The following is a 71,683-nucleotide window of genomic DNA, read 5'->3' on the forward strand; positions in this document are numbered from 1 at the left end:
ATGTGTAGGGGGGTAACGTAAGAACACTGAATGGATGAGAGAGACAAAGGACCATTCCAAAGGGGCAGGGGGTGAGGGCACCCACGTGGACTGATTTTCTAGCCTGATTGATTATTGAACTCAAACATAGTGAGGGCAGTGTGAACACAGGATGAAGTCGAAGAAGCAGAGCGAGTGAGTGAGTGATTGAGTGAGTGTGGTCATCCCGGACTCCCCCCCCCCCATTATGGGTAGACGTGGAGGACACGATCGCATTTCCCCCTCTTTGGCTCTCCCACGGGTTTCATCCCCATCTTCATTCATCAGAAATCTGTCATCCATCGCTCATCATTCATCCCTCATCCTGGTGGGGCTGGCCTGGCAGGGTGCAATCCCCATGACACACACAGCCCCCATTCCATGTCGTGGATGGAGTGCAAGACGTAAAAGAAGAGGGAGGCAGAGGGAGGGAAGGAAGGAAAGAGGAAAGAGGAGGACAGAAGATGCAGAGGCAGAAGAAGAACCCCCCCCCTCGCTCCTTTCCTGCCCGTTTGTTACTTTTTCCCCATTCAGGGCTGAGACACCTCCTGGCAAGGTGGGGCCACGTGGGATGTATGGATGAATGGATGGTAGGCTTGAGCTTGCCGTAGCCCATCCCCCTCCACCATTAGAACTGGGCCCACCTCCTCTGTCCTCTCCTCTTCCTCTCCACCTCGGTCATAGGGCTCCACCTCTGCCCCACCACCGCTACCACCGTACCTTTCAGCCTAGCCCAGGATAATAGTGGAGGGGGAACCTGGCACTAGTCACTACTACTTACTACCACTTACTGACTTACTACTCACTACTAATTAGGGTTTCCAGACAAGCTTGCTGCTTTCTGGGGTATTCGTTTGCATCTACACAATCTAAAGTTCTGCTTTGAAGGCTCCGTGATTTCTAATACTTTAGTAGAAAAAAAGGATGAAGTCCAACACAGGAGTTTTTTCAATAATCTTCTGAGCAAAAGATTCTCAGCATAGTAAAATCAACAAAAATAAACACTGAAAAAAATTATGCATCTAGTTAAAATCATACTCACATCTTGTTGAAGCTATTACTTTAGATATCTACTTCAGTATTAACATTGAAAAGTGTGCATCATTTGGAGAAGATTGCAATGTGATATTTCAAAAAATGAATCAGTTTGTCAAAATCAATTTCTGAATTTGCAAGCCTTCTCAAAGTTATCAATGGCTTCAAAGAGGGTGGATTTCATAAAATATCATTATTTGTTCAAGTTAAAGTAACAGCAGGGGTTTTGTAATTGATTCAAATTTATATATTAAGTAAAAAAGCATTAGCCAAGAACATCACAATAAGAAACATGTGGATATGGAGTAAAAACATATATGTGGTGAAAGGAATACGAATGAGAAACATCGATAGAAAGTTAAACTAGTATAACAACCCTTCAATAGTATTCTAAGTAGAAGACTACAGGGTTAATTATACAAATTACGGGTTGAAAAGATACAAGGAGGCAATATGTAGTAAAAAGTATCAGACACAAACTAATGTACAATCTTCTGTTGAAAAAAAAAAAAAAAAACAAAGCTAAGCTAAGCTAAAATCTTGTGTCCAATTTGTATACGAACTGAATTATTTTTCATAATTCATACACATGCCAATCAATCACACTTTTTCATGCAAAAATAAGATTTATTAACTTAATTTTAACCTTTTAGTTCAGGTTTAATTAATTACTTTAATCCAAAAATTGCATTTCATATAATTTGATAACATTTAAAACTTACCACTAAAATTTTCGTTTAAATTTTTTTTTGTTGTTTTTTGAAATTCCTTCATATTTTTATGCTTTATTATCTGATGATTCAACTATCACTGCTATTAACTTATTTAATACATTTATTATTTTCCTTTATTTTTAATTTTTTTCCAGAATTCAATACATTTACAGGCTTGCATGACTTTGAGACGCCAATTTTTTCTGAGGTTCCTTCAATTCTTTTACAAACACCTTGATTTTTTGAAATTATGAATTAGCTACCTCATTTTCAAAGGCACATGTATCTATCTACTAAAAGTAACTTTTTATCGTATTTCTACAAATTTTAATTATAAGTATGATTTTTCCCTTTTTAAAAAACAATTAACAACTTTGACTATAATATTATTTTTTCGTCTTTTAATAGATCCTCATAAAAAAATGAAGATTTTTTTTATAAATTTACTACATTGCAGTTTTTAAATTTTAAATTTATTTTTCGGTCTTCACCATCTCTTTTCAAAATTTTTTGCAGATTAATAGGCATCACAGTTATTATTATTATTATTATTATTATTAAAATTTTAAAATTTCTCTACCTGATTCCATCAAACTTCAACATACATATGCAAATCACGAGTTTTTTTTTTTTTTTTTTTTTTTTTTTTTACGTAGAATCATATTATTATGCTTAAACTATCTCTTGCATCAAACCTTGGACAATCATCCTTCTAAGAAAATAGTCATACTTCTATTTTAGCACAATGTGCCTCTATCTTCTTCCTACAAATTCAACTGTCTTCATTGTTTTTCTACATTATAGACTTTCGAGGTGAAAACATTCATTTCAAGTAGCCTTTTTTGGAGATGAATTACATACCTTAGTGTCTCTAGATTCCTTCTTTTTGTATTCATGGGATCCATCAACGAGATTTTGCAGTGGAATATTGTTGCAATATTATTATAAATATTCAACGCACCCAAATCACAGTTAGATCTACTCGATGAAACTCGTGGGTTTCAACAATCCCTTAGCTTACTTGCACATTATTAATGTAGACTATTATAATACCATGTAATCTTCTTTGTATATTCTTATTTAATATTCTTTGATTTTAGCATAAGCAATTATCAATATTCTGTTAGAATATTTAAAACAAAATTCTTATTCATTCTAGACTCATTCTACTCATAGAAGGATCTTTTAGCATTATATGAATAAGATATAGCAACATAAATTTATATGTATTTATTATTATTATTTTTTCCACCAATGCTTTACAAGTCATGGATGTTGCTTAGAGGCCTTGTTTTTTTATATACAAATGTAAGTGTTGGGCTAGTGAATCCTACAGATTTTTGAGATAGTTGAACAATTATGGTTGTATGGGAATGTGTAATGTCCTACATGTCATTGATTAATGTAAAAAGATTAAATAAAATAGTTATTAACATAGAACTGTTAGAATGCTATGATGTAATTAGTAAAAATAATAAGAATGCAGATTGTAATTGAGTGAACATTTCATTCATTTCTATTGTGAGTAAATTGGTGATAATTGTCAATTACTAAATCTTAGTAATATTATTAGTAGGAGTTGCAACAATTAAACACAGGGTGGTTAATTTACTCTAACAAAACTTAAGAAGAGTTGTCATAAAAACTAAAAACGTTTTGAAATTAAAAGTCTTTGTCAGTTTTTGTAATGACGATATGAAAGGTTGTGGTGTGCATTTGGCATCCATCTAATGAAAATAAATCTGTTGAAATTATGATAACAACCAAATTTAGATTGTAAATTGAAAAATACCATATATATATATATATATATATATATATAAAGAATGAATTTCTTATGAAGAACACAATGCAAATCAAAGTATGATTTTAAAAAGACGAATACTTCATCGTAAGACAACTATAATATACGTTGCATAATTTAAGTTATAAATTGACTACATATCTTAACCATCATTCCCACTGTAAATGCTATTCTGTTTTATCTTCAGTGTATCATGTTTGTGAGATCTACTGAACAATTTTTTACTTCAACCAAAAGGTGGAGTTTGATCATACTCATTCATTTGCATATTTCACAGAATAAAAAATACAAGCAAATCATATCATGCTTCATGTTGCATGTTAAGAATTTGAACTGGCAATGGGTAGTTAGAAATAGTAATAATAATAAAATATTCTTAGAAATGGGATGAAGATATTTGTAGAAAAGGAGGTTTGTCACACAAGCAAATTATTGAGTTTCCACCCAAAGAGCACCTCCTAAAACAGTGAACAATATCAAATCTCTTTTTCAATAGGATTGATCAGGTTGTTCAATGTTCAATACCTGTGTGTGTGGGGGGGAGAGAGAAGGTGAAGGTGCAGTTGGGTTTTTGTATCTATTTATGCTGTTGTTATTCTTTGTGCGGCTAATTTTGAGTTCCCCTTGTGTCGAGCCACAAAGAGAGGAAATGCATCCTGGGCATCATATGATCCCAATGTGATTCTCAAATGCCTGATTAGTAAATTATACTATTTATATATACAGGTAGGCACAAGCATTATTTTTTTATTTTTTTATTTTTTAAAAAAGTAACGGTGGTGTATTAATAAGAAGGGTACATTATCTGCTTGTGCCCTCAGCGGGTTGGCATGGCTAGTAGTGAGGGGGTCAGGTTTTAGGGTTTAGGGTTCTTTCCAGGTGCCATGCATGGCGGCGAAGTGTCAAATTTACTTGTGTTAAAGAGCCAACGACATAATGTGCCACAATATGTTTGCTCGTAAAACATCGCCTGCTAGACCCATGCTTCGGGGGGGGGAGGTGTGAGTAGGAGTCATTTGTTCGGAGACCAGGTGGGAAGCCTGTGAGAATCTCCTTCCATGATAAGTTTGACGTGTGGCCTAGGGCCCTCCAGACTGGGGCAAAGCGGTTCCAGACTAACCGGGCGTTCCAGCAGGAGCGCAGGCAATACTCCAGGGACCCTGTGGTGCCTTTGATAGCAGCAGCCGCAAGTACTAGGTAGGCCCATGTGTGCGCACCAACTGCCGGTGGGAAGACCTCGGGAGTTGAGCTGCCACAGAAAGATCTGGATCTCTGATGGCTTGTTCGAGTCCCAGATTAATTTAATGGATGATGCAGACTCCTTGTCTTGGAGTCCTAACCGATCCTGTTTAGAGTGTAATCGCGATTTTTGGGTCATTGCGGCGAGGGCCAACTTCAATCCCCGCTTGGTGGTGTAATGGAAGAAGGGTGCTTCTTCCACTTCCATTCATCCAGGTCGACGGGGAGGGTGCCAATGAGGCATAGGACAAAGCGCGTCCTTCAAAAGGTTTTGCTGGGTTAAGGAATGTGGTGCTAAGATCTCAGGTTGTGTCTCGGGATCCAGCTACTTTAGTCCACCTAGTTTGTGCGGGAGGATAAGAGAGTTCCAAGCCACCTTGGCACGGCAAGCTCTTTCCCCGTTTTTCCCGCTCCAAATGTAATTCCGTATCAAGGATTTCACTTTGTGTACGGATCTAAGGTGAGGACTCCAGCAAGAGGCAATGAACCAAAGGGAGGCTAGAAGTACCTGATTTGCAATTAAGACTCGGCTAGCCGGTGATAATTTGGTGGTGCTCCAGTAGGCTAGTTTTCGTTTGAGGGTTTTTAAGGCAGCCTCGAAGTAAGCTTCCATTGTGACTTGGAAACCAACCATAAACTCCAAGTACCTCGTCATCTCCCCTGGGAGGAGCCAACAAAGGCGTTCATTGACACCCCATTCAAAGGTGCGTTGGGTGTGGGAGACCCAAATTGCATAAAATTTGTTCCATTTAATCTGGGACCCAGTTGCAAGGGAGAACTTGGATGAAACCACTTTGGGTTGATAAGTTCTCTTTTGTGCCTTCCAAGTAAAGGTTAGTGTAATCGGCAAATTCTTGGTTTATCACACTATGTAGTGAATCTAATAGGAGAAGGCCTTTGATGCCCTCGTCACTCTCTTAAAGGTAACTTAGGGAATCAACAATAAATAAATAGAGAAAGTGTGCATACAGGCAACCTTGCCTGACGGAGCGGGAGAGCTTGAATGGGTCACTAATGAGCCCATTGAGCCCAGCCGAGCACCATGAATCTACATAGAGTGATCGGGTCCATTTTATCCATTGACTGTCTAATCCCATGGCTCTCATTATTCCTTCAAAGAAATCCTATTGTTCACGATCGTTAGCTTTTTCAAAGTCAAGTAATAACATGACCATGGGTTTTTGGGATTCAACTGCCCACTCCATGGCCTTAAGAGTAAAGAAAATGTTGTCAGTTATGCTCAGTCCTATGAAGAAGCCGATTAGATTAGGCCTAATGAGTTCATGGAGCATGGATTGAACTCATCTTGCCAATGTCTTTGCAAGCAATTTGTAGACCGTACCTAGTAAGGTAATGTATCTCCAATTCTTGAGGTTTGTCTTACAACCCCCCTTGGGAATGGGGCAGAGGAAACCAGTGTTTAACTATTGGTGGAAGGTTTCAGAAGAGAGAGCTTCCTTGAAGACTTCCATCAGATCTCAGCCCACATGGTCCCATAATTTAAATAACAAAGCGGTGTAAAAATTGGTTGCGTAAGTGGCCATGTCATGGTTGGTATAGTATTCGTTTCCCTGGTCAGCCCAAAGGCAGTGAATTGGCGGGGTTGCGGTCACCTCTTTTATTCCCCCCCAAAAAATCTTTCTTTATTATACCGTTTATTTGAGTCCATCGAGAGGAGGCCCGTACTGCTGCCCATTTCACATCACATATTTTGCGCTCAGTTAGTTCTTGAGTTGCGATTTTGTGTGTAGCCTGGATGAGGGGGTCGTTGCGGTGGATGTGCAATAAACGTTCTGCGGCGGCCAGCGAGGCTCTCTTATGGCTGACTTACAACTGTTCTGTCTGGGCCGCCGGGCTCCTCCTTTTTGGCAAAACTCACGCAGCCGCTCAAGTGTGGCTGCGGTATAAATTGTCCACCCTTTGATTCCCGATGTTGGCTTTGGGATAAGTTCCTACTGAGTCTTAAGTTGGTCCAGTATTATTATATCATCTAAAGAGGTTGTATTAAAACAAAACTGTCGGTTGTCAGCTTCATTACGAGATTGTTTGTGGATCACTAACTGACTGGACAAATGATCTGACAGTGTGCCGAAACCTATAAGGGTGCGCAATTGTCCACCTCCGTCATTTGTCCAGTTGCTCATATAAAACCTGTCAATCCAGGCCAGGCAATGGGATCCGTCATCCTGCTTGTTCGACCAGCTGAAAGGTAAGGAGCCCCGGTATTCATAATCATTGAATAGCCATGCGGCTTGTTCGTCTTGTAATTTTTTGGGAGAATTTCCACTTCTGTCTGCCCCCAATTCCACTGTGTTAAAATCCCCTCATATAATCCAAGAGTGTGCAGCGGGGAGGTTCTGACTAGTAGTGTCCCAGAACAGGGCTCAATCCCGGCCTCTGTTTGGGGCGTAGATATTAAGAAAGCCAATGTTGGAATTATTGATCGTGCAAATTATCCATTGAGCTCTTCCAGCAACCAACATTCTTGAGTTTACTATGGTACATTTCATGGTGGAATTTAGGAGGATGGCATTGCCTCTCCTGTAGCGGTTGCTGGTTCGGTTGAGTACTGCAGCGTTCCTGAGGACACCATGGAGACCTCCTCTTCGCATGCCAAAGGTCTCCATGGTGTCGCATATTTGGGGTGATAGTTTGTATTCCTGAATAAAGACGACTCCCGCCCAGGGTTGTATTGTTTTCAAGTGGGTACGCAGCCTCCTACATTTGATTAGGCCCGTTCTTAGACTCGAGAGTCCTTGAACATTCCATGAGATTATACTTGTTTGGGAATCACTCGTGCGGGATGACCATGTGTGAAGCCGTATCCGGATCAATCGCCTTCCAAGGGGGAGAGAGTGAGTCACTGTTTGTAAGCAGTTTTGGTGTCACGAATTTCAACCCACCATTCCAGACCATGTTGTGGCTGGAATAGGATTGTGAAATGAAGAGTACGACAGTGTGTTGCTGTTCCAACACCATCATTTTACTAATCATAAGGTTGAAGATTTCGAGGAGCGAGTAGTTATTCTGGTCCTTGTATGGCAACCAGGTCGATATCTCAGTGAGTAATTAGATTTTTAGACTTCGAGGATGAGTCCAACAGCTAGCCGGTACCGCAACGGTTGGCCAGAGTATTCGAGATCCATCCCTGTTCACGAGGATACACTTGGAGGTGTGTTTTGGAGCTGATGATATCCCCCATGGTGGGAATATCTCCAATCCCAAAATTGAGTCTACACTAAGTAATCACAATTAAACATAACATTAAGCAAACACGAATCTAAACGAGCATCAAGAAAATTAGGGCTTTCTAAAACTTCTCGAATAATTGCACGAACTCGTCGATTCTGGTGTCTCCCAAATCACAATGTTCGCCTGCATGCGCCTCCCAATCCATGCGCGTCCGCTGTGACTTCAATTTCCAAGAAACACAATCATTAAGATGGTGTTCGTTGACTAGTGAGGGTTCCAAGTAGCCTCCTCTTTTTGCGGAACGTCCACCCCCCCCCCCCCCAACCAAAGTAGTAGGGAGGAGGAGGAGGAGGAAAGATGAATGAATGTGTAGATGCCAAAGAGGATCAAGGGATCCCAGAGGACCAAATGAGTTGGCATGAATTTGGAGCACATGGACACAATTGGGAGAATTAGTATCCAATACCATGTGCCATTCTTTCAGGCTGCAACCCACAAAGCAAATGCAAGTGTATGAGGAAGATCCAACCAAAGTCCAAAAGGGCCAAGGCAACCGGAGGGGGGATGAGCTTTGGGGGAGGAGGAGGACAATGAAGTGGAGGAGTGGACAATGGAGAGGAATGGATATCTGGGGGGATATCCTTTGCTTCACCCTGCAATCTCTCTCTCTCTTTCTCATCCTCTTGACCCATCCACCACTACTCTCAGGTCTAAAAGTGAGCTTTCTATGGAAGACTAACATCCTGTTCTGTGGGGATCATGGGGCAGCAGACAGTTGCACCAGCACAACACTCCCCTCATCTATCTTTGCTTTGATTTTCTTTAGGGACTTTGGCTTTGGCCACACTGGCACCTCTGTCCCAGGGTTTCCTGCTTCTTACAGGTGGACCCAACTGCTCCTGAATCTCATGCTGCCCTGTATGAATCTCAACCTGGCAGTTGAATGCCTTCCCAGCTCAATCCAAATATCTGATATTGGTGCTTGTGAATAGTTCCTGATTCACTTTTGTTGCAGTTTCAAAGAGTTTTCATCGCAAGCAAAACAATAATAAGTGCATTGCAAGACTTTCTTGTTGATATATGTATAATTTTACCCATGCATCTTCTTCCTTTTCAACTTTGAATGGGGTATGCACCTCCTTGCAACTCACCAGAGTCGAGTACTGTTTGGATCTGTGTGTCGTACACTTGAAACTTTTAAAGTATTTGTTTTGCTGAATCACCTAAAATAAAAAAGACAACAAAAAAAAGAAAAAAAGGAAACGGAAAACAGATGAGTACCGTGAATCAACCAGAAGGAGAAACAACAGTATGAACACCAGATTCCATGTCGTGAGTCACATTGATCAATCCCATTACATATATGTATGAGAGAAATAAAATAAAATGGCGCTGATGGGATACACGAGCTCACATCGGTATGAAGGTTTCTGATTCGATTAGGATGCGTCAGATCCTCTCGTCTTATCATTTTTTTCAAATTGTATATATTTATTTCTTCAAAGTGGAAATTCCAACATCAAAGAAGGGGAAAACAAAAAAAAAGGGGAAATTGTGACCGACACGAGCAAGTAAGTTGAGAGGGGAGGATGCGAGGAAAGGAGAGTGGGAGAAAGAGAAAGTGAAAGAGAAAAAGGGAAGAAGGGTGAGGATTGAGGAGCGGGGGAGGACGAGAATGCGGCTAAGAGCGTGGAAAAACCATCAACTGATCCCAGACCATGCGGGGGTGTCGAGAAAGATTCCGTGTCAGAGACATTGCCAGTAGAGTAGAGGATTGTGCAGCGGATATCCGATGTCCTAACTGAATATCCATCTCGTCGTAGATTGAATATGCCGAACCGGAGCAAGGAATCCAGGGGTTGCTCCAACGTCCCGGTTGCTAGGGGAACGCCTCCTTTGCTGCTTCCCCACCTCAGATGCCTTTTGGACTACTTGCCTTTACAGCACCACTGGCTGGCTCTAAACCGCGCTTGGGGGGCGGCACCGCGATAATCAAGAGTTGTTCCTCCTTGCCCCCCCCCCCCCCCCTCCAAGGGAAATTCATGGCGGTTCTAAGTAAGCTCCAGTCTTGCACCTTGGGAGCTTCATTCATTCACCCTCACTCACTCACGCACTCAGCTCGTTTGCCTGCGACACATTAGAGTGGATGGAATGACAGCATAGCTTCACTCCATTCTATTATTAGAATCGCATCCTTGCACACTTCCGTCTTGCCTAGACTCGAAAAAGGTAATCATCAATTTTATTCTGGGACCCCCCCCCCCCTGTTATTGTCAATATAATTCATTTCGATTGGTTGCCACACTCAGTTTCAGGAGGCTGAGGGAATATAGATGGCGGTCGCAAGTGGGGAGGAGGGGGGGGGGGGGTTACTACCATTGTTAAAATAGTTCCGACAAAGGTATACATAATGTGTAAAATACAGCAATTGAAAGTTTACGGCTGCACATGACCAGCGAGCAATGATATTAGGCTTGGGTTCGGAGCCCACCCAAAAAAGAAAAAGAAGATTCGCAGACCAAAACGCGGAGTAATCAAATGAGAGAAGATTTTCCTTCTGCGTGTGGGGAGCTCCGGCACCAAAATCTCCGAGCGCAAGGAATGGACATCCGAATGAAATCTCCTTTTATCTTGATTTGAATATACTTTCGCAAAGATTTTTGAGTACAAAAACGTAAGCACCGTACGTGTTCTAGTGCGATCTGGCATCCACGTGTCTCTCCAAGCATTTACCCGTACGTTTTCGAGGTGAGATGTGACATAGTTTCACTTACGAAAGCATGTCGCATGTCGCTGTTAAGTTTCGGTACTTTGGTCGATCGTATCAAAGTCTGATGTGAACGCGCCGTTGTGTACTTGTGCGTACTGCTTCTGGTGTGGCGGCATACCTGTAATGTATTGGCCAAGCCCCTGGTTTCCTTCTGTGTTGTGATATGGAGGTACAGTTTTTCTGAGCCAATGGTGGCAACCATGAGGCTTCAGTTTTTGGAGCAGTCGAATGAACACGATGCTGATGGTTAGTTGGCAGTGTTCGACCTCAAAGACCAGGATCAAAACAACACCCATGCGATGTGCCCAAATAGAAACAGTGCGAAAATCCGATCATAATGCGAAGAACCAGTGGAACATGGAAAGAAGTCGGATCCAATTGGTGCTTCACCATATTGGTGAGGGTTATCCCAACAGAAATACTCGCATAAAATGGTAACTTTTTTCTTTTGCCGAGCACGCTCTGTCGAATTCAAAAACGGGCGACCATGAATTTCACTTTTCCCACCTGAAGATGCCAGCGAGCCATCTCAATTGTCATATTCTCCCCACAGAGAATGTTGGCTCTTGGCATGGTCTTGGGGTCTTGCATCTAGGCTCATCCTTGGGATTCTCTGGACTCTAGATCTTTCGGTCCTCCTTACGGTACTTTCCGCAAGTCCCTGCGAGGAATCAGGTTGGAAGGAGCCTAGCCCGTGGTAGTCAATTCCGCATTAACCGTGGTACTGAGGGTGCGGCAAAGGACAGAACTCTGAATACTTGGCAGGTGGTACGTCCGGAGCGTAAGCCGATTCGAACGATCATTTCAACCGACGGGGTTCAGACCTATGTTTAGTCGAGTTGGGCCGATCGAGCGGAAGTATGATTCTGATGCTTTAGCATATTCTCCGTGTGGAAAGTGTTTTCGCCTAGTGGTGAGTCCTTCATATATAGGGTTCTGTGTCAAAGTTGATGTCACAGCTCAAGCTTTCCAGCGAGCAGCGGGGACCTGAGACTCGAACCTCAGACAGATACTGTAAGGGACTGTGATAGTCTGAGCACCGGAGGTTACTGTCGCGCCGATTCATCATGGCTGTACTTGACGAGTACTTGTGGCTGGTGGTCGTCGGGGCCTTTGTGGCATTTGGTTTCGGGTTTGGAACAGGTATGGCACACGCCGTTGATTCGGGAAGTTACACCAGTTTCATCGCCTCATAGTGTTGCATGTTAGACTCCTCGTTCCGGAGAAGTGAAGGATTCAAGCATTATCTTTGCATGTTGCTAGCATAGTGCAATTTTGAGATCCGGGGGTACAGTAGTTTCGATTCTGCTATGCAGTAGTCTCGGATTTTCGGATTCTTCGGGGATATGGCTAAGTGCGATAGATGTTGACGGGTGCGCGGGGGTTTTGGAGAACTACGGCCATGTCGATGACAGCGGTGGCCTAGGACCACAGGTTGCCAATTCACTGAACAAATGTAGATTGTGAGATGGAAAGCAAAGTGTCACAGGAATGGCACATCTGGGACTGCAGCGATGATTCCGCTCTCGCCTTCTTGGTATTAGTATAGTGCTCGCTGCTGACAAGGTTGGTATCTGTATTTGGCAGGTTCCAACGATGTGGCGAATGCCTTTGGAACTTCCGTGGGAAGCAAGACGTTGACACTGAAGCAGGCTCTACTGGTAAATTTTCTGAGCCTTCTTCAGTTAGTTGTTCAGCCCACGCATTCTCATCTAAATTAACTGTGCAGATTGAGCGCTTGACGCTCGGCCTAGCGACTGTGTTGAAACTTCCTTCTAATTGTAAAATTTTATGTTGGTCCAGATTGCCGGAGTGTTCGAATTTTCCGGTGCCTTACTTCTGGGTCGTGTCTCCACAAACACCATTGCTGGAGGTATCGCCGATATCACAGCATTCACAGCCAATCCTGAGGTTTACGCCTATGGAATGGTTTGTGCGTTGACCGTCGGAACGATATGGCAGATTCTTTCATCCTACATGGGGTTGAACACCTCCGCCACCCACACTATCAGTGAGCACATTTCCTACTCTCGCATTCCAGTTCTGCAGGAGACATTTACTGCAAATGCTGCCGCTCCTGTGAACACTATCTTAGATGATTCTGATTGTTGTTGTTGTTGGTAACCTCAGTTGGGTCAATCATCGGATTCGCGTTGGTTTGGGATGGAGCGAATGCTGTCGTATGGGCCCAGAAGGATGAGAAGTCTTTCCCCCCATACAAAGGTGTCGTTTCCATTATATTGGCCTGGTTTGTTGCCCCAGTGCTCACCGGTCTCACATCAGCCTTGATCTTTTGGACTGTTCGATTCTTGGTTCTTCGCCGCAAGAACGCCTACAACCTATCCTTCTGGGTCTTGCCCCTAATGGTTCTCGTGACTGTGTTCATCAACATGTACTTCGTTTTCACCAAGGGAGCCAAGAAGGCACTCTCCACAGGCAGCGACTGGTCGGATACGAAGGCTGTCTGGATCTCCATGGTCATTGCCGTCGGCATCTCGCTCCTCACTGCCGTCGTTGTGCTCCCACTCCTTAAACGTCACTGCGAGAGGCTCTTTGACGAGAATGGCCGACCCATTGCCCACGTCGATGGAACTAGAGTCGACAACACGGCCGATGACAAGGGTATTCCCGGGGCTAACCAAGAAAGAGGACAGGCAGAGATGGCGGCAATCGACACACTGGAGTTGGGACCCAATGCTCCTGTGAAGGCTGCATGGCACCAGAGGGCATGGGCGGGCGCCACTCACGGCCTCAACGTTGACATCCACAAGGTCGTGAAGACAGACGCAGTCATCAATGCTATCCATGAGAGAGCCGAAGTCTTCGAGCCTCGCGTGGAGTATGCCTTTTCATACCTGCAAGTTTTCTCTGCCATCTGTGTGATCTTTGCCCACGGAGCTGGAGAGGTCGGTTACATGGCGGGACCACTTGCATCTATCTGGGATGTGTATCGAACTGGCACTTTGGCCAAATCCGTCTCCCCACCTGTTTGGATCGTTCTCATCGGTGCTTGCGGTCTCGTGGTCGGTTTGGGTACCTACGGTTACAATGTCACCAGAGCCATGGGCGTGCAGTTGGCTAAGTTGACGCCTACTCGTGGGTTTGCTGCCGAGTTGGCGACTGCTTTGGTTATTATGATTGCTGCCCAGTATGGACTGCCTCAATCCTCCAGCCAGTGTGTGACTGGAGCGATCGTCGGTGTTGGTCTGTTGGAGGGAACTGAGGGTGTTAACTGGAAGCAGTTCGGCAAGCAGTTCTTGTCATGGGTTTCTACTCTTGCCATTGTAGGATTCGGAACTGCTGCTTTGTTCGCCCAAGGAATTTACTCTCCAGGTGCGATTGAGGCCCGTTCCCTTACGGCCTACAAGGTGGAGCTCAGCACTCTGAACGGAGGACTATACAAGGAGTTCAACACCACGCTTTATAGTTTCCAGGCTGCCTCAGTGGCTGGTGCCGTCCCTACTTTGACGGCCGCTCAATGGACCGCTCTCAACACTACCGTGTCGAGCGGTGCCTCGACGGCGAAGAAGTACATAAATGATAAAAAGCCAGGTGAGAAATCCATTTTTTTGTACGCGATGTCGATTTCATCTTCAAACAATTGGACTTAGTTCCCGTGAGTGAGTTTGAGTCCAGTGATGTGGTCACAATCTGTTGTTGACGGAATTCTGACTGTCCAATCTGGCAGTGCCCCAGAAGAACGTCACCGCGGCTTTGAAGAAGACATTGTCCCTGTACCAGAACTACACTATCTTCACCTTGGGTCAGGCCAAGGTATACCCAGGAGTACCATTGTGTAATAGTCCTGACGCGGCCGCGATCGGCAATGGCAACTTCACTGAGGCATGCCAAAGCCCAAAGCTTTCATCGTAGTGAATTCTGTTCGGTTGTCGGGAGTTTACATCAGTTGAAAAAAGCATGATTTGTGATATCTTTTGCATCGTGGGCGCTAGCAGTTGTAGAAGTGTGTTCCACCTGGTGGAGCCTTTAGTACGGACAGTAAAGAATATTAAAGGTTGAAACTGGGAACACGTTCACTTCCAACGATTGCAATTTCAACAGAAATTTGGTGTTGAAGTTTTCGCTCCTGGTTGATTGATTCCGAAAACTCGACTGTCGCCAAGGTGGCGATTTAGTTCTAGAAACGAAGCGATGGTCAGAAATGGAAGAGAACCACGATGGCATAGAATGTACTTGTAACGGGCGTATCTTAGCAAATAGCAATGCATGTTTTTCGTGATCCCCATTGAACTGCGAGCAGTTGGGAAATAAAAAGAAATTTGATTCTCAGGTCTAAATATGTGTCCTGACTCTTTCGTGCACATGCATTCCGTGATTCATCAGTAATATGGTAGTCATCCACGAGCGGATTGATTCACACATGAAGTGCTAAAATGAGTGGCCTCCGTAAATTTGTACCTGTTGTTGGGACGGATGTTGCCAGGCCTGACTCGATCAGTTCAGATTGAGCTGGTAGAATCATATCCGTGCCCACTACCAAGCCCCAGTGCTTAGTTTTTACTGTAGGAATCGCTGGGGTTAAAACTGGGAATTGCTTCAAGCTGAATTAACAGAACATCTCCTACTGAATTTGGTCATCTGTACCTCACTTACCACTGGCTCGCTCAAATTTTCTGTAGCAGACGAGAAGAAAGCCACAGAGACATCGTGCATGGTCGACCATAAATACTCATTACGTCTTTTGGGGTTACCCAGAGTAAGCATCCATTGAAAAGGAGTAAAACTCTACATACCCATGTCCAGGTATGGGGGCATGTGATTCACCTTCAGGTGTCTGATGGGCCAGCTGAGTTGCTTGTATGATCCAAGCATTGATGAATCCCTGAAATCCACAAAGATGATCGGATGAGGAAAAAGGATGCATTCGGCTGATAGTGAACGATAACAACACACGAGACTGGACTTTAGTTCCCTGATGTCCAAAAGCACACTCAGTTAGTGCAAAAAGCATGGGCAAAGCTGCTTTTCTTCTTCCCACCGCCTCCCATGTTCAACCTCCCCGTACTCCACATTGTTTCCGTACTCAGAAAACGTGTGCTCTTTTCTTTTGCTTCTTCTTCGATTTTGTAGCTTTTTTAGTATCATTTCGGCATGATGGGGATCAAAGCTGGAAAAGCAACATGCGGAACTGAATGTGGAGCGGGGTGGTTGAGGTGGTGGAAATGCATGGAATGCAGTCTCAGGAACAATCAATAAGGAATAGGATGCCCAGGTCTTCATAGTGCTCTTTAATTCCTTTCCCTTTTTATTTTTATTTTTGTTTTCTTGGTTTTGTTTGGTTGCCTTTCTGTATTAAACTTGTTCGTAAGAATTACTGTTAATTTTATAAAAAATTTGTTAACTAATTTCCAATTTTAAATTTCCCTAAAACCTGGAATATTTTTTATAAGATTTCTTGAAATAATTGGTTACGTTTAAAATTTTAAGATTTTATTATTAACTTAAATTATTGACATGTTATTTTAATGAGTTTCAGTATAATTTTTTTTTAATGATTATTATTTTTTATGAAAAAAAATACGTTTTATCTTCACTTGGAAACATTTGTAGGTTAGACTTTGATGTAATTTAAGTTTGTATACTAGAACAATTAAAGGCAAAGACCATTTCTATTTAAGCCACATATTGTAAGCATAGCTTGCAAAGAAATTTTGTGAGGATTTTTTCAAGGCTGCTTTCAAAAGAAATCTTTATTAATTATGGATGTCATAAATCCATAAATGATATTACGGATTAAGCCACTTTAAAATATATATATATATATATATATATATATATAACGAAATCACTCAAGGTATTTATGTTATTCCAAATGGGAACATGTTTTATCTGAAAAAAATGTAATCAAAACTACACCCATGCATTTCATTCAATAATGTACAAGTATATATATATATATATATATATATATAATTTACTAAAAGGATGCGTTTTTATTATTTTAATCTATACACAGTATGTTTACTGTTCTCAAATGTTTACATTTAAATTGAACATTTTTTTCTTAATTTAAGCATTTATCAATTATAACATGAATTATTTGCTATTTTTTTTTTTAAAATATGATCTGCACGATTAGTATCCTAAATGAAAAATTTAAAGATGTGTATATCAAAGTAAAAAAAACTCATTTGAAATACAAATTCAAATTGTGTACAAATCATGCAATTATTAAAATTAGATTCTTATTACAAAGAATCATCTCTAATGTCAATATCATTTTAAAGAGATTTAGCTGTTTATCAAAAAATAACTCAAATTTTTTTAGAATTCTCATTGATGTATTAAATAACTTTAACAACTTAATTGGAATTATACCAAAAAAATAAAAATAAAACTCGCATCTGAATGTTTCCGTATTAGAATGACACTTCATATTAATTAGTTATTTAAAGATACTTCATTATTTGTAATTGATATAGATTACACTAAGATAAGTACGTATTTATATTATCAGAGACCAGGGACCTATCCAGCAGCACTGAGCGTAAGAACACCCACCAAGTGCAAGTGCTAGGGACATTAGTTAACAATTTACCAGCTTTGATAGCCAAGCCTTTATCAAGTTTGGATGTGCAGAGATCATTATCATTTGGCTTCCCTTCAACAACTCTTTTTTTAAAACATACACTTAAAAGCTACAATTTAGTCCCTTTCCTGGACTTTGTTCCAAGGGCAGCCAGTGGAGTTTAGGAGGTCCATTGCCTTATCCTTTTAAAATTCTGAACTGTTTTGCATCACTCTGGATTGGGAGGCTAATTTTGACCGGGTTGTAGATTTGGTCAAAGATCGAGATGGTTTTCATGCTCTTCGTGGTCTTGAGGTAGCCTTGTCCAAAGCGTGAAACGCGGCAGCTCTGATGGAAAGATCGTATCATAGCATATTAAACTTCCGCTTTTGCAAGTTCGTATTTCTGTGACACTTTCTCAAACTGGTTTTGCCTCTCCCTCACTGTCACTGAACGTTTCGGTTTTAGATTTTAGCTCCTGCTTCCTACCATCTTGAGATGATATTTTCTTTTCTTTTTTAAACTCGTGATGATGCGAATAAACCTCGTCCAGGGTGCTTGTAGTTGGACGTTTTAAAACGTTGACAACAGAGGATTATTAAAAAAGGCAAGGGCTTCCAGCATACGGTTAAGGCTCCACTAACATCGCGATTTTAAGACTAGTAAGACTTTGAATATGCTGCACCTTAGAACCTCTCCTGCCCAACTCTTTGTATCAACTATGTGCAGAGCAGTCATGGCCAGATGCCTGAGATGACATCCTGTCAGCAGATTCATACTCCACCGTGGGTAGTGACGGTAGCTGCTAGGGTATCTTTTAGTTTCTTCAATTCATTCTCATCTTTCTCTTCCCTCAATAGCCCTTCCTGTACATCCACCGCAAGTCCAATTGAAAGCTAGGAGGTTTCGACAAATCTGCTACATTCATATACTACACGTTTCCTTTTATTTATCGCGAATATCAACCTATTTGATTACATGTGATTTGAGAACAACAAAAGATATTACGTGGCAATCGAGTGCTTACAAATCTTAAAGCAGAGATCCAGCCTCTACTCCCTCCATGTAAAATCACTGGTGATTCTTCAGAGAACAGTATGCACGACAACGTCCCACTTCCAATATCATCTACCAAATGCGCCACCACTGGTTTTATCACTGAAAGATGTAAATCCCACAACTGCCAACCAACATTTGACATTGTAAGAAATGCATTTAACTTCCTGATAGCCCAATAAAGGTGAACAGGCACTCAACATGCACAGTACTTTTAAATCTCCATCCGTAAGAAATTCTCTCGCCTTCAACACGCAAAAGCTTCTAAGGCATTGTCAACTTTCAATGAGCTGTGTAATGTCGGGGTAGTTCCTCGAAGTTATGAAATGATTATGCTCTAACGTTGCCATGTGTAGAAGTCCAGAAGAGATGCTGGACTCACGAATCCAAGCCCCATCTTGATTCAGAAGATGAATCCAACTTTATTATACGCTGGCGTGAATACAGAGATTTTTCGTCGTATGAACTGATAATTATTACATATATAATAATTATTTTCAAATACTTCACGTCTAAAAATAAACAGGAATTGGTAATACTTCCAGATTGCGAACAACTCATGTTACCGACTCAGTTCAACCCTCCTCATGTTACCAATCCTTGACACGGACACACGACAAAATAAGACAGCGATTTTAATATCTACTCTCAATAAGCTAGATTAAATGTTTTGTTTTAGTATGCATGCTAAAAGAATAACACCTCAACCCCAATTAGAAACAGTACTGAAGAGTCTCTTAATTTTGAGCTGGCAGTACATGAGTGAACCAAGACCATCTCAATTACCGTCAAAGTACATACCTTACAAAAAAACCATGAAACGACGATCCAATTTAAAATTAAAAGTGAAGGTAATACAAGCCTGAGTGTACCTCCATGTGGCCGTCAGTTGAAGCCACTGCGAAAACACAAGCATGTGTGAATGACCACCTAACATCGGCTATACCCACGTTTGTGGTCTGGAACACGAGAAGAGCTCCTTCCTGAGATGCGCGTTACTTTTAGGGCTCCTTAAGTAGGTTGTGGTGGGAATAAGGATGTTTAATTCAAGACCCAATATGTTGTACGAAGATTCGCATCACAATAAAGAGGCTTTGTTGAAAACAACGCTAGCACTGCAGACATCATTGACTGTGTACAACACTGAAGTATGGTCTGCAAGATGCTACTCGCACAAACTCCAGAAAAGGGGTTTTCTGACTATATAAGATTGCTACAAGCAAGACACCTAAGACTCAGAAACACTGACTTGGTCTTCACTCCAAAGTCGTGTTGTCCAATCGGCGCTGCAGCTCAGAAACAAGGACGGCATAAACGGAGACCACCGTACCTGCTTTCCAAATTTTAGTACACGAAATAAGTAAAGCCCAAAATTTCATCATAACTACAACACAATAATCTTAAGAAATTTTAAATTGAATAATTCCTGCCAACAGCAACAACACTCCTATTTCAAAGAAAATAGAACCACAGCGAAACTACTGACCTGATAAACAGGACCATTGTGCCCGGTGTAGATCATCATATATTGCTCACTGTAAGATCGATCACATTTATAAATGGGCCCTTCTTCTGTTCCAACAATATAAATGCTGCCCAACCAAATCGATATGTAATTAATTCGCCATGAAGCAGATTGTGATAAATTTCGCGTGATGACTGGTATATACTTTCAACATTCATGTTCGACTTTTTTAGAGTTTACATTTGCATCCTTATGATAGGGTATCGTGAATCATCTTACCCGGCGTCCTTTTTCGAGAATTCAAAACACAGTCCTGCAGAACGTCGTGATATAAAAGGCTGCGGTTGTGCGCCTTTGTTTTGGCTGGGGACTTTCTTCAGTTTCATCAGATTCACAAATTCCAAGTCCTTTCATTCGCACATTGGAACATTCCTAAAGTTTCAAAAATTGGAAGGATACGGGTAATCCAAGTTCGATGCTAGTAATTACAAGGGTTATATGACTTGCTCAACGCGTATGCCAACAGCATCCTGATCCAGGATAAAATCTGGTCGCATGGAGCACTCGACCAGACCACGAGACTGAGGCACGACCAACCTTTTGGACATTAGGATGAACCGCTTCAAACCTGACTTCTCAGAAGTCAATTGGCAAATCCAATCTTTGAAGAACAACCTATCTACAATATTAGAACAATGTTTTCGGCACATTCCACCTATCAACTGCATACACTAAAAAATAATATGACGAGGCATTCAATACGAGTTTACTCAGTGTTTCAAAACTGGGTGATGCAGACAGAAACCATGTCCTTCTACAACCACAACTGTGCCCTTCCTATTTAAAGAAAAGCGCTCACCTATACATTGAGCAAGTACGTGATGGTGGGCTAGTGTAAGTGCATGAGCTAGGTGATGATTCGCATTGAATTAACACACTGCCTGCAGTATCTTAGATTTTACACCTCGCGATTGAATAACTGAGACAATGACCCTCTGCATTCATTGCTGAAAACGCTGGATATGAAGGTTTTAAAATAAGCATCACCTTCTTAATGGACCATTGAGACACACGACCGTCGGTGGAGATTGAAACAAGAGCCTCTCCATGCTCAGCAGTATGATCAACCCATTGTACTTTCCACACAGGATCGGCGTGCTTTCCTGTTGCAAAGGAGCTCTTTACCATTGGCTCCGTATCCCTAGGATTTCGCACATCGTATATAGCCACATTCCCGTTGTAGAAACCAACTGCATCACCACTTTAAAGAACTTCAATACCTATTCCCAAGAGATTAGGCTGAAAGATAACAATAAAAAAATAAAATAAAATAAAATAAAAATAAAATAAAAATAAAACTTTTTAGGAAAGAAAGAGCCATAAATTTGATTGCATCTCAAAGAATGCCTTGGATCTCGTCCAGTAAGTATTCAGCAGAACTACTGCTAAATTCCTCAAATGAACCCGCTTAATGCCAAGCAAACCCGTTTGTTGAAGGGCGGATTGAGCATTGAAAGAGACATGACTCCACTTATCACGCTCAATACGTAGCTCTAACATCGTACTGTTAAGAAAATGGAAAAAATCCGTCTAGAATGAAAGACGACGCACCAGCAAGTAGGCTAGGGCTGGAGGTTGCAAAGTCCAGGGAAGTAACACCCGAAAGTGTGGGGATCGTGGCATGTGGATAACGCGGATTTTTCAAGGACCAGAATGCAATCATGCCATCCCTTTGTTTTCCAAACTCGAATTCACCGTAACCAACCGCAATCAAATTCAGGTTTGCCTGGACCATCGCACACATACCCCATGACAAAATTCACTGCATATCCTTTACACTAACGAAAATAAATACTTAAAGAAGTATAAGACAAGAAGTGCCCCAGATTCTCACTACATATACGATTCATGGATACGCTCATCTTACCTTATTCCATGTCATACAACTAATGTTTCTGCCGTCTGTGAGGTCACATTGAAATTCCCAGAGTGAGTGCACTGTCGCTGTCGAGTCCTCTAACTGTGGCAAGATAACTTTCAGCGTAACATCTTCCTTCTCCTCAAACTCCTTCAGTGCAGCCAATGGATACAGTGACGCTTCTGGTTTAACCTTTTTGGTTTTTTTCTTCAGTACGGGATTCTCGACTTTGTCAGGTTCAGGAGGAGGTTCAACTTCTCTGGCCCTAAAGTTCATATATCCCAAGAGCTGCATTGCAAATCAGCGTAGAGATTCGAAAAGTTAGATCATTTCTAACATAACTAGTATGTCCTCCAGCACGTAGAGTAAATTGTATTAGTCTTATTGTTAAGAACTGGAGATAGATGGGGATGTATAAATAAGATTGATACGCAAGTAGGAAGCAATTATGGAAATAATGAACATAGTCACACGGCTCACCTTATCATGATATGTATTCAATACGCAAGCTCTTTCGACATGTTCTAAAGCCTTGAAGAGTCCAGGAATCTTGCTGATGTCAACTTCGGACTGGACAGGCTCGCTGCCTTGGCTATCACCCACGCTGCCCGCACCAGTTACAATAGATACAGGACTCATTAATCTTATGACGTCGTCCAGCCCCTGCCCTTGTGACATTCCCCCGCTTGTTGAAGCACGCCTTGACGCTACACTTGTTCTTTTCGAGGCCGACTGTCGCCGTGATTGACCACCAAGAGTTGATCCCCTTCTGGAGGCCATGGATTGTCGTTTCGAATCCTACAGTAGTGCTTAACATTGTTCATGGCAAGTTTATTACATGTCGCAGGACTTGGCCAAATGCAAACTAACTTCTGCTTTTTTACATGGAAAGCAAAACCCAAGTGAACTCATATAGTCATAACTAACGACCATTACAACTAAAATTAAACTTGCAAATAACTTTTTATGTGCGGAACGGGAAAATTTGAAGGAAATCAAGAATCACTGCATCTACTACCACAAGGTCTATCACTAAACCATGTCGTTGAGACATCAAATATATGCCATAGCAGGAGCTAGGTAGTAAATTCAGCAGCAGTAACAGAGGTACTAACTGCTTTTTAAAACACCTTCCTTGCTTCTATAAAGAAACCATAAATGCTTAATTGGCAGCATAGATTACAGAGACACCCACTAGACGAAATACCGGAGGGCTCGTTATTGGTGACCCATTTGGACCGTCCAAGTCTGTGAATAGCTCTGGAAGTATAACTACTGCAGTCGTGGGATTTTTGTTCTTGGTGTCCTTGGATCCATGTGGCACAACTTTCCACGGCTGATGCTGATCTGTTTTTACTTTTCCTGCGACTGAATCCGCAATACCCCAAGAATTCACCTGCAATTCTGATGACGCAATGTAATTAGGCCTAGTGAAATTTCTGGTCTTCCCGTGTGCAAGTTCTTTCAGGATCGTTCTAAATTATCTGTCAAAGCAGCTCAAAGGTCTTTCAGGAAAATACACAAGCCACAACTTTTTCCATGGAAAACCTATACTCCTCTCCAACTGGAAATAACAGTAAACTTACATTGTTGAAGTTTAGAAGACGCCTTTGATCTGGTGTCTCACCTGAACAGAGTTAGACCGAGTAGAAAAAGCTGAGGCCTGAGCTTCCTTATTCTTCAGCAAACTGAATAAGGTCTGGGTTGTATTTTGGTTAAAATTATCACTCCCATGTTTCGTCTGCGTACTTCCCCAATCAACCGTTCATTTCATTAAGCATGGAGTCTTCAGTACTAATAATCTCTACTGCTGAAACTCCACAAAGATAGTCTAGTCTAAGAACGAGAATTAGTACTTTAGATTAAGTCGGAATTCGTTGAAATCCCCTTCATCTTAATACTGTAGTGGTCAGCATCCAATTAAAGTCAAGATACTGCAAACTTGACTGAGGATCAGAATTTTCAACTAGGAAATCTCTCATACCTGGAGAAGCTGCGCGTATTTTTCATTACGGTTCAGAACTGTGTGGATAATGTCGTACGTTGAATTCAGATTATGCCCACGCATACTCATCATAATCTGATTTTCACTCTCAGTTATGATAATTGAGACAGGTCGTTCCAAATCCTGTGCCATACAAGTCGAATGCAAGTAACGCCAAGTGAATGATGAAGATACCGAGAACATCTGGCTATAGCTATACATGTCAAATTTAGCATTTTCCTAACCCATCCTACAATGTCACTGTACCGTGCCAAAAACGTTAATGACCATGTGTACACCGAAACTGTGGCAATCTGTTGCATCATCCGTTTATGAGTACCTCAACCTCTGTGTACAGCTCTGAAAGTATCACTGCTGTAGTTTATGCAACTAACCTTGAAGCTTTTATTCTGATTACTTCTATTGACTTCCCTTCTGTAGCTGGGCTTAAACATCGACCTGAAGATTCTTCCTAAACATATCTACTGTATCAGCCCCTCAAGTCGATGTTTCAATTGTGTCATAACTTTCCTGCTAAAACCCACAGAGCAGTTGCTAAAACAACAACTTCTACGATGTAATTCAAGCTGCATTTATTAGTATTTCGACCTCTAAATACGATGTAAGAAACAGGCGATCTTTCTGTCAATAAGATACCTTTAGTGCTGTTGGGTGAATAATTGGAGCCGGAACAATGACATATTTGCGTTTTGAATAACGAGGAGTCTCGACAAACCCATAGCCTCGGAAGCGATTCGACCTTCGAGACTCTTGACCATCGGACTCTCCTAGTTCAAGATCAGTACCCAACTCAATGGTCTCAGGAGTAAGCTCCCCAGCTGTGCTCGTCACCGTGTATCCCGTTCGGCTGCACAAACATCAACACGAAAGAAGGTGATAAGCATTATGGGCTGTTATGTAAACATCTGCTTCTGAAATCTAATGCTATTCGAGAGTCTGCTTACGGGTCATGGCTCATGAAAGTGTCAAAGCAATATCGATAAACAACAACTAATGAACATGTATTTTCAAGGGATTCAATACACGCCATGAAATTGGAACATTGAGCTTACCACGTATGTTTAAGCTAGTATGAGTGACATCTAAGGTTGATTTTCTGACAATTAAGAATGACGATCATTACCCTCTTAAAGACTGATCTCTAACTCTCTTTCAAAGCAAGACACAGCTAGCACTAAGTATCACCTGTAGGCTGGAGCAGAATGCTGAAATTCAATGTCCTCAGCTGTTTGCACAGTTAAGCTCATAAACCGTTCATTTATCACTGTTGGCTTCACTGATGACAAGGGCTTTGGAGTCACATCCTTGCCGTCTTCGTTGAAAACCTGAATTCCGCTTGATTGTCAGCATATTAACTTTGAATTGTCTGTCTAGGTGGACACTTTCAAATTTTCGACTTTACTCAAACCTGCTTGTTCATTTGAGAATCCCTTTTTAGATAACATGCGTGATAGGAATAATTCCCTATTGCTTTATGCATCAAGCCCTAGTTGTTCGTTGGCATGATGCAGCCCCGCAACAGGCATCTGTCGGAGGGCATTGATGATTAATGCTACACAAGTAAGGGTTTTGAAAGTTGCAGGTAGATTTCGAACCAACTTCAAAATTTTGCCCTTCAGTCCTTCATGTGCGTCTTTTCACTTCGAACGAAACCTCACCTACTCATATATTCGTTCTTTGACACCCAACTCTTTCAAGTGCCAACGGTAGCAAAGGTTTCGTCAAAGTTGAGATATATTTGACCTGAATAGGATCATCTTGGGCTTTTTTCTTTTTCTTGGCCCCACGTTGGCCAGGCCGACCGCTGCCTCTGCAAGAGTTAAAGCAACAGAGTGGGCAATCTGAGTCTGTGTGTTTCAGCTCTCCATAAAGTTATTGGAAATGTTCTCTGGATAGACCGAGCAACTCTGCAATTCATGTACATAGCAGTGTAAATTATTGGACTGGGTAGGACTAGGTTAAGACTCTAATTCACGTACTATAAATAACTCACGGGTAATTGGCGCATAAATAAATTAAAACAAAACTTGTACTCATTGACAAACGATAAGACTGTCTCGCTCCAGGTACAAGTGCAAATTTTTCTTATGAGGGCGCACCTCGAATGACAAGGTCTAATTCAAAATTCTGCAGTGTACGAAAAGCAGAAATTTCTAGTAACAAAATCGAGCGTTTCAAATATCTTTTCAAAACTATGATCTAAACTAGGAGTGTAACACAAAATGTTACATGGCATTTGAATCAACAATTAAAAGAAGCAGAGCAACCACTGAGCAGCGAGTGCCAGGAGCGAGGAGGGGAATAGAGCAAACCCCACTTGGAGGAAAAGGAGATCTGTGAGCTGCCAGATTGCCTCCTGGACGACGGATGCGTGGAAGTCCGCGAGCTTGTTAATCCTGACATCGCTGCCGCATCGGCTCGTGCTTTTGCTGCGTTGAAACTTTGGCGATTGTCTTCGCGTTGACCTAGAGGCAACGCGAGCATTCCACCTCTAACATACTCCGAGGTAGCCTCCCCTGATATTCTGGTCGATAAAGATCTCTTTGGTGTCCCGTTCGCCGACTTTCTCACCCCAGAGCCTGTAGACGAAACCCTCGTCTCATTCTCCGCCATGGGTTCCGACTATACTTCACTAATAAATTAGGTCAAAATCTCTCTCCAACTCCCCACCATGCAATAATGACAAGCACAACCTTTGCGTCTGCCTCTAAGTCCTGCCACAGCCTTGTTCTCGATTCCATTACACTTCTACAATTAATTGCCACCAGAGGAACCTTAAGCCGCGCCATAAATCTCATTCACAAAACACTGCTATCCTAGTTTGGATCCTTGATCAAGCCTCGCATTTCAAGTGCTATCCTGCAAATACTCCCAAATTATCTCAAAATCTGCACACAAGATTCATTTCACATCACGGTGCCGTCCTCCTAATTACTCCATTCCTGTAAATCTCACTTTATCTTTCACAATGTTCTCCAACCCTGCACCCTCCAACAACATACATCCCCATCATCCTCCACGCCTATCACCAGAGCTCAAAACGAACATTCACGGTCATTGAAGTAATCACATCACCTGCGTCGCCTTGCTCTCCAGGAATGCAACCAAATCGTCGAAAGGAACAGACAGCTATTCTCGGCATTCGCTATTCCTCCACATGAAATCCATCCGCAAGCAGCATGACAGGAAGAGTGCAGCAACAATCTGAGAGAGAGGGGAAGCTGGGTGCATGCATGGGAGACCGAAACGAAAAGGCGAGAAGCCGAAAACAGCCAGCAACTGCAAAATTATGGCATCTCTTCATTCCTGCGACGCAACAGTCCGCCGGGGCAGACAAGGGCGGACGACCAAACCCCTCGTCAACGATCGTCCACCACGTCCGTCCAGAATGCTATTGCTGATGCTCTCCACACTTTCCTTTGCATGTCTGTTCGTATTGTATTTCTCCAATTGATTCTTGGATTTGATTCTTGGATTTGATTCTTGGATGAATGTGTGATTAATATCTGTTTGTTGAGACAGTGGTCCAGACGGCTTCCAGGATACCTCCCACTGCCACTGGCTACGCTGATATACGTTGGCCTAAGACCTAATACCAGCAGTAGTGATTATTTTGTAATATTTGGGGGAGGTATATTGGAAACAGTACCACATATAAATGTGATTTAGTTTGAATTTTCATACAAATGGCATAATATTTTTAATTAACATTTACTTTTTTAAAATAACCCTCATTAGGGGATGTTGAAATTAGAAAATATTAATTAGAAGAAATAAATTTAAGAATTTAGGGAGCCAGGAGAAACTTCCACAAGGGGATAGTTGGAGAATATACCATGCATAAGAGAAAGGTAGAATAAGAGCTCAGATAATTTTCTAGAGTATTGTTCAGTCTTTGTCATCTCTTGGGCCACAGTTTGAAGACACGATTATTTTCACTCATTGTGGTGAAACTAAGGTGTCAAAGCTTTTTACTTTGCAGACAGGTAGGAATTGTGTCACATAAATTCCCTCTTGTATGATTCTTTGCCTTGTCTCCCATCTAAAATACTTGCTGTTATTGAAGTTGTATCAACTTCATCTAAAAGTCTGCCTTTAATTCATGTAGTAATATTGCTTGAAATATTTTTTATAAAACAATTGTGTAATCAGAAAGTGAAGCTGCATCGATAATATGCTTTTTTAAAATAGAAAATTACTATTGGATGTCCAATGTAAATATAGGAGTCATATAAATAGATGACAACAAACTCATCTGTTTTGTCCAATATTATGTAGGGTTTAGATTGTAGGATGTAGGGATTAGGTCTTACATCTTTCAAAGTTTTACTTAAAACTTCTTTCTCTTGTATTTGGTGGTTAATTATGTCTCACATTATGTACATATGCATGTATGTTTTGTGGCAAAACCAATTGACTATAGTTGAAGCATTTAAAACATTATTTTGAATGCAATAGATTATTCAACTTGATGTACGTAAATAGTAAGCAGTGTAATTTTTGATACTGATTAAAATGATAGAGTAAAAATAAATTACTTTTACTTATAAATATTAATTTTAATAACTTCTAAATCAATGAATTGGAGTTACCTTGGTATTTTGTTATTTTTATTTTTATTTTTTGTGCAGGGACTAACATTGATTTTGATAACTTCTAAAATCATACCAAAATTAAATCAAGAGATCAAGCTAAATTATAAGGTCAAAGATAAAATATATATATATATATATATATATATATATCACAATTAGTCATTTAACATACAAATTAACTTTTAATGCATTTGGAAACATACACAAAGGTGATAACTTTTTTAGAACTTACCAAAGTATCCATTACAAACTCTAAAACACAAAATCTACTTAAACAACGAAGCAACATCCAGAGCAAGAATGTTTTCAAATGGTATACATAATGATTGGCTACATAAACTGTTATAAGGAACTAGAATTGCAATACAATGAGAAATGAGTTGAAGATATGAAATTGGTGCACCAGAAACGAATGCTTTGAATGGGAAGAGAAACACTCAACAAGATGGGGGGCCCTTTCTGAGAATGGAATAATCACTGCTCCTGCTTCATCAAACCTTTCCTTCCTTAGACCACCCACCACATATGAAGGGAAAGCGTAAGCAAGAGTATGACAGGGAAATAAAATAGAGAAAATGGATATGAATAAATGAACAGATAGATTGATAGATACACAGATGCTACTGCTGCTGCTTCTAGTGGGAAGAGATGAGCGAAAACAGAAGGAAATTGTACCGTAACGCTGCGAAACACGCTTTCACGCCACCCCAAATGTTCGGCGCCCCTGTAAAAACAGAGGTGGAGATGGGGTACTGCCATGGGCAGTGGCGTATCTACTGGGAGCCAAAATGCAGCTGAGGGGACTGAAATTCTTAACTTATTACTTGGCAGCAGAAAAATGTCGCTCGCTAGGAGTAGGAGCAGACCATATATTTATATTGGAAAGTTGAGGGGTGCACGGCACGCCCTTGATTGGATCGTACCGACATAGCGACGACGAAGTCGCACAACGGATCTTCCCAAGACCGTTCGATTTGACCCTGTGATCATGTTCGATATGCTTTGCACCCTGTGAGATTTTGGTCTTGCTTGGTGGGGTCCCAATGCGCACGCTTCAAGTTGAGGGCCACAGGGATGCTGCTGTAGGACTGTTGCTATGGCGGTCATGTGTGTTCGTAGGGAAATGGTTCCGTTGTGGTCGTAAGTTGACTTATTTGGCCTTTCTCGCTATCAGGTTCTGTTCCACCATCGTTTCGCGTATTTTCTGCCTTCTGTTTTCAGGAACCCCTAACAATTCTGCCTCTCCGGGATATATTCCTCCAATTCTTTTGGTAGTATTTTGCTTCTCCTCGTACACTTTTGGTGATCATCATCCTGGGCTAGTTGTTGTAACACCAGCGATGACAAGGTTTTTCCTTTGAGTACCTTAGGTAGCGCTGTATTTCGTCTAAACTTGGTTGATTCAGTGCGACTTTCGAAAGGTTAGAGATCTTGTGTCACATGTTTGGCTGATCCTTCTTTGGATCTTTGGGTAGAAGGAATTTTGTTTAGCTCTATGAAGTTGGCCTGGTTACGGCCCACTGCACGAGCAGTCAATCGATATCCTCAAACCATGTTGGTTTTGACTAACAGTAGTTGTCCTATTAATTCTTCTCTCCTTTCTCATTCTTTGGGAGAAAACTTGGAATTCGTACCGTTTGCGGAGGGTTTCCTCCCCGTCGTTGGGTGATAGGCTGTGTCCCTCCTCCCTGACAATCCTTCTTTTCGTATGAGTGGAAGATGTACAAGATAGCGCCATTTTCTTCTTTGGATTCCAGAACACCGTACCCACGATTTACCCATTTGTCGTCCGCGTCATTTTTCTATTGTATCTATTGTAGATTAATCCGCAATATGAGCATAGAACATTCATGAGGTTTGTGATTCAACGAAACCAAAGTAGGGTAGCTGGGGTGGCGGGATTGGTGTTTATGAAATACTTGACGTGGGAATGCTTTGAGTGAGGGATTTGGGTTGAGGCGTCTCTGGCGATGGTGGGGACGAATGAATCAGGGTTGATGGAGGATGTGGACCCGTTTCCGTTCATGCTTCACGTGCTTGTGGCGCTGGTCGTCACTTATCTGTTCTTGCCCTTCAGCCTAAACGGGTTTTTCTTTATACTCTTCATACTCGCCTATCTCTTTGAGGTGCGTATAATGACAAATGCAAATTTTATTTACTATTAATTGAAATGGTTATCCTTTTGATTGGGCTCCATAGACTTCTTTCACATCCTTAAGATATAGGAATGGCTCCTCCCGTGGTTGCCAACGCACATGTAGTTTCAGTACCTAGAACCTCGAACCTGCTTTAATCTGTACGTGCTTTGGTCTCAAACCAATTCTGAAGCTATCTTAAAGTGATTCTTGGCTACACATACATTCCCAATGAGACGTTGAATTGCTCGTTGGGGTGCCTGCACTCACGGCATCTGCCACTCTCATATGCCCTGTCTTACCTATGGGACAGGTAGATAGGCGTGGTCGAGAGAGAGAGCGACGTCGGATAGCTTCTGAGGAGTGGAGAAAGATCAATACAAAACGGGTATTACGCTCATCCCCTCTGATAATGATCAACATACAGCATTAGCAAGACAATCAATACGTTACCCCATCTGGCTTGTTGAGAAAATTGGGTTATGTTTGTTGTTCATACTAGTGTATTTCATCCAACACTTTTCAAATTCTTGTTCCTGCAGACGTTCGATGAGGGAGAAACTCTAAGGTGGCTCAACCAAGCCATCAAGAGCATGTGGCCAGTGTGCATGGAAACGTTTGCATCGAAGCATTTATTTAGTCATATGCTGCCTTGGTTTTTAAAAGCTTATAAGCCTAGGGCTGTAGTACGTACCCACTCCTAAACTTTTCCTCATAGAAACTTCATTTCTGGCCATTAGTAGAAATGCCTCACTCTGCACAGTTCGTTTATGTCGTATTTTCATGTCAATGACAAAAGAGGACGTATAAGTAGCAATGACGGTGAAGCTAAAATAACATAGAGGTTGCCTTCCTATGCTTTATAAGGTTGAAGACAAGTGTTCACATAAGTGTCTGTATGGTGGCAGAGTGATGTGAAGATAGAAACCCTGCACCTTGGTAGCACACCACCAGTATTCAACCTCATTCGCACGCTTGAGCGTCCCACAGGTGGTGATCATGTGGTGAGCTTCTAGGACCGTGTAACTATGATTTTAGTTGTCTTTGTTTCCTGTTAATGGTCAAAGGAGTTCCTAGTTACATTCATTTCTCTTTTAACTTGGACTTGGTGCTGTAGGCGGAGAGGCAATTTGCTGATGATGTGTGCATGTTTTCAGGTGTTTGAGTCAAACATGGATTTCAATTCCGGCGATGACATGAACTGCAAGATGTCTGTACTACTGAAAAGCCTTGGTCTTCGGACTACTTTCTACATCTCGCGACTGCATGTCGAAGGCACGGTGTGTGCTGATTTCTTTTCCAGCTCTTTTTTAACGATTATAACACATTCTGAGATGATATGTACACTATTCTTAAATCCAACCTTCCCCCCCTCCGCTCTATCCGTCTCGCTCTCGCTCTCCCCCTCTCTCTTGTCCTGTATCAGATAAATAACTATCTCCTTTTTCATTTAGACCTTGAATAAATCCTTGGTTGAGAACACTACTGGTGTTTCTGAGGAACATGACGGCAGGAACAAGAGACTGTTTCTCGCAGCGTTCGTTCATTCCTTACAAGCGATTTAGTACTGAACACGTTTCTTCGCTTGCAGGTCAGAATATCGGTGAAGTTTCTAGAAAGTTGGCCAGTGGTAGGGCGATTACGCTTATGTTTTACCAGCAAACCTCTAGTATCAATGTCATATCGTCCGATGGACAAGAACGGAATAGATGTGAGCCTTATTCCCGTTATCGCTAATGTGGTGGTAAGTCTCCTGTACGTGTAATCTACTCCCGTTTCCATCTTTTGTTCTTGGTCTTATAACTATCTTCCCGCTGGCACTCCATTCCTTGGCGTCTCTAGACGATCACATTGTTAGTCCAGTGCTGCACACTTGATTGGAATTTGATATGAGCCAAGAAGAGCCGCATAGAAAAAACTGACTTTTACTTGGCATATCAGGAAAAAATGGTGGATAATGCATTGGAGCTCTCTGTTGTTGAGGTAATTATATTCCGATTTCTTTTGTTCTGTTCTTTTTTTTTTTTTTTTTTTTTTTTTTTTGGTATTAGGTGCCTCGTTACATCGGACGTAGATGGGTTCTAACTTAGTCTCCTCATTCTAAAAGTCATCAATAAGCCATGGTCTCTTTAAAATTCACATAGTCCTGAACTTGCAGTGATTTGACAGTTGGTTATTAAGTACTGCATGCGGGTTGTGAAGGCAATGCTATGATGTAATCACCCTAACACTATTGCACCTGTGCAGCCGAACTTGTTGATTGTAGACATTGAGAAACTAGTAAGCCACATGTTTTCTGATTCAAGAGCCCAACAAGGTAATGCATAATTCAACGTTTTGAGCTCTCGGTTGTTTGTCATTAATTGTATAATATGTGCTAAAGTGGTACATTATGTGATAATCCTCGCTTGCTGGTATAACCTGGCTTGAAAAGGAAACTGACGATCAGTTCCCGATGGCAGGTTTGTCGAGGTTTTTCAAGGTGGAGAACGAGGCCACTCTTGTCGTAGAAATCCTCGAGGCCTCGAACTTGAAGGCTGCTGACAGTAACGGTGAGTACCGGAGTCCAGTTGCTTACCCCTGTCTTCCAAGCTGACACTGATCTTGTTTGGGAGATTTGCATCTGCAACTTTATCTTCAAGAATATGCAAGTCTTGAACCATGTCGGAAGAGTAAATGGTTCTAAAAGTCCAGATTTCTATCTTCAACTTGGAGAGTTAGTTGTAGCTTTGTTGAACGAAATTATCCAGCGAACATTGCTGCCAATTTTTGTCGTGTTGCGATTAAACGAGACAATCGCTTTGCATGTCGTTTTGCTGGACTCGGAGGTTTGTAATTTTTTGTTCTTTTGATAACCTGCAGGACTCTCTGACCCTTTCGTGGACATAAATTTTGGGCAACGCCATCAGAGAACTTCAAAAAAGAAGAAGACATTAAACCCGAAGTGGGAAAATGAACGTTATGAGTTCCCTATTGTAAGCTGGGATATGCCAAATCTGCTGACTCTGCGAGTTCGAGACTGGGACATATTGCCCACTATTAGTTCCCACGAGCTTGGGTATGCTACACCTCTGAATAGTTGTGCTCTCATCTGTCTCTACTAAACATCAGTGTTCATTTCTGTTATCTCGACTTTAGTGTCGTCTCAGGATTTCCATCCTGGTTACTGGCTCCTAACTGGTGCATTTGTTGCTCTGCTATTCAGAATCTGTTCTGTCTCTGTGAATGACTACCGAAACGGGGAGCGTCATGTGTTCAATAAACGTCTTGAGAAAGTCTTGAAGGGCCACTTAAAATTCGCTATCAGTGTGGTTTACAGTCATCCTCCTCAAATGGCAGAGGAACCACGTATAAGTGATGCCATGTGTGAGGTATGCAATTATCTTTCAAAATCAACAATCCACATCATAATACTGGGTTGCTGGACAAGCAAAAAGAGCTGCTGAATAATAACTGCTTAACATCATTTCCTAATGATTTTAGAAGGGTCGTACCATTTCCCTACACAAACCTCAGCATTTTTAATGTACTCCCTCAACACTCTACATGGTGAGTTTTTTTTTTTTTTTTTTTTTTTTTTTTTTTTTTACTTGGAAACATTTGCAAGGGTACTACTTCGGCACTCACCTCAATCATCCTGTTTATTGCGTGTGATGCAGACTGTCTCACAAGACCTTAAAACTAGTAGCTCAGCTGTTGATTACATATCACCAACCAGGGTACCTGGAATGCCGAGGTCGAAGAGTGACACAAACTTACCAAGGATTGCGACTTCGAAAGTCCCAGTGAGTAGGCACCGTCGTCGCAACTCGTCTGGAGATTCTGCGCTGTCGGAAGTCTTTGGAGAGCAGAAGCCCCACGGTGACAAAATTGACTTTATTGATATGCCGTATGGTCCTCGTGGTGCTTTCACAATATTCCATCCTGGATTGCAGACACCTCTTCTTTTTACTCCCGCAAGGGACGCCTCAAAGGCATCTGAAACTGACAAAAGCGGAGAGTTCAAGCAATCTCGAAGATATCGCTGGATTCGAAGGATGAGAAAGCAAAACGGTGGAAATAATTCCCTGGAGGGTCTCCAGACTGATGGCATGAGTGAACAGTCATGTTTCTCTGGAAGTAGTGCAGATTTTTCGACAGATCTCAGGGATTTCAATCCAGATCAGTACCGAGGGCCGGTGAAGATGAACTTAGAAGACGTTGAGCCCCCATTGATGGACATGGCTCCATCTATAGTCCCCATCCACGTTTCTGGACAACTAGAACCGATTCAAAGCGGGAAGACGCCGACCACGCCAGCCATTAACCAGTTTTTCGGGAATGCGCCTCGTGACACATTCGCCCCTGCACCTGGGGAGGTAGATTCTAGGCCCTCTCCTGTGTCTGGCGGTTCTAATATGGAAACTACTTCTATTTTATCGAATGAGGAGGGACACAAGGGTGAGGGAATTGGAGATGCTGCTTTTGCCTCTTCACAGCCAGTGCAACGACTGAGAACCTCTCCGAAGCGACAGTCAGGAAAGCCATCGTTCTCCTTGCCGTCGACTTGGTACAAGAAAATGCGGTTGCTGGCAAAGCGCTCTAAGAAGAAGAAGCGGAACGACAAAGGTGAAGTCGCCTTTTCCTCAGAGTTGAAATACCCTGTTGGCGAGTACGCAGAAGGCGATCATCGAGCCGTGTCATTCTATCACGAAGATTCGGACCAGAGTTTTCCCTCTGGTCCACAAACCTTTATTTTTGAATCTCCACTTGAGACTAGACACATGGCCAATGCGGGCAACCCCGGGAATGCGCAAGTCGACTCCCCACAGCAGCGTCTGATCATCAACAGCTCCAGCAGCAGTGCTGCAAATTCAGGCAGCCAGTCAGACAGACACTGGGCCTCCAAGGTGAAGAGGCTAATCCCTGACAAGTTGGCTCGCACGAGCCAGTCGTTCCGCCACGAGTTCTTGGACCTCAAGCGGTTGCAGACGCCCATTCGCGATTCATCGCTGACCACCATCCCGGAGAGATCTTCTCATCATCGCAACGCCAAACCACATGTTTGATGCAATGGTGTAGTAGTATCTATCTTTACTGGATTGCAATCGCATGGCTGCTCCGTTTCAGTGCATTGCCTTCTTCCTGACAGCCACCAGACCTGGATCCACCCAATTTTCGGGAGCATGGGGATGCATGCAAACTAGTGGGCGGGCACAACAGAGAGTGGAAGACGAAGGTGCTACCTGTGGCTTATAAAACCAGGCGGAACGTAGACACGAGTGGATGCTGTCCTCATGAAGCCAGTTGTGCATATCATCCTGGTGACCACCACTGATTCGTTTTTGTTTCGCCATGAATCCTGTGTTTTGTGTTTATAACTGACGGGTATCGTAAGCTCTGCCAATTCCACCTCCTTCCCATCACCATCCTCAACTCTGTTGTCTGTCTTGTGCCTGTTTCCTACGATTGAGCATGACAGCTTTGGTTTTCACGATTGTGTTCCCATGAACTATATCTGTGTGTGCAACTCCGCGACGGCGTCAGTGTCTCTTGCAGACACTGTTTTGCATGTAAATGTGGGAGTGAATGAGTCCTGAGGCGTGTGAAGATGCTCCATTCTTCGTGAATTGGGTGCATCATCCCAATTGAATGGCCCAGCTCTTCATTACTCACGTTTCTTCCCACTTTCCAAATTTTTATAACTCCACCTGTACTGCATTCAGATTGTATTTTTGAGTTGGGACATGTTATATGATCAATTTTTTTATAGAAAATTGTATTCGAAAATTACATTCAAAGCTCCATTTCATAAAAAAGTAAAAATGATTACACTTCATTTGAGTACTTGTGTTTTTGATAGTCATTTGTGCGAATTCATTCTGAAGAATTGTGGTTTGGTTTTTATAAAGCTGGTCTCTACGTAGCATTTATATGGATTAAGAAATGATTCTATGTTACAATGGGTATGTCTGTGGTAAAGATGAATTGTCAATAACTGTCTAATTGGTTAAACAAATAAACCATACATGAAAGAAATGATATAGAAGATTTATACTTTGTTTATTATAAACTATAATTGAGAATATTTAGACTGTGTAATTGTAATGTCAAAAATGAAAATGTTTGTAATCTCGAGTGATATGAAACAAATGATATTTACATGGTTATTACATTTGTTATTACATATATGTACATACAAAATGAAAGTATACTAGTCAATTTCAAGACAATTAATTTTATATGTTTATTTTTGTGTCCATTTTCTATTTATGGTAGACAATCCATTTCCAGTAACTTAAGCATTTTAGCATATATTGAGTAGGTTTAGAAATGGAAAAATATCCCCATGTAGGGAAATAGAAATGAAGTGGATTCCAATTGTTTTGACACAATTTGGCCCGAAATTGGAATTTATATAAATGTTTTAGCTAAAGATTCTCTTTGATCCATTTTGGACACATAGGCCTACCTAATTATGACCAGTGGTGGGTTACAAAACTAAGAATCCAACTTTTATGAAACCATGATGTGTGGCACCTAATTATACTATTATTCCACTCCAACCAGTCAACAATTGCCTCCTATTGATAGTTCACGCATATCCATTCCAAGTACAATAAATTTTATTTATTGCTCACATCAGAAATAGGAGGTGGTTAACAATGGGTTGGCTATCTTATGGTTATCAACTTTTTCAAATATATTTCAAGCTTTGTGAGATATGGTCTTGCAGCCAATAGATGTAAACAAGGGATTAACATGTCATCAAAATAGGGCACATGAACAAAGAAAATAATAATAATAAAAATACTGAACATTACAACATTGTTGAATAATACATTGATTTTGGAGAAAAAGTTAAATCCCAGATTATGAGCAGTTTTTTTGAAAGTGAAATCTTACACAAGAATCAAGATAAAGTAATAGGCTAATTCATAGTAATGAATAAGCAAAAGGTTATTTGAATATACCTCAGTTTGTTGTTATTTACTAGAATTTTATTTTAGTTTATTTTAATGATTACCAATATAACAATAATAATAATAATAATGACAAGTCAAGATATTTGCTTATGGGAGTTTTTATCTGAATGGCATTTGATCCTTACAGATAATGGATGAATTTGATTTTACTTGAAGTTCTAGAACAGAAACTTTAGCAAGTGAATTGTATTTAAATTGTTATGTTTTGCACTATGTTTTAAAAATATTTTAATACTACAACTATTTCAATTAACCTAATCATGAACTGAATAATAGTACAGCATATTTCTAACAGAATAAATTAGACGTTGTTTTATGCAGAATTAGCTTTACTAAGTGCTGTTAAATGTACCATTCTAAAATATGATTGTAAATTTTGTTCTCAAAAATATTTAGTAAGCTTAATTTAACTATCATAACTATCATAAATTATTAACTACTTTGGCTATTCTTATAACTCACCAATTTGATATTTTATCCTTTGCTTGCTATGTATATATATATATATCAAAGAACCTCGTTGTGAGCAATTTAAAACATTCAATATTTCTTTGAAACTTTTTATCATACAACCAACTTTATCAAAACTCTAACCTATATTTAGACTTTTATTTCAACAGTCTCTTACTACAACATTGGTTATTGAATTTATTTTGATTTTTTGATACCATAGAATTTTTTTAATATAAATTATAACAATATGAATTAATTCTTTCCTATAATAATTTTAAAATAATAATACTATAAAATTATCCTAAAAAAATATATTAATAATTAATTAAAAAAAAATCTCCACGAAACAAAAAAACGTATTCTAAAATTCTCTCTCTTTATAGAAGTATAAATGCATATTTTAAAAAAATTCTTTAAATAATATTATTTTTAATTTTTTTTTGAACAATTAGATGAGATAGATCTTAATGCATGCTCAAATGTTTTTTTAACACAAATAATAAATTAAAAGCCATTATCAGAGGATTAAAGTTTTATTTTAATTACAATTTGTTTTTTCACTTATATTCGCTAATCCACAAATGTATATAAACTTGTTTCTATTTTGTATCCATGATATTTGAAATGATATAATAGTATGTCTAGTATATCCATGTATAAGTTTTAATGATAGTTTATTCATAAATATAAAATATTTATTTTTTATGGTAATAATATTTAGATTAAATAGAAATTAATAAATATTTTTGTATATATACATATGGTTTTTTGATTCACAACATATATTTGATAATATCTGCTATATTTTACCAAAGTTTTAAAACAAAAAAGTCCTTTCAGTATTTTATTAAATTTTTATCATTGTGGAATGTAATTTAACTTACATTGATAATTACAAAAATCATGCAATAATTATAAATAGTATATTATATACACATATTTTTAATAATAAAAGTAGATGCAAATTTTTTTATTTTAAGGAATGTTTCAGTTAATAATTTCAAGTATCTGATAATGGACACATATTTCATTGAAATAAAATTGTAATTATTTCACAAGAAAAATTACATTATTTTAAAATTTTACAATTTATCATTAAAAAAAACTTAATAAATAAAGGCCGTGACTCTTTGTAAATATGGTGTTATAATATTTTCATAATCTATACATTCATATATGCTCTAATTAATATCCATAATAAAAATGATTAAAAATTTAAAAACCTTTTAATTTATTATATGAAAGAAACAAAATATTTATGAACAGAATAATAATAATAATAATAATTCATCTGTACCTACTAGATGTACATGATATAGGAGATTACATCATGTGGGAGAGTACTGTAAAATGAAATCTGTGCAAGTTCTCTCTACGAACCTGTTATATGATTTAACACCCCAATTTAAAGCAAATTTCATGGAAAAAAGAATAAAAATGTGTACACTGTCAATTTGTAAGACTTGAAATGTTTTCAGATATAAACTCCTTTGTTGATATTGTGGGGTTTTTCATTTAAAGCATACAATAACCCAAGTGTAAGATACACAGTAAAAACTCATCTTGTTAAAAATGTGTAATGCAAAACTTTGTTAAAAGATTGATTTCGCAGAATTATTCTGGGTAGGCCATGTAATGAGACATGAAATCCAATTTCCCATGCAGACTTGAAATAGTTGTACAACGACGTGAAGAAAGAAACCAACCAAAATATTTGCAAGGCATGCCCATCACGCAGAGAATACCAAAGCTGTCACTAGTGGGACTTTAACAATGGCTTTAGGAGCAAGAGTTTGCACCCAACACAGGAATGATTGAATTCTCTAAAACCACAGTTTCAAATTGTGGGAATGTCTCGCAAATATGTTGCACAACACTGTTCTGCAACACGATGAGTGAAACCTGAGCAGTAGGATATTACAAAGCCTGTTGGATAGACACAGAAACTAAAAAGACACGAGAATGTGCCATTGTTTTACATACTTTCACTTGCATGAATAGAGATGGGTGACCAAGTTGCCATTGGATTATACGCAGCGATATGTCACATCATGAAATACACAAAATTTTTCTGCATAACAACAAGCATTAGTGAATCATACGACATAGTTCAAGGAATACAGGTATTGGCAAGGAGGCCGTATGTTGGCATTGTTTATTCAACATTGACTGCAGGAGCAGCCTGAGAAATTGGTCACACTACGATGCTGCTGCTGCTGAAGCAAGCATCCGCTACACACGCCTTCAACTACGTTTCTACGCAGATTGTTGCTTACTCGTGTGTCTAATTCTGGCTTGTACACTTGCACATTAACAATTGAACCTCAACAGTGATTGATGTCGTCGAATTGATAGGGTCTGGGAAGTCTTCACATTTACACACGAACTATTCATCCTTCGCCGTTCTTAACCTCCAGAAATTGCTCATTATACAATAGCTACGACCTGACCTGCTACAGGCACACGTAAGAACGATGGATTTTTGAATACTATGTTGAATTTCTCTACGTTTCGAGCTTTTAAACTGGTATAACAAAGACATCGGGAGATTTAACCAAAAGTGGAAGAAGATCCCCTCCGATCGCTCCAGCACAACTTGTGTCTTTACAGTTTGTTTGTGTAAAGGGGATCCGCAGAGCATCAACAGTGAATGAACCACCAGTATCACCAACACGGAGATGGCGATCGAGAGCAATTCAGTTCATGATTCCGTGGGACGGCTAGCGCATTCCCGAAGATAATTGAGAGCAATGTCATAAAAGCCTGCCATGGTCTTGTACCTGGTGATAGACTCTGGCAGAGTCTCTAAAGCTCGCACCATCTGCTGTGCCAGTCTGGGCCGATTTTGGAAGACAGTCAATGGTCTGACGTAGGTCCGAATGGTGAAAAGAACGGCTCCCGATTTTGGGAGCTTCATCAGCGTCTCCCGCTCGCACCGTGTGAAGAGACGAGAACCCACATTGTCACTGTTCGCTGTGACGTCGAAGTTGCTCTTCACTTGTCCTTGCATGGCAGCGTAGATGTCCTCTTCATTCAGAGGTTGGAAAAGAGTGGGGTCGTCGACAATGGCCCAATTGGCACGCCACACAGGTTTTCCCACTTTCAAGCGGGTAAAGAACTGGTTCACGGCTGATCCGATTTCGTCTGCAAACAAAGGCACTGGCATGTGAATGGATGCGATGTCCATCCCCATTTTCTCCAGCAGCTGCCATCGTTGGGGGAATAACACGGCGCCCGATACAAGCCTCAGTGTGCCGTCCACCTTCATCAGCACGCAAATATCTTCCTGGATGAGACGCGACATAACCTCTAAAGGGTTGAGTGACTTGTCCCCAACATTGAATCTCTCTCCAGTGGTTAGGTTGCACAGCAAGTCAGCGTCCCGGAAAAATCGAGATGGAAATCGCACCGGAAGAAAGCTGGCCAGCAACTCCAAAGCTTCCCAGTTTGCTTCGGCAGCCTCGGGGCGGGTAATGATGGCAGCTTCTTTACGGGTTTCTAAAATCTCCCGCCGCAGGGCCATCTCCTCATCGTAGAAAATATCAATCTCAATCCAGTCCTTCATATGCAGGGGCTCTGTGCCCATTCTCATCCTGAACGGCACTGTCAACGGCAGGTATTCGAATGTGCCTAGGAAACCGATTTCAAAGGCGGAGGTGTCAAATCGTAAGCACACGATCTAATCAAGTGTTGACATTGATCAAGCGAATTCGGAACCCAATTGGACTTTTGCAATCCACAGATGAAGAATGAGGGCAACGAGGTCGTACCGAGTCCGAGGTTCACTTCGTCTGGGGCTTCAGCAGATGGAGCTGGAGCGTACGGTGTGTTTACGGGAGGGCTTGCTGTCGAAGCTACGTTCGTTTCCATCGAAGATTCCCGTTGTGCTCCTTTCCCCATGGTGTTCTTGAATCCGAACGGACATCCACCTGCTCGAACAATGGATAGTCGCCTTCTTGAGGTCTGTACTGCGAATTCAGCTCCATACCTGTCTAATGAGATGAATGAGGGGTAGTTGATCCAGGAATTTTGCAAGTTCCGTGAGGTGTTTGCATGCATCTGCAAGGAATTAGATATATTCAGTGACCAATTCGTGCGAGAGATCACAGATATGTTATGCCAGGCACTGGATACCAAAATTGCGATTGAAGAAGAAATCTGTGTTCCAACAAACGACCTGGATCGCTAATGGCTGCGCACGATCAACATTAAGAACTTTGCTGGCTATGGCGCAGGCTCTGTAGTGTACCGATTCTACAGATGCAACAAGTGAGTGAACACTTACGAAGGCGATCGGAACTTGGAGGGATGCCATCTTCACGACTTAAAATGGCATTTCACTCTTCTCTCAAACCTTTGACCTGCACATCATCCGAAGTTGCACCCACCAATTGAGTACATGACACAGGAAATGATATGACTGCACAAAGGTGCTGCAATTTCTTCAATCACCTGTGTAATCTGATGAGATTGTCTGTTCCTAATCACCCTGTATTTACAACAACACTACCAACCAATTACTCCTACAGAGCGATCACCAGCAATCTGAGGTACTCAAAAGTGACTAAAATTAAGAAAGTGGCCAGATCGGGGCCATGGCAACTCTGCCATCAGACCACCATCAAAACAATTCACCTCTACAATCGGCAAAGAAACCGTTGTGACCGACAACATGCCAGGCGCACAAACACGGATGTCACACTGTAAGTGCCGGTAAATCAAAGAATAAAATATGCATATAAATAAAACCAACTCATCTCTTGAAACACCTCCAGACCTGCGCTGCGGGAGACAAAAGCAGCTCGAACGCTCCCCACTATCCGATGGTCCGAGCAAAGCACAAATAACAACTACGACAGCAGCATCGTGCATGAGAGGGAGACAGGCTGGATGCCTTGCACCATGGGCAACTATGAACGATCTCCCACAAGTGGGCAACACACAAACTTTTCGCACACACAAGCACCTGAAGGGCACTGGCGTTCGCTAAAGCGTGGGAGAGCCTCTTGGGACTTTGAGTGCTAGGATTCCCACCTACAGAGCAGCGGTTGCCCATGGTCCCACGCAACCTTAATATTCTACCCCAAAGCGGGGATTTTGGCAGGGAGTAAAAGTGGAATGGGTAGAGACAGAGGAGGGAGAGAGGGAGGGAGGGAGTGAGGGAGGGAGGGGTGTGATGCGAGCATCTGAACGATGGAGGGCGAGGGATCGAGGGAAGGAACGGTAGGGGAGTCACGTGGTGAGGGGGACGCGTGAAAGGGAACGCATGCGAGAGGAGAGTTGCAGACTGGCGTGTGCAGCGCGTGCAGGGCAGGTGAGGTGGGGCGTCGCGGCCATGCTCTCTGTCGGGGTGGCCGACTCCGTGACTCCACGAGCCCACACCCAGCGCGCCCTCGCCCTCGCCCTCACCACACTCCCCCCACCCCACTCCACTCCCCATTGGGCCCTCGCAGATTGCCTTCTTTACGTCCTAAGATATTGTGAACCTTTGCCAATTTATTATTGTAATTGAGAATTTGTGTTGAAGTTGATATATATATATATATATATTTATATATAATTTTTTTCTTCCAAATATGTTTTTTTACATTATATTTATTTTTATTTTATTATGTCATCCTCTAACACCAAATAATTGCCATTTGGCTAAAATAGAAATCATAATGTTGGTTGTTGATACATAATTTTCTTCCATTTTTGGATCTATGATATATTTACTTAGCAACCTTAATACATGACATACAAAGGTGCATATGCAGTAAAAACTCCTTATCATTAATCTTATTTATTTTCTAAGTTTTTTTTTTTAAAGATTTCATCTACAGTGACAAACAAAACCGAGTACAAAATTTGAACACTCATAGTTCATTGATCCTTCCAACTGACACATAAGTCAATTGATATAATTACTTTTTTATTGTGTATTCATTCAGTCCTCTACATGGATGAAAAATCTCATTATCATTTGAGGTAGGGTTTATGAGAAAAGTGTTGTAGAAGCACATAGACATGCGTACTCAGTTTTGGTTGCTTCTTCTTACTGAATTTCGAAATTTCAATGTACACTCCTTGTTGCAAGATTTGAGGGCATTTTTTGTTTATTGTGTTGCTCTTGTTGTGTACTGTCTATAGTGAAAGTTGATTTGTCAATTGTATCTCTATGCCTCGGTTGTGTGAATCATTGAAGCACCAAGCATTGGTGCAGCTTAGGAGTGGTGTTTCTACAAGAAAAGTTGCAGACTCACTTGGAATGAGTCAGTCTTCAGTAGCTCATCTGAGGAGGGAGATTAGTGGTGAAATAGAAAAGCAAAGAGGAGGACGTCCAAAGGTTTTAGGAGAGCAAGAGAAGCGACTTGGTGTGCACCTTGTTACTACTAGTTGTCTCAAAACAGCAAGTGCAGCTGCAAAACAACTTCGAGAAAAAACAAGTAAACACTTCTCAGACATCACCTTGAGGTGTGGTTTGAGAGAAGCTAGTTTGGGTGCTTGTGTGCAACAAAAGAAGCCTCTACTTGCCAAAAGACATGTTCTTGCAAGGTTGAGTTTTGCTCATAAATACAAAAATTGGACCGTTGATGATTGGAGACGGGTTATTTTCAGTGATGAGACAAAGATTAACCTAATTAACTCAGATGGTAGGTCTTGGTGTTGGTTGAGAGAAGGAGAACGACCTGGACCTAAACATGTTAGTCAAACTGTCAAACGCGGTGGTGGTTCAATTATGATTTGGAGTTGTATGACTGCTTTTGGGCTGGGTGCTTGGTATCAAATTGAAGGTAGAATGGAGCAACACTTGTACAAAAAAATTTTAGAAACCTACTTGCAAAGTACCACACAGAATTACAACTTAGATCCTACTAAGGTGGTTTTTCAACATGATAATGATCCTAAACATATGGCAAAAAGTGTTCAGTTTTGGCTCTCTTCAGAGCCATTTCAGCTCCTTCGATGGCCAGCTCAATCTCCAGATTTGAATCCAATGGAACATTTTTGGACCCTTCTCAAACAGCGTTTAAGCCAAGTCACTCCAAGGCCAAGAGGTGTTCAAGAATTGTGGGAGAATGTTTGTAGTATTTACCCTAGTTTTGATGCAAAAGATTGTGAGAAACTATACAAAAGTATGCCAAGAAGGATTTCAGCTGTTTTGGAAGCAAAAGGTTATTGGACTAAATATTGAAGTTTGAAGATTTTCTTTGAACAATACTGAGTACAAGACATAGTTGTTGATTTGACTTTGTAGAAGGATGTTTAGTTATCAATTTGATGTGCAACTTTGTACATGTGTACAAGACTATGTGTATTATTCCATGTAACTTTCAGATTTATAAAGCAATCATTGAAATTTTTGTAATTGCTCTTGAAAGTTGGCACTTCAGATTTTGTACTCGGTTTTGTTTGTCACTGTACATGTTTTTTGTATTAATAAAATATAATTAAATATCTAATATTACTACTAATGGCACTTGAATCCAAGATACCTAATCATATGTTTTTAAAAATCTAATTTTAAAAGAAAATGATGTTTAGATATTTTATCTATTGTTATAAGAAGATATGCATTTCTATATATATATATATATATATGTGTGTGTGTGTGTGTGTGTTTGTGAATATATATATGTGAGCTATATTCACAAATACACACACACATATATATATATATATATATATATATATTCCATTAGAATGTATTTTGATGCAATCTATGATATTCTATAGTTAATTAAGAATTATACATAAGTAACCAATTGTTTAAAATGTTTCCATATGAAAAAACCTTTTTGTACCAACTCCATTAGGATTTTGAACATGTCTTAAGGCCCATTCAAAATAAAGAAAAGTCTTGCATTTCACTACCTAACAGTGTCTATGCTTTAGTGACATTAAAATATCACATCTAATTTGCACACAATGTATAAAACTCTTTCATTTGAGGACCCTCTTAAGATTATTGAGGGCTCTAACGTTATTCAAACAAATGTTTAATTTCGTACAACACAAATATAGAGAGATAGTAGGTAATCACCAAAAGATATACAAGGACGTGGTGATTTGGATCTATACTGATTCATGGGCCCATGTGTAAGAAGGATCGGTGCTTGGTGGATTTGGCACGGCCGCTAGCTGGTCGATGTAGACTGTGGATAGAGAGCCGTTGCCTTGCTCCCTCTAAATTTGGCGCTATGCAAACTCCCTCAATTCTGACAAATTGGTTTTGAGGTAGGTTTCTGATTTGCTTTAGTCGTTTCGATTCTATTTCCCTGTGGTTTTTAAGCACCATGCTCGTATCTGTGGCTCCTCGCGATGTAGACATGTTTAGTTTCTTCGGAGTCCTCCTCGGACCACGCCTCGTCTTGACTGCATCTTGCTACCATGGCCCTGACTAGGCTACATTTCTCACCTGAGAGTTTACGTGGAGTCTACTGTATCGCAGAAGAGTTCCATTTCTCAGGAGCCGTGACATGCTGTGGCTCGTCATGTGTTTCTTGGTCCCTCATACATGGCTCTTCGACGTTGTCTTGCGTGGCCTCAACCATCATAACCTCCTCATTAGTTCTAGTGCCGGGCTTCAAATTCGTAGCTGAGATCTTGCCGCATGTTTCTGAGTTTTGAGCTAATTGGCTTGTTGGGGCTAATTCAGATGTTCGATTTGTAAACAGAACAGCTACTTAATTTGACTTGTTGTTTGATTCTGCTCCTCTGGTATATGGATGTACCACACATACATGTCTGGACGAGGGCGTCATGGTCTCCAAATTATATTTCGTCAGCAGCCACTAAACTGTCTACCGCAGTCTTGTCCAGTGTCTGTGGAATCTAAGAGAGTTGGTTTGGTTCTACTGCATCCACTTCTGTAACGTATGTTTTGGTTGTCAGAGGGTGCGTGTGGTGGCTGTTGCAGGTAAGATATGATTTTCTGGTAATCCAATGGTGTTCTTTGCGGCCGCGCTTGGATCCCAATCTCCGTGTCTGAAGACGTTACGTGTTTGGTAAGGGTTGAATGCTATATGGGGAGATCATTCACTTGTCTCCATGTTTGAGAGTTCCGTTGGATTGTTCCTAACTGCTGGAGAGCTCTCATCGTTACTCCTTCCGATCTGCAGGATTCTAAGTTGTTTCCATGTTTATTTGTTTTATTTATTTATCTTTTCTGTCTTATGTGTGTGCATGTGGAAGTAAGAGGACTTATCCACCCACAAAACAGTCTTTGAGTACATGGGAGGGAAGATAAACTATCTTTGCCTTCACTGTTTCTTTGTCCACAACGTTCTTTCTTGTCGTTTTCCTCAAAGAAAACATCTGTGGCTTGCAATATAATCTTTTGGAAGAGACTCACTAATGTTATCTGTATGGTTGGATGAAGTTTGTGAAGCTGCCATTAAAACTAACCATTTACTATGCGATTGAGGTTTGTCTAATCCAAAATTCAAAACTAAAAAAAAAAAAAAAAAAAAAAACCCGAAATAATTATATTAAGACTTATAATCTTTTACTTTTTAGAAAATAGTATTGTATATATATGTATAAAATTTATTTGAAACCTTTTTTTATATATAAAAATTAAAAAAACTCATTAAAGTTAGTTAAGAAAAAATAATGTTATCAGTTAATATCATTGTCTTTTACAAGTATACTTACTTCATAACTGCTATAATTATAATTTTGAAATCTATCTTAACTATGCAAATAAGTATGGGAAGATACTTCATTTGATTCTTTTAATGAATTTAAGTCTCTATTTTTAATTAATTTTATTTTAAGACTTTCTAAAATATACAAAGAGTTTGAATTATATATGTATGATTGAGGCTTCTCCATAAAAGACACACTAATATAAGATAGAACTTTGATTCTTTACAATATAAGATTGTAATATTACTAAAAACATTAGTCTACAACAGTTTATTTTTATTTCCATTGTATAATATTTAGTAATGTGGAAACACTAATTAGCTATGTATAAAACAAAATATTTACGACTATCACGGACATAGAAATACAGACTCGAGATCCAACAAGAAGTTTAAGAAGAACTGGCAAGAACTAGATTAATTAGATGAATACAAGAACAACACCAAAGAGATGAGCTAGAGCTCTAAGAGACGTGTTGTCGAGCTTGAAGAACTCTTCAGCCTTGATTCCAATATATACTCCTATTTAGGAAGCTTCTCAAGCAACTTCTACCAACTAGGAAGCTTCTAGAAGGTTCCAGAGACTTGCTTCTAGAAGGTTCTAGAAACTTATCTCTAGAAGGTTCTAAGGACTATGTCCCTAACAACGATTGATATTTCTTTTAAGTCTTATAAATTTTAATTGATAAATTAATACTAAAAAATCATGGCCAAATACTTTGGTAGCATTTATAAATGAAAAAATCTAAATATAAATATCATGAAAATTTTATCTTAAAAGCCTTAAATTACTAATAGATACACTACTTAAAATGAACATGAAATTTTTGTAATTAGTATAATAACATTAAGTTGTCATGATATTTATTAGATTTTTGTATTTGGAAGAAAAAATACTATTTGAAAGAAATATATGCAAAAAGACTATTAAAAAATTATTAGAAAAAAATAAAAAAAATTACATTAGTTAATGGATTTTTTTATGTATTGAAAAAAAAAACAAGATATATATAACTTAATGCAAGTTGAGGTTTTAGATATTAACATCATAACATAATTTATCCATTTTTATACAAAAATTAATAATTATAAAAAATTATTGATTATTTATTCTTAAAATATTTACTTTAAATTTTTTGTATAATTTTTAAATTCATTAATTTGAAATGGACTATTAAGTAAATAAACTAAAAATATTTATTTAAAGAAATAAGTTCTTATATTAATTATATAGAATTATTAGTTCTACACCTATATAATTTTAAGATAAAAACTATTAAAATAAAAATCATATTCTACTCTTTTTTTATAATTAATTTAAATCTTTAGATCTACAAATAATCTTTATGCACTTAAAGTTCTTCACATCGATAAAAATAAAAATTTATAAATAATCTTATTTCTATATATACATTTATTTATGTGGATGAATTTATAATGCAAATTTTAAAATAATTGGCTCTGAATTTCAAGAGATCCTGACATAAATTTAAGTTGACTTTGGAAAAAAACTCAAAAATAATTTAATTTTTAAAAAGTATTAATTATTCATATAGAATAAAACTTAAAAAAAAATCTCAAATCCTACAATCTCAAGATTAATAATATAATCCTGAATAATTATTTTTAAATCTTTCAAATTCTCATTTCAATTCCTAAAGATTTATATATATATATATATATATATATATATATCCTAATTTAGACTATTTATGACTTATAATTTTAAACCTTAGTTGTCTAAAAAACATAAATAAAACTTGTATTCTTTAAAGTTAAGGTCGAACAATATATTAAAGTATTCTCAATAAATAAATAAATAAATATATATATATATATATATTTTTTTTAAAATTTATTTAGTTTTTTATATTTAAGATTAATTTTTTCAAAGAATTATTTTAAGAACATCAAAATTTTATTTGCATTATCTGATCATTTATTAAATACCACTAACCATGTTGCCCTTACGAAAGAATACTGTCTATAATGTTAATTCCATTCAACAATAATAAAAGTACATTAATATCATAGATTAGAGGTTTACATATAAAATCTTTTCTATTGTTGTACTAGTGATGCTACAGGTTTGCATCCTAGATGTGCATTTTATTTCAAATTTGAATTTGAATAAATTTTTCTTCATGTAAGGTTAAGTTTATAATTAATACAGGTACTACATATTAATACTCTTGTTATGACAAGTATATACCAAAAGTTTGTAGTAACTTATATACAAGCTTGAATTGCAACATGTCGTTATTGTATGCTTTGTGTCTATTATATCATTACCAATTTCAAGTAATTTGTTTATCACATGTGAGTGTTTTTAAGATTTTTTTTATTTTTTATTTTTATATTTAAATTGAACAATTCTGTGTAGGATATAAATTATTCAATTACTTTGTAAGCAAATTAATATGATATTATGAATTTACATTGTGCTAAATTAATTTTTTTAAACATCTTCAAGGAATACAAAAATGTTAAAAATAAAAATTAAAGTGATACATAAATAGTAGAAAAAAATGTAACATCTTATACCTATGTTATTAAATAAATTAGCTAATGATTCTTTAAGGCATACATCAAAAAAAAGAAAAAAAAGAAAAAAAAAGAAAAAAAGATTTGTATTAGAAATTTTTATTAATTTTTTAATTAAAAATAAAACATATTACATTCTATGCATTGTAGAATGATCTTAAAAAAAAAAAAAAAAAAAACTTTCTAACATAATCAAGTTGAACAACATACACATTTATTTATGTATGTATGTATATATATATATATATATATATATGTATATCTATATGTATATGTATATATATATATATATATATATATATATAATGAATAAGACTATACATTTTCAAATCATATAAACTCATTTCAATATTTGTTAGTGCTATGTGTTGAGTTTAGTCTTTATTGTAGATTCTGGTTGGTTTTAGTGGAAAGTATTGTAATTCTACAAATGTAAAACCAAATAGCTTTCTAGATGTACAGAACAGCTTCTAACAGTACATTTTTTTTGCCTTGATGTATGAGATAAAAGCCATCTTGTTTGTAAATTTCAGGCATTTGAAGTTTAAGTACTCTTTATAGATACATATGTTGTTGAATATAATGTTTTCAAAAAAGTTTGTAACACACTTTCACTTTTTTGATTTCAAGATGAAATAATGTACTCAATGTTGTACAAAACTAAACCAAATATACTTCTATTAATCATGATACACTGATTTTTATAACACACTGATTTACAATCAGCTGTGCAGTAATGAATTATTTAGTATATAGAAATCCTAAAGAGCCATACAGAAGCAAATCATACTGAAGGAAACTATGAAATCCAAAAGAAGTGGAGATTGGTAAAGACCAACATCAAAAGTAAAGATTATGTTCAGATTCAATGAAAAAGAAGAGACAGAGAGAATGTATAAAGCTGCGAAACCTAACTGGATTCTCGTCAAAGTGATTATAGAATAGCTTCAAATGGAATCACAGCAGTACAACCGCCAACAGGCGTATCAACATAGATCTAGCAATGTCCTTACTTCATTAAACACATAAAGGAAACTTTTGCTGAATTTTCGAACCGAGCTCAGGTACTTCATACGCAGCAACATGCCAAGGAAAATCGAATTCAGAATCCTCGTCATGGATGTCGGGGTGGTGGATCAATGGCGGGTGCAACAGCAGTAGAATTGGCCTGGTAGAGCTCCACTTCTACAAGAACTTCAGGTGCATGTCGACGGGCCGCTGGAGGGTCTCCGAGGAAGAGGTTGTCGATCTCATCAGGCTGGAAGGTCAGACTGGGTTCTAAGAAGAGACATGGTCGCAGTGGATTTGAGCTCATTTTGATGGGTCAGCCCTGCGCTGCAATTCACGTTGCATGAGCAACTCTCCGAGCTTGCCCAATACAGGTGCAAACTACGCTCACTAAACTGAAGAAAATATGCTACATCAACCAGGATACTTGAACCCCCTGCTGCAGGTCTGCAGAGGGACTTACAGTCCGGGTTCGAAGCCTGATCTTATGCTCAAACTCTGTTTTTGTGTCGTTATTTGTCTGATAGAATCTGATGCAGCTTCAGGCAAGAAATGCCATACCACTTTTTCTGCAGATCCTAAGAAATCCCGGGATAATCTTGTTGCGGAAAAAAATGAGATAGAATGTACTTGTTTCTTATATGGCATAAATGCCATGAATAGTATTGTTTTTTGGAATTTCCATTGGGCCCATCTCAAAGAGGTGGTTTTTAAAATATTGGAAAAAGTCGTATCAAAGAAAGTTCAAAATAATTACTAAAAAAATTAAAACAAATATTTTTTACTTTTCATAATTTTCAAAATCAAGCTATGGGTTAATATATTTAAACTTGTAATAAAAGAATGATTTGGTTTACATCATGGCCTCTTCTTGCATTACATTATATTCAAAGATTAATATTTTAGTACCAACTATGTGACCTATAACAAGTAAAAACAATCATCCATAAATTTTGAGAATGTGGATAAGTCAAATATATTTGGAATTGAGCAACATCTCTTATATATATAATGACTACAAACCTTTGAAAATGGAGACCATTGAAAGCATTCTCATAGAAATAAGCAATTTTTGTAGAAGATATTCTAAATTGGTTTAGAAGATTCAAAACCATATAATCCCTTCTTTGTAGAATATTTCTATAGATAATCTAGATCCAAAGTAATATATTTGCGTTTGAAGGTGATATATGAAATAATATACATAAAAATAAATACAAATGGTTTAAATTCATAAATTATTTAAGAATAGCTTAGAAAGTATAGAAAATGTTGTGTTGTAATATGTCTATTGGATACAAGAACAAAAGAAGCCTTACATTATAGAAGAACTCAAAAAAAGATTTAGTAAAAAATATATTTTTTAAAATAATAGAATAAAATTTAAAAAGAAGTAAAAAAAATTATATATATGTATTTTTTTACCTTATGAAAATTACTTTGTAAGGCCTTAAACAAGAAAAAAATAAGGTAGATTAGCAAAAATAAAATTGTGAACATCTATAGATGAAAGTAAAGAATATCTTTTAACAAAAGTACTTAAAAAAATACTTTAGATTTATATCCAAAGAATGTTAGTTGTAAACTAGAGTCAAAACTAATTTCTAAGATACAAAAACATGTGCTTATAGCAAACAAGGGGTTTTTATCTTGATTAGAGAAGGAATTTAAGATTTGACTAAATAAGTTTACTTTAAGCATTGATTTTGGATAATTTGGAGTTTTTGCAAAGCTTTCATAATTGTGAGCATCTGGAAATTTTGCTCCAATTATCCAAACCTTATGAAAGCTTTGCAAAGTTAACTTGTTTTTATTGATTTTTATGAAATAATAAAGAACTTATGCTTTAGAAAATTTTATAAGTTTTTTAGTACATCTACTATTCAAAATTTGTAGATTTATAAATATAATTCTATTATATGAAAATAAAAAATTAAGCTTAATTACATAAACATATATATAGTTTTAGAATTAAGAATTGGAGTTTAAGGATTAGTAAGAGTTTCTATGGTTTTGAGAAAATTATAAGTTGAATTAAAGTGATATTTTTTTGAATTAATAATTGACTTAATTTTCAATATTTTTACAAATTTTGAAAGTAAGTGAATAATGAAAAAAGAAGATATTGGCTCAAGAAGCTCAATATTCAGATTTTTGAAAGAAGATGGCATTCACTTGAGTGGATTAGATATTTTTTCTTCTAATTTATATATTTGATTTTTTTCAAATTTTGTGTATTTTTTTTCAATTTAAAAATTAAAAATTATAATTTTTTGAATCAAGATCAATAATGAATTAAAAATTTATTAAGATTCTAAATTTGTAGTAGGATCTAATTAATATTTATAAAGATTTATTTAGTTTTATTTTTTATTTTTTCATGATTTAATTAATATTAAATAAGATTTGAATTAAGATATTTTATTTAATTATAATTTATTAATTATATTTTTGTATTTTATTCAGATTTATTAGGATTTAATTAGGTTCAACTTAGAATTTGGTAAGGACATAATTAAGTTTAATTAAAATTTTTTAGGCTATGGTTAAGATTTTTTAAAAATTAATTATTAATAATAGTGTTTAGTTAGGTTTATTTAAATTTTTATTAGAATTTATTAGAATTTTTGGTTGTTGCAAAATACTACTTTACCTTCCACAATCAAGTGTTTAGTGAATTTTTAAATAAGATGATACATAATATGACTACAATAAATTGGATAAACAACTTAACAAAGAAGAATTATTATTTATATTTGAAAAAGAAACTTCAACAACCAAAAAGATCTAAAGAATTAGAAGAGTTAAGAAAACTCTTTAGATGTTAAGGACACCAAATCATAGTATAATTATCTAAAAAAAAATAAGTAAATTAGATATTATAGGTCATATAATATAACATTATAATATAATATATCATAAAAGAAAAGAACTTTAAGAATGTAATTAAACATGTGACATATATCTCAAAAAAAGATGACATAAAAGAAATGAGAAGTTATATATATTTAAGAAGAAACTAAGGTATCTATTGCTTATGACAAGAAAGATAAAAATTCTTGAAAGTAAACTAGAAGTAAGAACAAAATTTCCAAGACTATGGAAGACCTCACTCTTGCTTCTATATATATTATCTAACTAAAGAGCTACATGATGATGTTTTGTAGATCATTTGATATATGTCTAATTTTCAATGCAAGTTTTTAGTATGTATATTATATGGCTAATTTGTACCACAAGTGATCAATATGTATAATGTTTGGTCAATTTAAAAAAAGAAGAAAAAAAATGTGTAATATGTTGTATTGTAATATAATTATATAGTGAAAACTAAAAATATGGATTCTATCATAGAAGATCCTAATTTAATAATAAAATAGAAAAATTCAAGTAAAAGAAAAGAAGGTAGTAAAAACTTTTAGAATAAATAATTTCTTTTTGTAAAAATGGCTTCTACTAACTTTGTAAGACCATAAAATAAATAAAAAGTAGATTAAAAAAATAATTGATAAAAAAATCTTTAAGAAAAAATGAAGTTTTTTTTAAAATAAAATTATCTTAAAAAAATAAGAATTTATATTAAAAAATAACCAATTATGAATCAATCTTGAAATTAGTCATTAAGACACAAAACTACATATCTATTGCAATTTTAGAATTTTTTTTAATGATTGAAAAGTAAGATTAAAGAATAGACTTTATGGTAGTTGTTTAAGCATTAGTTTTAAGTTATTTTCATAGATATTGAGTTTTAGAGAGCTTTATAGAGTGAAAGATGTTTTCAAAGATTTTGGATATTGAATATAAAAGAGGCTTATATAATTGACATATTTATAATTATTAAAGCAAATTTATATGTTAATTTTATAGATTTATAAATGTGATTTTTTCAAATATTTTTTTAAAATTTTAAAGTCAATCAAATAGTTAAATTAAAAGATATGGAAAATTAATTGGATTAGAATCTTTAATATTTGAATTTTAAATTAAAGAGATTTTTTATGATCCTAAAAAATCTTCTAATTCGATTGAAGTAAAATTTTGTGAAATCATAGTAAATTTTAATATTTATATATTTTTTTTTAAAATTTTAAGAATAATTAAATAATTCAAAAAGGAATAATTAATGCTAAAAGATCAACATTTAGGTATCAAAGACATGAATCTTGAAGAAAGAAAATCCTCATTATACTCTTGTATCACTGAAGAGAATTAGACAGTCACTCAAAAGATGATGTAATATTAAATTAGAATGACTATTGCCAAAAACAAGAAGACTAGAAAGTCTTAAAACAAGACTAAGGACTAGAAAGGTGTTGACAAGAGTAAAGAAGGCTTTACTCTAGCCTCTATATATACTCTTAATGAGAAGTTATGTGGCAATTTCCTATAGGACCTCCAAAACGTATTGACTTTGCTAGCCACATGTCTTAACTTCCAAGGCAAGTTATTTATGTATGCGCCATACAATTAGCTTGTTCCACAAGCTACTACACGGAGTTAACTTGTTCCACAAGCTATCAATACATGATTAACTTGTTGATCAAGTTTCTATCCTATAAATACATCTAAAGTCAAAATTGGATCTATAAAGCTTCTAAAAAGCTTCTCTAGAAGACTTTATAAAATTAATTTATATTTATCTATTTCTACTTAATTATATAAGTAACTATTAAAATAAATGTATATGTCCGTGATACTATCTTTTTTTCTAGGAATGAGTTCCACAAGGAGCAATCATCATCTTTCATTGATCGTTGCAATTTTTTTATCTTGGTTTTGATGGATGTTATCAATGTAAGTCCTCAATCTTCTTTGTTGCATTTGCATTTATAAGATTCTTTGTTTGCTCCCATGTGTATTTTCTAATATCATATCCATGCCAATAAATAAGATATTTCAATCTATTTTGGTGCCTCCTTGAATCTAAGACTTCTTCCACCTCAAACTCTTGATTATTATCCACTTCTATAAGAAGAGGTGGCATTTATCTTCTTCCCAAAATATTCACTGTCTTCTACAACTCAAAAAAAGATATATGAAATAGAGGGTGGATCTTCATAGACTCCAGTAGATGTAATCGATAAGCAATATGATTGATTTATTCACAAATAGAAAAAGGTCCTAGCCTACAATAGTCCAACTTATCACAAAGATGAGTAGTCTTGATATTGCAACAAAGTAAATATACTTGGTCATCTACATTGAATTTTAGTTATTCTTTGCAATAGACATTTGCGTTGATCTTTTTTTGTTCTTGAGCTTACTTTAATTGTGTCTTCAATGTTGTATGTAGATATGAGAAATGATTTGCTAAATCTTCTGCTACATCATTATCAACTTTTGAAAAGTCAAAAGTATCAAGTCGTAGATGATAACCATAATTGGCAAAAAAAAGTGTTTGTTGACTAGAAGAATATATAAAATATTGTATACAAACTTTGTTAATGGAAAAGTATTGTCCAATCATCTTAATGATAATTGATTGTATACCTCAAATACTACTCCAAAACTTAATTCACCTGTTTTATTTATCCATCAATTTGAGGATGAAAAGCCAAAGAGAGCTTTATATCTACCTTTAAAATTTTGGATAGGATTCTCCAAAATCTTGATACAAATTGAGTCTCTCTATTTGATATAATATCCTTTGATAATCCTTGATAGTAATAGATATTGTCAATAAAAAGCTTAGCTATTTTTTTACTTGAAATAAATTTTATACATAGTACAAAATGTGCCATTTTGATGAAGCGATCTATGATTACAAATATAGAATGATATGAACCTAAGACTAAAATTTCTATAATAAAATTCATAGAAACAAAAGATGATGGTTGTTCTGGAATTGATAACAATTGAAGAAGTCCATAAGGTCAATGGCTAGGAGTTTTGGATCTTGAACAAGTATTACATGATTGTACAAAGTCTTTGACTACTTTCTACATTTGAAGCCACCAAAAATCTCTTAATATTAGCTCTAAAGTCTTATTGTATCTAGAATGTTTAGCTGTTGGAAAATCATGACGAGCTTGAATGACACGTAATCATGTCTCATTTTTTAGAATATATAGGTGATTTTCTAAATATAGTAGGTTATTTTTGAATACAAACTTTAAATTTTTATAGGACTTAGATAAAGTATTCTTGATATCATGAACAAGAAGATCAGAAAATATACTTGATTGAATTTGCTTGATAAAAGTTGAATCAATAGTCAATGTTGATTTTATTGCTCAAAGATGAAAATACTCAAGTTCAAGAGAATTGTTCTTTGTTGATCAAAAGATGCATAACTTTCTTTTGATGCAAGATAAGAATATCTAGAAAGGGCTTTTAATAGACCTTGTTATTTTTTGGATGAATAAGTGATTTTAAAATTGAATCTGGATAAAGACATGCTCTAACGGACTTGACAATGATTCAAAACAAGTGCTAATATGAAGTATTTGAGGTTTTTATGATCCATATATATGATAACTAGACTTGAGGCTTCTAGATAATGATGCCATTCTTGAAATGAATCCATGATTGTAAGGAGCTCTTTGTCACGGATCTCATAATTAATCTTAATCACTGAATATTACTTGGAATAGAAAGCTATTGGATGGAGTGTTTCATTTGTTCTTATTTGTGACAATAAAACATACATAGCAAAGTTTGATGCATCTATTTCCATAAAAAATGCCTTAAAAAAGTTGACGCAATACAAGATTGGTGTAAAAATAAATTCTTTCTTTAAAGCATCAAATGATGTTTTTACTTCTTTATTCGACTCAAATTTGTCTTTATAAGTCAAACATGTAAATAGAGCTATAACTTGAAAAAATTTCTTGATGAAGATTTAGTAGTAATTATCAAAGTCCAAAAACATTGCACATCTTATATTGTTTTGGAAATCTTTCAATCTATGATAGTTTGGACCTTCTTGGGATCCATTATAAGGCCTTTTTGGAAATGATGTATTCTAAAAAGTCAACTTGAGTAGTGTGGAATACACACTTTTTCAACTTGACATATCATCATGTATCTCTAAGTTTTTGTAACACGTGATGAACATAAAGTTCATGTTTTTGTATGTTTTTAGAGTAGATTAGAATGTTGTCAAAATAGCAAATGACAAAATCATCTAGAAACTCAAAAAAAGTATCATTCATAAGATGTTGAAAAGTAGTTGGTGCATTCGTGAGTCCAAAAGGCATGACATTATATTCAAAATATCCATACCTAGTTCAAAAAACAATCTTCTATTCATCTCTTTCTTTGATACGAAATAAGTTGTATGTTATTTTTCTACCATTAGAAATGGGCATAGTATATATAGTAAAAAATAATCCTTCTTTTACAGCATGTATGAAAGCTCTCACACCTATGAGTAAAGGTTTGGATGTACTAGACTTATGTACTTCTACTTCACTAATCCAATCTTGAATTATACTACTAAATTTTTTTTTTGAATTATACTATCAAAATAATTTTTTTGAATTATACACAAATCTTCTTGGCAACGTCAAGCTTTTTTTTTTGCTTTGTGAGAGATTTAAAATATATTATATCAATTTGTATTGGTTTTGGCCTTGATAAATACGTTTCAAAAAATATGGAAGCTGTTGCCATTACTTGACTTCTTTATCTCTAGCCAAATCTTTATTTTTGATGCCTTTCAAATAATCGATTGTCGCATGCAATGGCTTAAGCAATAAATTATTCTAAAGATTCTACTTTTGGCATTGTTAATAACAAATCTTTGATGCTATCCTTCAACCCATATCAAAATTGATTGATAAATATTTTGTCATTCTTGTCTATGTTGCAAGTGAAGTTTTGGAATTTAGTAGCATATGTGGTGGCTAATTGCGATTCTTATTGTAAGAAAAAGATCAATGATAAAAAATGAGATTTTTTTGTTTAAAGGTGGATAATCTCCAATCTTCAAATTACAAGAATAAAAGTAGGATAATCCACTCACTTCTAAAATAAATTAGAAACAATATGTTAATATTCTTGTCAAATTGTCAAAGACATGAATCTTGAAGAAAGAAAATCTTCATTATACTCTTCTTTCACTGAAGAGAATTAGATAGTCACTCAAAAGAAGATGTAATATTAAATTAGAATAGCTATTATCAAAAACAAGAAGATTAAAAAGTCTTAAAACAAGACTAAGGACTAGAAAGATATTAACAAGAGTGAAGAAGGCTTCATTCTTGCCTCTATATATACTCTTAATTAAGAGCTATGTGGTGATGTCCTATATGACGTTCAAAACATGTTGACTTTATTAGCCACATGTCTTAACTTGTAAAACAAGTTATTTATGCATATGCCACATAGTTAGCTTATTGCACAAGCTACTACATAGAATTAACTTATTCTACAAGCTACTTTAGATGTATTTGAAACTAAACTAAAAGCAAAAAAAGAATTAAAAAAAGTGAAGAAGGCTTCACTTTTGTCTCTACATATACTATCTACCTGAGAACTATGTGGCAATATTCTATAGGACCTCCAAAACATGTTCACTTTATACAAAATGTATATTAATTTGCAAGGTAAGTTTTCTATATGGACACCACATAGTTAACTTATTACACAAGCTATCAATATGTGTGGAATCTGGTTAACTTGTTGATTAAGTTTTTAATCTATCAATCAATTATAAATACATGTAAAGTAAAAGAAACATCTATAAAGCTTTTAAGAAGCTTTTCTAAAAGATATTATAAAATTAATCTATTTTTATTTATTTTTATTTATTCATATTACTTAGATAATAATTACAATAAATATATGTTTGTAATATTATCCGTCCTTCTAAGGACAAATTCTACAAGGATTGGTAATCAAATATTGAAGAAGTCTAAGATGTAGAAAGTTATATTTGTCACATATTTTAATCTTTATTTCTTTTGAAGATAATTGATAGGTCTTCTTAGCTATTGATAATGCCCTATTTTATGGCAAAAAGACTACCTTATTATTTGATCATTATTAAGACCTTTGTAACTTCCTACAAACAAAACATTTGTAAGACTATCACGAATTGTTCATCTCTCTAGTAAAATCACTAAGCATCAAGAATCTCTTTTTAGGTCATGATATTAAATGCATAAAATCTTGCCATTTATTTGAGAAAGAATATATCACTCTTAAAGGTTTTTAATCCTATTACATTATCTTGAAGGTTGTGATAATTACAATATCTTGTCTAATAAGTTAGCTAATAATGGCTCTTGAATTAAATATATTAGTTATTAGTTCTTTGCCTCTTTGATACCACAATTATACAAAAATTATAAATAAGGATAGAAGGTAGAATGTAATTTTTTCTTAATTGTGTTTTTTTTTATAGCAAAGGTTTGTTATCCTTCATTTTGGTTTTGATAGATGTCATTGATAAAATTTTTTGACCTTCTTTGCTGCATTTATAAGATTTTTTGCTGGCTTCTATATATCTTTATTAATATTATATCTATGCTAATAAATAAGATATTTCAACCTAAGTCAACTTTGCCTCAAGTTTGAGACTTCTTCTATCTCAAATTCTTAATTATTATCTATTTTTTTAAGAAACAATGATATATATATATTTTTTTCTAAAATATTTACAATCTTATATGGCTCTAAAAGAGATATATGAAATATAAGATTGATTTTCATAGACTTTGGTAGTTTTAATTAATAATAAATTGAATTGACTTGTTTTTAAATAAAAAATGGTCTAAATCTATGGTAATCTAACTTATCACTAGAACAAATAGTTTTAAAATTATGACAAAGTAACCATATCTTATCATCAAAGTAGAAATATTATTACTTGCAATAGTCATCTATGTTACTCTTTTGTTGTTCTTGGACTTCTTTTAGTTACGCCTTTATTATTATATATAGTTTAGATAAATAATTTACCAAATCTTTTATCACAAGATTATTAACTTTTAAAAAGTCAAAAGCATCAAGTCATAGATAATAATCATAATTAGAAAAAAATAGTATTTATTACATAGAAAAATGTATCATATTATTATAAGAAAACTTTGCTAATGGCAAAATAATTGTCTAATCATCTTACTGGTAGTTGATGGTATATTTTAAAAACTACTCCAAAATTTGATTAATATGCTATATTTATCCATCAAGTTGAGGATAAAAAACTAAAGATAGTTTTATGTCTATTTTAAAAATCTTGATACAAACTAAGTTTTTTTTATTCAATATTATATGCTTAGATAATCTATTATAACAATAGATGTTGTCAAAGGAAAGCTTAGCTATTTCTTTACCTATGAAATATTTTTGTACATAGTATAAAATATGCCATCTTAGTGAAACAATCTACTATTACAAATATCAGATCATAAAAATCCAAGAATGGAAGATTTGTAATAAAAACTATAGAAACAAAAACCATAGTTGTTTTAGAATGGATAATGGCTAAAAAAGTCAATAAAATTGATAATAAGGAGTTTTTGATCTTAAGCAAAGATTATAGGATTGTAAAAAAACTTTGACTGCTTTTCACATTTGAAGCCAGTAAAAATCCTTAGATATTAGTTTCAAAGTTTTATTGTATCTAAAATTTTGTGATGTTGGAAAGTTTTCATGAGCTTAAAGAACACATAATTGAGTTTCACTTTTTGGAACATATAAGCAACCCTCAAAATATTATAGATTTTTTTTGAATTCAAATTTGAAAGTATCTTAAGACTTTGAAGGATTTTCTTTAATATCACAAATAACATGATTAAAAGATATACTTGAGTGAATTTATTTAATAAAAGTTAAATCAATAATTAGTATTGATTTTATTATTTTAAAATAAAGATACTTTGAATTGAAGAAAATTATCTTTTATTGATTAAAAGCAACATCTTCTTCTTTTGGTATAAGGTAAGATTTTTTAGAAAGTGCATATAACAAATTTTGTTGTTTTTTTGGTTGATAAGTGATCTTGAATTTGAACCTTCATAAGAACATATGATCTTGATTACAATTCAAAATACATAATAATATAAAATATTTAAAGTTTTTGTAATCTATATACATGGTGATTGGACTAAAAGTGCCTTCTAAATAATGGCATCATTCTTAAAAAATTCCATGATTACAAGAAGTTCTTTATTGTAGATCTTGTAGTTGATCTTGGCTAGTAAAAATTTTCTAAAATGAAAAGCTATTCAATGAAGTTTATCATTTGTTCCTACTTGTGACAATACAATATCCAAAGCAAAATTTGATGTGTCTATTTTTATAAAAAATGGCTAAAAAAATTCAATACAATATAAAATTGGTGTAAAAACAAAGACTTATTTTAAAGCTTCAAATGCTACTTTTGCTTCTTGATTCCATTGACATTTTTTTTTACAAGTCAAATGTGTAAGTCAAGCTGCAATTTAAAAGAAGTCGATGAAAATTTGATAGTAATTGTCAAATTTTAAAAAGCATTGGACATCTCTTATTTTTTTTGAGATCTTCTAATCCATAATAGTTTGAATTTTTTTAGGATCTGTCATAAGTCCATGATTTGAAATGATGTAACTTAAAAAGTTGACTTGAGTAGTATGAAATACTTACTTTTTTTTTATCTTAGCATAGAATCTTGTATCTCTTAATTTTTGTAACATGACAAAAATAAATTTTATATTTTTCTATATTCTTAGAATAGATTAAAATTTTATCTAAATAATAGATGATAAAATTGTTCAAAAATTCTCAAAAGATATTATTTATTAGATGTTAAAAAATTACTAGCGTATTTGTAAGTCCAAAAGATATTTTTTAATAAATTATAAATTGGTCCAAATACTAATTGAGCTCTTTCTTAAAGTTTAATTGAGCAATTATATGAATGATGTTTCAGAAGAATATATATATATATTTTTTTCAAATATATCTTAAAAATCTTGAAATTGGCTAAAAATGTCATTTGAAGTTTTTTTACTATTACAAATAAGTGTGGCCTAAATGACACAAGGTGATCTTTCTATTGTAGCATGTAAGAAAGCTATTGCACTAAAAAATACATGTTTAGTTATACTAGACTTATGAATTTTTACTTTATTAACTACATTCTTAATTATACTTTCAAAAAAATCAAGACTATAAAAAAATCCAATTTATTTAAGGATTATATTTTTTAACCATGATAAATTTAAAATAATTGGATTAAAAAGATACTTAATAATATTAAATATCACAAAGCTACTATGACCATTAGCTACTACTTTTAAATGAAATATTTTATAAATAATATTTTTAAAGGGCAACAAATGACCATGTACGACTTCTACATAAATAAGTTTTGTTTTCTTTATTAAAGGTATATTATGTGTTTTAACAAATTCTTTATTTAAAAAAAAATTAAGGCTCTTGAATCTCGTAAGGCACAGGCTTTCTGATACTTAGATCCTAAATTAATATCTATTGTAAAATATGGAGATAGTTTTGAAGAAAAAATAAGTTCTTCATTAAGTATTTTGCAAGGTTCCATCTACAAAATATTATATTACATAAAATTTTGCTTAAGAATACATCGGGCATCTAATAAATAGAAGAAAAATCCTAAAATCTACTTGGGTGTTGGCCAGTCTTTTATTCCAATATAAATGTTAAACTTCCAATGCCAATATCTCCCATTTGAACCATTGATTTTCTCTCAAAATTCACTTAAACTATTGAAAATCAAGTCTAGTCTTAATACAAAAAAAATTTACTTTGATTCAATTAATAAATTGTTAAAGATCTTAAAAATATTCACTAACTATCAAACTCCAATTTCTGAGACCTCAACCTAAGAAAACTTTCAAACACTCTCCAAATTATCCAAAATATCAATCTTATTTTATTTTATAAAAATCTAAGTCATCCAAAACAACCTTGATTTTGTAAAGCTCTTATAAAGTCATTACAAATCCAAATCACAAAAAACCAATGCTCATAAAAATCCTATCAAGTCTACTCTCAAAATTCCATTCTTGATCTATCAAAGAATTCCAAAGTCACTATGGATGCATGGTTTTGTGCTTTGGGATCTGATTTTGACCTAAGTTGACAATTAATCATGTTCGGATATTAATTCTTGGCTTCTTGAAGTAATTTTTGCTAAAATCTACTCTTAATTCTTTTCTACATATGCCTATGTTATTTTATTTTTCAATCTATTTTTTTTTGTCTTATTTATGGTTTTACAAAATAAATAGAAGTCTATTTTGTAAAAAATTAGCAATAGTATTTTTTACTTTTACTATCTTTTTGACTATTATCTATTTTTTAAGATATTTTTTATAATATTTTAAAATAAGATCTTCTATAATATAATTTTTTCTTCTCTTTTTCATTTATTAGCTATGTTACATCATAACAACTGTGCCTATTGTAACTAGACAAACTTATTTTTTGACATATTGTTTTTTTTTGATACTTGTACTTCTTATTTTATGATTGTGTTACTTTTTTGTAGAATATTGAGCAATGTGCTTTAATTCTCTACAATATAAATATAATCCTACTTAATAATAATAAGCCTTTTTTTGCTTAATAAGAAGTTTGAAATGTACCACATCAATTTTTATATCTTCTACTTTTGAAGTTATATATTGAAAAGATGTTGGTATTTCTATTGAATTATAATAATATTGAGGCCTATTTATGCGATTCTTAGACCAAAATTTAAAAAACATACTATCATATTTTATAACAAAATCAATTGCTTGATTCAATGTTTGTAGATCAAATAAATTGAATATCAATTTCTTTATCTCATATTATAATCCATAAAAAAATTAGCTAATAAATATAGCATTATCTCACTTGATATTAATTACAATTTATTTAAATTATAAAATATATAATTTTATAGATTTATTTTTTATAGCAAAATATGAATCTTATTTCTTACAACATAAATTGTATTATATTTTTCATATATAAATCAAAATTCTACTACAAATGCTTTCAAATTGTTTAATATTAAATCACGTCATTCAAAAAAAGATAAAAAATATAATAATACAAAATCAAAAAATAGTATTTCAATTAATCTAATTTTTGATCTTAAAATTGAATAACTTTAGAGTTGAAGTTCAATTGCTACTTGTACTTGATTGATGAGTCCTTAAAACTTTGATCTTGTATAATTAAACTTCTCAAGTAAGGTAATTTTTAGTTCTCTAGTACTTAAATGGTGTTTAATCATAGAAAAAGAGACATGCTTTGGTGCAAATGTTAAAGTAGGTCAAATCATATCTATATTTTTACTTTTTAATATTCTTTGTGGTAGTAAATTGAGTTGATTTTTCATAAGCATTAACTCCTTTAATTATTCTTACATTTGTGCTATTGTACTCTTCAATTCAATACGCTCTATCATAATGATACTTAAAAGAAAAGAAATATCTAGCATCGCTCAATGCAAGTAAAAAATAAAAAAATACTAAAAATAATATAAATTTAGAAAAAAAAATCAATTTCTAATATACTAATGTTTTATCAAAAAAAAAAGAATAATCCACTCTTAATCAAGAAAAGATAAAGCTTTGATATTATAAGTGTATTCTTTTTAATTTATCAAGGATAAGAACTTGATAGAAACAAATAAATAAGTAATTTTTTTTTCAAAGAAGTATAATAAAATAAAAATAAAGAAGTATATATATTAGAAAAAAATTAAAATAGCTATTGCCAAAAGATAAGAAAACTAAAGACTTCTTGAAACTAGACTAGAAGAAAGAAAAGAGTTGCTAAGAATAAAGAAAGCTTCACTCTTGCCTCTATATATACTATCTATCTAAGAGCTACATGGCGACATTCTATAGGACCTTCAAAATATGTTGACTTTATACAACACATATCTTAATTTGCAATGTAATTTTTTTATATATGTGCTATATAATTAACTTATTTTGTAAGCTACAAACATGTATGGTACGTGGTAAATTTTTTGACCAAGTTTCTAATCTACTAATCAACTATAAACATATTTAAAGTCAAAACATTATCTATAAAGCTTCTTTAGAAGATATCATGAAATTAATCTTTTTTTAGTTATTTCTACCTATTCATATTACCTAGATAACAATTATAATAAATATATGTTTGTGACATTAATATCCAAAGTATTAGGAGTATTTTTTTCAATAGATAAGTTAAATTTTTTTCATATTTAATGTGCTTGTTGATTGCTTGAAGATTAAAATATATAAGATATTTTTATTGAAGTCATCATGACATTCAATAAATCTTTGTACATATCCTTATTTAAAAGTATTTTTTAAATTATTTATAGAAGACTTTTTTTAAGCCTTAAAAATTTGATTTAAAGATTTTCCATTCCACATACAATTTCTTCAACTCTTATATCTTTTTTTTTGATGTAGATGCTGGAAGTTTGATAATAAGCATTGTTGGCTATGTAGTATGTACTTGAGTTCTAAATGCATGTACTATCTTTTGAATATTAATTCAATTCTTCTTATTTTCTTGATTTGCAAGCAATTCTATAATATCAGTTTTTCTCCACTTTATTTTCAATTCTTCATATTTTTCTATTTTAAGAAGAATCTCTAATTTTTCTTGTAATTTTTTTATTAGTAACTCAAAAAATGTTATGGTACTAAGATAGATTATGACTTCAACAAAAATATAAAAATAAATAGATTTTGGTCTTTCACCATATCTATAATGTAAAATAAAAAAAAAGTGGTACAAGAAGTATTATTGAAGATTGTTGCTATAATTTAGTACAACAAGTTGAAAAGATTATGTAGAAGCTTTTTCAATCCAAAAATATTAGTAAGAAGCAACATATAGTTTTGATGTAATAAAAGAGAAGGATAAATTTTGATAGTATAAAAGAAGGAAATTCTTCTAAGAAGAAAACTTGAAGAAAGAAGATTCGTGAGACAACTTTATAAGAATTATTTATAAAAAATATTTCAAAAATATTAGAAGAAAAAGAAAAAGAAATAAAAAATATAAACTAATAGCTTATAAATTACTTCTAATATTGAAGTAGAAAAAAATTTATAGGGATTTTTTGAAGAATATATATTAAATACTGATGTAAAGTTCATATTAAACGAAATTTTAGAGATTTTAAAGAAAAAAATTATAATATTATTATTGATAATATTAAAAAAAAGAAATAATTAATGGATGAAGTTGAATTGAGTCATATTCTTAATGCAAAGATATACAAGGATGAAGAAGAAATTGATAATTTTTACAAGCAATCAATAAAAAAACGAGAGGTTATAATCAACAAGTATATTTTTGAAGATTGTAGTGATAAAGAAATAAAAGCTTTATACCATTATACTTAGAAACATTACACCAAGGCATCTATAGAAGTATTGGTTAAGATTGGAGGTATAAAAGAACCAATTGTTGCTTTAAATAACCACAATTTTGAAATGAATCGTATATCCAAAGATCTTTAAAAGAAACATATGTGGCTAATTAATATAGAACATGGATGGATAATATAAGTAGCTAATGATAGATGACATGAATTATATGGTCCTTGCATAAATATTAAAACCTAGATTGGTAATATTTAACCATATTAAAATTTCTTTGTTTAAAATTTAACATCTTATTCAATAATTTTGAAGTAATCATATACTACAGCAATCTAAATAGAAACAAAGTCTGGCAATATTAGAAGATTTTATAGATGAGTTTAAGAAATCTAAAGACTATTGAACATCAACTTACTAATGAGACTTTAGAAGAATTAATGATTCAATCTGATGATTTCTTATTGCTAAAAGAAATTGAATATTTTAAATAAATGCTTACAAAATAAGGTAAATTATTTGATTTTGAACCTTATGAAAAAAGATGTGTGAATTATAATATTGTAGCTCGTATAATTATCTTTACAATACCACATGTGCCTTAAAACTTGATGTCAATTCTTATGCCAAACACATACTTACTTAAATTGGTAGAATTATTAAAAAAAAAAGATTTAAATAAAGATTTTAGAACCTTTACATAATAATTCATACAAAAGATTCAAAATCTTCATTTTGATCTTCATTTTTAGAAGAGATTAAAAATAATTTTGAGATTTTACAAAAAATAATAAGTAATAAAGAAAACTAAAAAAAAATAGAAGAATTTCAGAATAATTTTAAATAAGACATAAAGAGTTTTGAAATATATTTGATAAATTTAAAGAACCATTTGAAAGAAAAATATATATTGAAGTATAATTTTATTTTTAGAGTTATAAATATCTTATAAAATATATTCTAATATATAATATTGAAATTGTAACAAGGTATAGATAAGATAATTGTATAGATAGTTAGAACCATGGAAGTTTTTAGAATTAGAGTTAGGTTAGTCGACCACATAAGATCCACCATAGAACCTTCCAAAAAAGGCTTAAGGTGATTATCTAGGTAGAGCCTACTATAGAATCTTCTAAAAAAGAAATTTAAGGCATTTATCTACATAGAATCTACCACCTAAGAACATTCTAAAAAGTCTAGGATAATAAGACAAGGTATAAATAGGACTAGCCATGGCCTTTTGAGATAGCTAGTTAAGTATGGCTTTGGAGCCTTTCTTTTAGTAAAATTTGGTTTTGTATCTTTCTATTTAATTCTATTTTGTTTTGTTTTTGATCACTCAATTTTGTCTTTCATGTCATATTCTGTTTACACTTGTTTAGTTTTATTCTAGCCTATTTTTTCCTATTTTATCATAAGGCTTTATGTTGTTGTGGATAAGAAGGATCTTGGATTTTTTTTTTAGATAATTTAGCTTTATTTCATTGATATCAGATCAAGTGTTAGATTATTTATTTTTGTTAGCATGTCAATAGTCATCATCTAGTCCAAGATTAGTTTATGTAGTCACATTGGATATTATGTTGAGGCTACAATGAGGTACTTATAAAAAATCAATTGAGAGGTGAAAAGGTATTATAATAGTAGAATCTAGTAGAGAAATTATAATATGGACGATATGGTGGAGCAATCCTAGATAGAAGCTCAAATACAACACCTCTTGGGCTAGATAGCTACTTTGTAAAAGCAAATAGAAGCTTCAAGGATAAAAGAGTCGACACCTATTAGATTGAAATTGAGTATGTTTAGTACATACTCTGGGACTTCAAGACAAGAAGATGTATGTCAATGGCTCTTCAACATGCAACAATATCTCTAACTATCTTAGGCAAAAATCACTGAAGGAATTCTATATGCAGCTAGCTATTTGAGAGATGTGACAACCATTTGGTAATGACATTGAATTCAAAATTATGGAGCTTAAGGTAGATTTTGTGACTAAGAGGAATTTGAGATTAAGTTTAGAAATTAATTTTGGCCCATCAATACAAAAAAAATAGTATGCAATCAGTTGATAATCTTATATAAGCTAAGTCAATATAAGATTATATCTTCTAATTCAAATTCTTATATCTCCAAATTAGCAATGTTTCACAAGTAGAGATGATGGATTGATTTCTATAAGATTTAAAATCAGAGGTCCAATAAGAGGTGGAGCTAAAAGTTCCAAAAACATTCAAAGAGGCAATTCACATTGCAGAAAAGGTCAATGCTATAGATTTCAGAAAATATGGAGCACGACCTATTGTACAAAGTCTTATAGTGCTACGTCATACTATCACACAACAATTAATGCTAATGGAGATTGATATCCTACAAGGATCATTGACACTACAAGATGACGAATATTGATACAAAAAGGATTGTGTTTCTATTGTCAGGAGCTAGGCCTTCACATTGAAGGTTGTCCAAAATGTCAAAATTCAAGCACCAACAAGATAAGGCATGTTCACAGTCTTGAAACTCACCAAGTCAATAATGAGTCAAAGCATGAATCAAGTCTAGACTATTTCAAAAATCCAAGATCTTTCTAATTCACAACATAAAGCTTCATTACAAAATAGAAAAAAATAAACCAAAAAAAAAGTGAATAGAATTAAACAGAATAGGACATGAAAAAAAAAACTAAACAAAAAAAAATAAAAATAGAATAGATCTGAATAAAAAGATGCAAAACCAAACTTTATTAAGAGAAAGGATCTGAAGCCATACTTGACTAGATATTCCAAAAGGCCTTAATTAGTCCTATTTATATCTTATCCTATTAACTTGGACTTTCTATAATGTTCCTAAGTAGTAGATCCAATCTAGATAACTGCCTTAAACTCACTTTCTAAAAGGTTTTATAGTAGGCCTCATCTAGATAACTATCCTAAGTTTTTTTAAAAGATTTTATGGTGGATCTTATTTGGTCCACTAACCTAATTCCAAATTCTAGAAACTTCCATGGTTCTAATTTTCTATATAATTATCTTATCTATACTTTGTTACAAAGGAGGAAAATGAGGCTCTCTAGTAAAGGTGCCGGAGGTAAGTATTGGAGATAGTTATTATTTCTCATAGACAAATGGCATGGCCTTAGATAACTATAAAAAGAACCAACTAGTGTATCTAACAAGACTACTAAGAAGACAACCATATGAAGTGCGTGTAGGTTGTATCTCTATAGAAAATTACATCTTGACTAAAATTGCTAATCGACTTGGAATTAAAACTAAGGCAATTATTGAAAGAAATAATGGGTAACGATTTTTCTTTGTTACCTTGTTGAGGCCTTGATAGTCCACACACATCCGTAATGATCCATCTTTCTTCTTCACAAATAAGATGGGTGCTCCAGCTAATAATTTTGAATGACGAATGAAGTTCTTGGCTAGATTCTCGTCGATATACTTTTGCAACTCTTCCAACTCTGTTTGCGATAGATTGTAGATTGGGCCAAAAGGTGGTTGTGCTGCTTCTTGCAAGTCTATGGCACAATCATATGGTCGGTGTTCCGGTAGTATGTCGGCGTTCTTCTTTTGAAACACGTCTTCAAAATCTTTATATTGCTCCGGTATACTTGCTATTGAGATCTTCTCCTCGGTAGTTGGAGCCACATAAATGACAAATGGAGTACCTTCCTTAGATGATCTTATAAACGCTTTTGCTCCAATGAATAAGGATTTCTTTTTTCGAGGTTTTTTACTAGGTTTTTTCTTGGGTGATTTTGTGGGAAAAGTCATCTTCCGCAACCTCCAATCTATCGATGGATTATGTTTTTCCAACCAAGAAAGACCAAGAATAATAGGATTTGATGGGGTTCTAATAATATTAAAAATAATATGACTACTATGGTCTTTAAACATTACTTTTATAGGTTTTGATTCATGGGTGATGCTACCAGACAATAAAGGTCGTCCATCTATGACCTCAACATGAACAGGTTTTGATTTTTGTACTAAAGGGATCTTATGATGCTTTACAAATTCTTCGTCTAAAAAATAAGCAGATGCTCCTGAGTCTAGTAGTACTAAGGTTCTCAGTTTTTGAAGGCCGATAAACAGAGGGATTGTAAAACAAAGTGCAGGTTGGGTAGAAAGAAAGGAACCTGATTGTTGTTGGGATATTTCATTGTCCAGCTGCACGGTTCCTACTCTGGCTGGGCATCCTCGTTTTCTTGAACAAATACTCCCCTAGTCTTGACTATGCCTCGATTTTGCTTTTTGGGACAATTTCCAACTTTGTGGCCTTCTCCACCGCAATACAA

The 71,683-nt window shown here is 35.6% G+C and overlaps 4 protein-coding genes and 1 long non-coding RNA gene across 13 annotated transcripts; 2 read left to right on the forward strand and 3 right to left on the reverse strand.

Annotated features, from left to right (window-relative positions):
• Positions 1-8,398: 8,398 nt before the first annotated feature.
• Positions 8,399-9,992, reverse strand: LOC141046374 (uncharacterized). The gene is made up of 3 exons (XR_012219280.2): positions 9,416-9,992; positions 9,153-9,215; positions 8,399-8,996 (listed from the first exon to the last, which is right to left on the reverse strand). It is a non-coding gene; the product is annotated as an uncharacterized LOC141046374 (long non-coding RNA).
• Positions 9,993-11,738: 1,746 nt separating this feature from the next.
• Positions 11,739-15,069, forward strand: LOC112293784 (uncharacterized). 2 transcript variants are annotated; one of them, XM_024543620.3, is made up of 5 exons: positions 11,739-11,914; positions 12,359-12,432; positions 12,575-12,782; positions 12,902-14,323; positions 14,460-15,069. In XM_024543620.3, the coding sequence occupies exons 1-5, from the start codon at positions 11,839-11,841 to the stop codon at positions 14,642-14,644; spliced, it is 1,965 nt and encodes a 654-aa protein (XP_024399388.1). In that variant the 5' UTR covers positions 11,739-11,838; the 3' UTR covers positions 14,645-15,069. The 2 variants fall into 2 exon arrangements, with proteins under 2 accessions (XP_024399388.1, XP_090112768.1); XM_090256642.1 differs by lacking the exon at positions 11,739-11,914 and adding an exon at positions 12,083-12,205.
• A 2,735-nt stretch (positions 15,070-17,804) lies between these two features.
• LOC112293441 (uncharacterized) lies at positions 17,805-27,132 on the reverse strand. Of its 6 annotated transcripts, none has more exons than XM_073539677.2 (18): positions 26,820-27,132; positions 26,062-26,725; positions 25,488-25,554; positions 24,930-25,069; positions 24,381-24,591; positions 23,724-23,867; positions 23,367-23,480; positions 22,947-23,135; positions 22,220-22,537; positions 21,749-22,027; positions 21,433-21,607; positions 20,869-21,071; positions 20,101-20,228; positions 19,843-19,948; positions 19,606-19,686; positions 19,229-19,339; positions 18,328-18,480; positions 17,805-18,166 (listed from the first exon to the last, which is right to left on the reverse strand). In XM_073539677.2, exons 2-18 carry the CDS (start codon positions 26,355-26,357, stop codon positions 18,074-18,076), a joined length of 2,808 nt encoding a protein of 935 aa, XP_073395778.1. In that variant the 5' UTR covers positions 26,358-26,725; positions 26,820-27,132; the 3' UTR covers positions 17,805-18,073. The 6 variants fall into 6 exon arrangements, 5 of the variants coding, with proteins under 5 accessions (XP_073395778.1, XP_090112769.1, XP_073395777.1 ...); XM_090256643.1 differs by having other exon boundaries at positions 22,935-23,135; XM_073539676.2 differs by having other exon boundaries at positions 22,935-23,135; positions 26,062-26,632; positions 26,820-27,012.
• Positions 27,133-29,251: 2,119 nt separating this feature from the next.
• LOC112293610 (uncharacterized) lies at positions 29,252-36,298 on the forward strand. The gene is made up of 12 exons (XM_024543250.3): positions 29,252-30,465; positions 30,788-30,862; positions 31,017-31,160; positions 31,383-31,478; positions 31,632-31,754; positions 32,066-32,218; positions 32,416-32,457; positions 32,722-32,791; positions 32,937-33,026; positions 33,337-33,532; positions 33,680-33,845; positions 34,134-36,298. Exons 1-12 carry the CDS (start codon positions 30,310-30,312, stop codon positions 35,520-35,522), a joined length of 2,700 nt encoding a protein of 899 aa, XP_024399018.1. The 5' UTR covers positions 29,252-30,309; the 3' UTR covers positions 35,523-36,298.
• Positions 36,299-40,016: 3,718 nt separating this feature from the next.
• Positions 40,017-42,867, reverse strand: LOC112293733 (uncharacterized). Of its 3 annotated transcripts, XM_024543514.3 has the most exons (5): positions 42,670-42,867; positions 42,178-42,253; positions 41,663-41,951; positions 40,673-41,522; positions 40,017-40,342 (listed from the first exon to the last, which is right to left on the reverse strand). In XM_024543514.3, the coding sequence occupies exons 2-5, from the start codon at positions 42,205-42,207 to the stop codon at positions 40,279-40,281; spliced, it is 1,233 nt and encodes a 410-aa protein (XP_024399282.1). In that variant the 5' UTR covers positions 42,208-42,253; positions 42,670-42,867; the 3' UTR covers positions 40,017-40,278. The 3 variants fall into 3 exon arrangements, with proteins under 3 accessions (XP_024399282.1, XP_024399281.1, XP_090112771.1); XM_024543513.3 differs by lacking the exon at positions 40,017-40,342 and having other exon boundaries at positions 40,392-41,522; XM_090256645.1 differs by lacking the exons at positions 40,017-40,342; positions 42,670-42,867 and adding an exon at positions 42,528-42,622 and having other exon boundaries at positions 40,392-41,522.
• Positions 42,868-71,683: the final 28,816 nt, after the last annotated feature.

The sequence above is a fragment of the Physcomitrium patens genome, chromosome 16, assembly GCF_059467195.1.
Source record: "Physcomitrium patens ecotype Gransden chromosome 16, ASM5946719v1, whole genome shotgun sequence".
NCBI classification, from domain to species: Eukaryota; Viridiplantae; Streptophyta; class Bryopsida; order Funariales; family Funariaceae; genus Physcomitrium; species Physcomitrium patens.

Bases quoted from the DNA above. Each gene is read 5' to 3' on its own strand.
- LOC112293784 (XM_024543620.3), top strand. From the start codon at position 11,839: ATGGCTGTACTTGACGAGTACTTGTGGCTGGTGGTCGTCGGGGCCTTT. The intron at 12,783-12,901 runs GTGAGCACATTT...TGGTAACCTCAG, and splicing joins CTCCGCCACCCACACTATCA to TTGGGTCAATCATCGGATTC. The intron at 14,324-14,459 runs GTGAGAAATCCA...CCAATCTGGCAG, and splicing joins CATAAATGATAAAAAGCCAG to TGCCCCAGAAGAACGTCACC.
- LOC112293441 (XM_090256643.1), bottom strand. From the start codon at position 26,357: ATGGCGGAGAATGAGACGAGGGTTTCGTCTACAGGCTCTGGGGTGAGA. The intron at 25,555-26,061 runs GTGGGGTTTGCT...TAACTCTTGCAG, and splicing joins CAGATCTCCTTTTCCTCCAA to AGGCAGCGGTCGGCCTGGCC. The intron at 19,340-19,605 runs GTCAGTGTTTCT...CGCGCATCTCAG, and splicing joins GACTTTGGAGTGAAGACCAA to GAAGGAGCTCTTCTCGTGTT.
- LOC112293610 (XM_024543250.3), top strand. From the start codon at position 30,310: ATGGTGGGGACGAATGAATCAGGGTTGATGGAGGATGTGGACCCGTTT. The intron at 32,219-32,415 runs GTAAGTCTCCTG...TTGGCATATCAG, and splicing joins CCGTTATCGCTAATGTGGTG to GAAAAAATGGTGGATAATGC. The intron at 33,533-33,679 runs GTATGCTACACC...TCTGCTATTCAG, and splicing joins ATTAGTTCCCACGAGCTTGG to AATCTGTTCTGTCTCTGTGA.
- LOC112293733 (XM_024543513.3), bottom strand. From the start codon at position 42,207: ATGGCATCCCTCCAAGTTCCGATCGCCTTC. The intron at 41,952-42,177 runs GTAAGTGTTCAC...AATTCCTTGCAG, and splicing joins TCCAAGTTCCGATCGCCTTC to ATGCATGCAAACACCTCACG. The intron at 41,523-41,662 runs GTACGACCTCGT...TCGGTTTCCTAG, and splicing joins CGAAGTGAACCTCGGACTCG to GCACATTCGAATACCTGCCG.